Source organism: Balaenoptera musculus, chromosome 7 (assembly GCF_009873245.2).
Source record: "Balaenoptera musculus isolate JJ_BM4_2016_0621 chromosome 7, mBalMus1.pri.v3, whole genome shotgun sequence".
NCBI classification, from domain to species: domain Eukaryota; kingdom Metazoa; phylum Chordata; class Mammalia; order Artiodactyla; family Balaenopteridae; genus Balaenoptera; species Balaenoptera musculus.
This window is the reverse complement of record NC_045791.1, coordinates 18,212,108-18,284,196: the sequence shown is the minus strand read 5'-3', so window position 1 is coordinate 18,284,196 and position 72,089 is coordinate 18,212,108. Positions and strand designations below refer to the sequence as shown.

Below are 72,089 nucleotides of genomic sequence, written 5' to 3'. Positions count from 1 at the left end.
GCTATGGTTTTCTTTGTTTCTATTTCACTTATTTATGGTCTGATCTTTATGATTTCTTTCCTTCTACTAACTTTGGGTTGTGTTTGTTCTTCTTTCTCTAGTTCATTTAAGTGTAAGGTTAGATTGATTATTTGAGATTTTTCTTCTTTCTCGAGGTAGGATTGTATTGCTATAAATTTCCCTCCTAGAACTACTTTTGCTGCATCCCATAGGTTTTGGATCATTGTGTTTTTGTTGTCATTTGTTTCTAGGTATCTTTTGATTTCCTCTTTGATTTCTTCAGTGATCTCTTGGTTATTTAGTAACATATTGCTTAGCCTCCATGTGTTTGTGTTTTTTACGTTCTTTTCCCTGTAATTGATTTCTAATCTCATAGCGTTGTGGTTGGAAAAGATGTTTGATATGATTTCAATTTTCTTAAATTTACCAAGGCTTGATTTGTGACCCAAGATGTGATCTATCCTGGAGAATGTCCCATGTGCACTTGAGAAGAATGTGTAATCTTCTGGTTTCAGATGCAATGTCCTATAAATATCAATTAAATCTATCTGGTCTATTGTGTCATTTAAAACTCGTGTTTCCTTATTAATTTCCTGTCTGGATGATCTGTCCATTGGTGTAAGTGAGGTTTTAAAGTCCCCCACTACTACTGTGTTACTGTCAATTTCATCTTTTACAGCTGTTAGCATTTGCTTTACGTATTGAGGTGCTCCTATGTTGGGTGCATATATATTAATAATTGTTATATCTTCTTCTTGGATTGATCCCTTGATCATTATGTAGTGTCCTTCCTTGTCTCTTATAACATTCCTTATTTTAAAGTCTATTTTATCTGATATGAGTATTGCTACTCCAGCTTTATTTTGATTTCCATTTGTATGGAATATCTTTTTCCATCCCCTCACATTCAGTCTGCATATGTCCCTAGGTCTGAAGTGGGTCTCCTGCAGACAGCATATATATGGGTCTTGTTTTTGTATCCATTCAGTGACCCTGTGACTTTTGGTTGAAGAATTTAATCCATTCACATTTAAGGTAATTATTGATATGTATGTTCCTATTACAATTTTCTTAATTGTTTTGGGTTTGTTTTTGTAGGTCCTTTTTGTCTCTTGTATTTCCCACTTAGAGAAGTTCCTTTAGCATTTGTTGTAGAGCTGGTTTGGTGGTGCTGTATTATCTTAGCTTTTGCTTGTCTCTAAAGCATTTGATTTCTCCGTGGAATCTGAATAAGATCCTTACCAGGTAGAGTAATCTTGGTTGTATGTTCTTCCCTTTCATCACTTTAAATATATCATGCCATTGCCTTCTGGTTTGCAGAATTTATGCCAAGAAATCAACTCTTAACTTTACGGGAGTTCCCTTCTGTGTTAGTTGTCATTTTTCCCATGTTGCTTTTAATAATTTTTCTTTGTCTTTAATCTTTGCCACTTTGATTACTATGGGTCTTGGCGTGTTTCTTCTTGGGTTTATCCTGCCTGGGACTCTCTGTGCTTCCTGGCCTTGGGTGGCTATTTCCTTTCCCATGTTAAGGAAGTTTTCAACTATAATCTCTTCAAATATTTTCTCAGGTCCTTTCTCTCTCTCTTCTCCTTCTGGGAACCCTATAATGCGAATGTTGGTGCATTTAATGTTGTCCCAGATGTCTCTTAGGTTATCTTCACTTCTTTTCTTTCTTTTTTCCTTATTCTGTTCCATGGCAGTGAATTCCACCATTCTGTCTTCCAGGTCACTTATCCGTTCTTCTGCCTCAGTTATTCTGCTATTGATTCCTACTAGCGTATTTTTCATTTTAGTAATTGTATTGTTCATCTCTGTTTGTTTGTTCTTTAATTCTTCTCAGTGTTTGTTCTTTAATTCTTCTAGGTCTTTGTTAAACATTTCTTGCATCTTCTCGAAATTTGCCTCCATTCTTTTTCCAAGGTCCTGGATCATCTTCACTATCATTATTCCTAATTCTTTTTCTGGAATGTTGCCTATCTCAACTTCATTTAATTGTTTTTCTGGGGTTTTATCTTGTTCCTTCTGGTATATAGCTCTCTGCCTTTTCATTTTGTTTATCTTTCTGTGAATGTGGTTTCTGTTCCACAGGCTGCAGGATTGTAGTTCTTCTTGCTTCTACTCTCTGCTCTCTTTTTTGTTAGCTTTAATCCTAATTGTTTGATTTCATTTTTGAGTTCTTCTATTTGTCTGGTTGTTCTCTTGCTTTTTGTTTTATTTGGCTCTGTTTTTGTTTCCTTTACGTGTGTGTGGTTCCTTGTTTCTGTTTTTGTTTGTTTGATTTTGTTTTTACCATTTCTCTAGGGTTTTGTTTGTCTTTTTAAAATTTAATATATTTTCTTTTTTTTTAATATTTCTATTTCTACATTGCTTTTATGTTTTTCTGTCTTCTTTCCCCTTTTTCTTTTTTTTCAATCTTTTTTGTCAGTTTGGTTTGTTTCTTTGCTTCATTCTTCAGTTGACACTCTGCTTTGGTTTTGTTTTTTGGTTTTGTGTTTTTGTCAGTTTTCTTTTTAATTGTTTGAGTTCGGTCTTTTGTTTGTCTGGTTGTTCTCTTGCTTTTTGATTTGTTTAGTTCCTTTTTTGTTTCTTGTGTGTGTGTGCATGCATCCTTGTCTCTGCTTCTGTTTGTTTGATTTTACTTTTTACCATCCATCTGGGGTTTTGTTAGTCTTTTTTCTTTTTAATCCCTTTTGCCGTGTTGGCAACTTGCAGGGTCTTGGTCCCTCGACCAGAAGTTGGGCCTGTGGCTCTTGGGTGGGAGCACTGAGTCCAGGACGCTGGACCACTAGAGAATTCCTGACCCCAGTGAAGATTAGTCACCGAGAGCTCTCACGGAGACCTCTGTCTGAATCCAAGACGCAGATCCACCCAACTGCCAGCAGGTCCCAGTGCTGGACACCTCACACCAAACAACAAACAGGACAGGAACACAAACTCATACATCAGCACACAGACTATCTAAAGTCAAACTAAGCTAAAAGACACCCCAAAACACACCACCTGACATGGCCCTGCTCATCAGATGGAAAAGACTCAGCTCCACCCACCAGAAAGCAGGCACCAGTCCCTCTCATCAGGAAGTCTACTCAAGTCACTGGACCAACCTCACCCCAGGGTCAGAGAACAGAAGCAAGGGAACTACAACCCTGCAGCCTGGGGAAAGGAGACCTCAAATACTGTAAATTAGACAAAATGAGAAGGAAATAGGCAAACTACCTGAAAAAGAATTCACAGTAATGATAGTAAAGATGATCCAAAATCTTGGAAATAGAATAGAGAAAATAAAAGAAACGTTTAACAAGGATGGAGAAGAACTAAAGAGCAGACAAACAGTAATGAACAACACAATAACTGAAATTAAAAATACTCTAGTAGAAATCAATAGCAGAATAACTGAGGCAGAAGAACAGATAAGTGAGCTGGAAGATGGAATGGTGGAAATAACTGCCACAGAGCAGAATAAAAAAAAAAGAATGAAAAGAATGGAGGACAGTCTCAGAGACCTCTGGGACAACATTAAGCACACCAACATTCAAATTACAGGTGTCCAAGAAGAAGAAGAAAAAAAAAAAGGTCTGAGAAAATATTTGAAGAGATTATAGTTGAAAACTTCCACAACATGGGAAAGGAAATAGTCAATCAAGTCCAGGAAGTGCAGAGAGTTCCATACAGGATAAAGCCAAGGAGAAACATACCAAGACACATATTAGTCAAACTAACAAAAATTAAACACAAAGAAAAAATATTAAAAGAGGCAAGGGAAGAGAAACAAATAACATACAAGGGGATCCCCATAAGGTTAACAGCTGATCTTTCAGCAGAAACTCCACAGGCCAGAAGGGAGTGGTAGGATATATTTAAAGTGATTAAAGGGAAAAAACTACAACCAAGATTACTCTACCCAGCAAGGATCGCATTCAGATTCGACGGAGAAATTGAAAGCTTTACAGAAAGCAAAAGTTAAGAGAATTCAGCACCACCAAACCAGCTTTACCACAAATGCTAAAGGAACTTCTTTAGGGAGGAAACACAACAGAAGGAAAAGACTTACAAAAACAAACCCAAAACAATTAAGAAATTGGTAATAGGAACATACATATCAATAATTACCTTAAATGTAAATGGATTAAATGCCTCATCCAAAAGACACAGACTGGCTGAATGGATACATAAACAAGACCCGTATATATGCTGTCATTAAGAGACCCACTTCAGACCTAGGGACACATACAGAATGAAAGTGAGGGCATGGAAAAAGACATTCCATGCAAATGGAAATCAAAAGAAAGTGGGAGTAGCAATACTCAGATCAGAGAAAATAGACTTTAAAATAAAGGCTATTACAAGAGACAAGGAAGGACACTACATAATATCAAGAGATCAATCCAAGAAGAAGATATAGCAGTTGTAAATATCTATGCACTGAACATAGGAGCACCTCAATACATAAGGCATACGCTAACAGCCATAAAAGGGGAAATCAACAGTAACACTATCATAGTAGGGGACTTTAACATCCCACTTTCACCAATGGACAGATCATCCAAACAGAAAATAAACAAGGAAACACAAGCTTTAAATGACACACTAGACCAGATGGACTTAATTGATATTTATAGGACATTGCATCCAAAAACAACAGAATACATTTTCTTATCAAGCGCTCATGGAACATTCTCCAGGATAGATTGCATCTTGGGTCACAAATCAAGCCTCAGTAAATTTAAGAAAAATGAAATTGTATCAAATATCTTTTCTGACCAAAATGCTATGAGACTAGATATCAATTACAGGGAAGAAAACTGTAAAAAATACGAACACATGGAGGCTAAATGCTACTAAATAACCAAGAAATCACTGAATAAATCAAAGAAGAAATCAAAAAATACCTAGAAACAAATGACAATGAAAACACGATGACCCAAAACCTATGGAATGAAGCAAAAGCAGTTCTAAGAGGGAAGTTTACAGCAATACAATCCTACGTCAAGAAACAAGAAACATCTCAAATAAATAACCTAACCTTATACTTAAAGCAATTAGAGAAAGAAGAACAAAAAACCCCCAAAGTTAGCAGAAGGAAAGAAATCATAAAGAGCAGATCAGAAATAAATGAAAAAGAAATGAAGTAAAAAATAGCAAAGATCAATAAAACTAAAAGCTGGTTCTTTGAGAAGAAAAACAAAATTGATAAAGCATTAGCCAGCCTCATCAGGAAAAAAAGGGAGAAGACTTAAATCAACAGAATTAGAAATGAAAAAGGAGAAGTAACAACTGACATTGCAGAAATACAAAGAATCATGAGAGACTACTACAAGCAACTATATGCCAATAAAATGGAAAACCTGGAAGAAATGGACAAATTCTTAGAAAAGTACAACCTTCCAAGACTGAACCAGGAAGAAATAGAAAATATGAAGAGATGAGTCATAAGCACTGAAATTGAAACTGTGATTAAAAATCTTCCAACAAACAAAAGCCCATGGCCAGATGGCTTCACATGCGAATTCTATCAAACACTAAAAGAAGAGCTAACACCTATCCTTCTCAAACGCTTCCCAAATATACCAGAGGGAGGAACACTCCCAAGCTCATTCTACGAGGCCATCATCACCCTGATACCAAAACCAAACAAAGATGTCACAAAAAAAGAAAACTACAGGCCAATATCACTGATGAACATAGATGCAAAAATTCTCAACAAAATACTAGCAAACAGAATCCAACAGCACATTAAAAGGATCATACACCATGATCAAATGGGGTTTATCCCTGGAATGCAAGGATTCTCCAGCATGTGCATATCAATCAGTGTGATACAGCATATTAGCAAATTGAAGGACAAAAACCATATGATCATCTCAATAGGTGCAGAAAAATATTTGACAAAATTCAACACCCATTTATGATGAAAACACTCAGAAAGTGGGCATAGAGGGAACCTACCCATGCCCACTTTTACTGTGTTGAGAATAATAAAAGCCATATATGACAAACCCACAGCAAACATCATTCTCAATGGTGAAAAACTGAAAGCACTTCCTCTAAGATCAGGAACAAGACATGGGTGCCACTCTAACCACTATTATTCAACATAGTTTTGGAAGATTTAGCCATGGCAATCAGAGAAGAAAAAGAAATAAAAGGAATCCAAACTGGAAAAGAAGAAGTAAAACTGTCACTGTTTGCAGATGACATGATACTATACATATAAAATCCTAAAGATGCCACCAGAAAACTACTAGAGCTAACCAATGAATTTGGTAAAGTAGCAGGATACAAAATTAATGCCCAGAAATCTCTTGCCTTCCTATACACTAACAATGAAAAATAAGAAAGAGAAATTAAGGAAACACTCCCATTTACCATTGCAACAAAAAGAATAAAATACCTAGGAATAAACCTACCTGAGGAGACAAAAGACCTGTATGCAGAAAACTAAAAGACACTGATGAAAGAAATCAAAGACAATACAAAGAGATGGAAAGATAAACCATGTTCTTGGATTGGAAGAATCAATATTGTGAAAATGACTATACTACCCAAAGCAATTGACAGATTCAATGCAATGCCTATCAAACTACCAATGGCATTTTTCCCAGAACTAGAACAAAAAATTTCACAATTATGTATGGAAACACCAAAGACCCCGAATAGCCAAAGCAATCTTGAGAAAAGAAAAATGGAGCTGGAGGAATCAGGCTCCCTGACTTCAGACTATACTACAAAGCTATAGTAATCAAGACATTATGGTACTGGCACAAAAACAGAAATATAGATCAATGGAACAGGATAGAAAGCCCAGAGATAAACAAACGCACATATTGGTCACCTTATCCTTGACAAAGGAAGCAAGAATATACAATGGAGAAAAGACAGTCTCTTCAATATGTGGTGCTGGGAAAACTGGACAGCTACATGTAAAAGAGTGAAATTAGAACATTTCCTAACAGCATACACAAAAATAAACTCAAAATGGATTAAAGACCTAAATGTAAGACCAGACACTATAAAACTCTTAGAGGAAAACATAGGCAGAATACTCTGTGACAAAAATCACAGCAAGATCCTTTTTGACCCACCTCCTAGAGTAATGGAAATAAAATAAAAAATAAACAAATGGGACCTAATGAAACTTAAAAGCTTTTGCACAGCAAAGGAAACCATAAACAAGACGAAAAGACAACCCTCAGAATGGGAGAAAATATTTGCAAACAAAGCAACTGACAAAGGATTAATCTCCAAAATATACAAGCAGCTCATGCAGCTCAATATCAAAAAAACAAAAAAACCCAATCCAAAAATGGATGGAAGACCTAAATAGACATTTCTTCAAAGTAGACATATAGATTGCCAACAAACACATGAAAAAATACTCAACATCACTAATCATTACAGAAATGCAAATCAAAACCACAGTGCGGTATCACCTCACACCGGTCAGAATGGGCATCATCAAAAAATCTACAAACAATAAATGCTGTAGAGGGTGTGGAGAAAAGGGAACCATCCTGCACTGTTGGTGGGAATGTAAATTGGTACAACCACTATGGAGAACAGTATGGAGGTTCTTTAACAAACTAAAAATAGAACTACCATATGACCCAGCAATCCCACTGCTGGGCATATACCCTGAGAAAACCATAATTCAAAAAGATACATGTACCATTATGTTTATTGCAGCACTATTTACAGTAGCCAGGACATGGAAGCAACCTAAGTGTCCATTGACACATGAATGGATAAAGAAGATGTGGCACATACATACAATGGAATATTACTCAGCCATAAAAAGGAATGAAATTGAGTTATCTGTAATGAGATGAATGGACATAGAGTCTGTCATACAGAGTGAAGTAAGTCAGAAAGAGAAAAACAAATACCATATGCTAATGCACATATATGGAATCTAAAAAAACAGAACTGATGAACATAGTGGCAGGGCAGGAATAAAGACACAAAGTTAGAGAATGGACTTGAGGACACAGAGGGGGAAGGGTAAGCTGGGACGAAGTGAGAGAGTGGCATGGACATATATACACTACCAAATGTCAAATAGATAGCTAGTGGGAAGCAGCTGCATAGCACAGGGAGATCAGCTCAGTGCTTTGTGACCACCTAGAGGGGAGGGATATAGAGGGTGGGAGGGAGATGCAAGAGGGAGGAGATATGGGGATACATGTATATGTATAGCTGATTCACTTTGTTATGCAGCAGATACTAACACGACATTGTATAGCAATTATACTCCAATAAAGATATTTAGAAAAATAGAGTTGGGAGACCAGAAGGGAGAGCCCTCATGCCCTGCAATGATAACAGAGCCCAACTGGAAGAAGAAAGACTCATCTTCTTTCCTGGCAACAACTTGGCCAGTGAAAAGTCATGGATTCTATGTTTACTATAGTCCCCCCAACTTCCTTTCTCCCTTCTATAAAAGAGTTCTGCTTCTCTTGTTGCATGAAGACTTGCATGTGGCTTGCCTTTGTTGCAGACCCTGAATTGCAATTCTCTGCTAATCCTGAATAAACCCATCTTAGCTGGAGAAACACCTGGCAATCTGTTTGTTTTAGGCCAACAGGACAGAGAGGGCTCCATTTTCAAAAACTCTTCAAATGGATAAAGGATATTATTTGCAGAGACAGAGAGAAAAAATAGATATCTATCTTCTGACAAACAGATGATGGAAAGATACATAGATATAAATAGATAGATAGATAGATAGATAGATAGATAGATAGATAGATAGATAGATAGATAGATAGGGAAAGGTACAAGAACCATCCAAGTGTTCACAGTCTCAACACATCTATCTTGTTTTATATTCTCATGACCACTCTGTAAAGTGTATGTTATTAGCCCCATTTTCGTGTGAAGGAAACTAAAGATCCAAAAGTTTAGATAATGTTCTTAATGCCACACAGCTGATAATAAAGGAGATTGGATTAGTACTCCCCAACTTCACAGGCCCTGCCCTAGATCACCTTCCAGCTAGCAACCGTTGACTCTCAAGCCTGGGGCACTGGGTGAAGAGGGCAGGAGATATCTGCCTTGGGACAATGCTTCTCCAACTACCTGCGATGGGGGCCAGTTCATTTCCAATCTTGTTTCCCATCAATAAGTGTGTTTACTGCACAGGACCCGTTCGTATCTCTTGCCACAAGTGACCCGCCAGCAAGTGTGTAACATCCCGACTGGTCCACATCCGTGCAACTGATCCCAGCCTGGGATGTCACGGCAAGGTCGAAATTGCCTCACCAGTTTCTAATGCTTCCTCTCACCCTCTGTGCCTATCTCCTTGTGGCCTGGTAGCAAACCATTCACAGATAGGAAGCACTTCGTGAAACCCACCCAGTAACAGTGGCGCAGGACGTGGCTCTGGCACGAAATCCAGGCCTCCAGCAGGGCCCTGAGGTCAGGGATGCAGTGCTACCCCATGAGCTATCATTCTCCCTACTAACCGCATAGCAACCTCTAGGCAGTTTACAGCTCAGAGGACGCGCAGCTGGCTCTAGATAAATAATTTGACAATGTCCTCATTCATGGGGAAGAATATCTGGGACTCCTTTGAGATGCTCAATGAAATATTTTCAAAATTTCCTTTGCTCTGCGCGTGATGTTAATTATAGTGTATCTACGGCTGTTGCTCTGCATTTTTGGCTAACAGGCAGTTGATTCATTTAAGAGCTGCTGTTTCAACAAGGACTTGTTAAGGTGTTTAGACATCCTCACTCCTGGTGACTGCGCCTATAATTTTTCTTTTCTTGGAGCACCCACGGGGATTTCTGTGTGTTCCTGGTAAACACGTGTATTCAGATTGTCTGCTTTTCTTAGGATGATGATTTTTCACTGAAATACAAACATGAGGATTTGCTGCTACCTTTTCCCATCAGCATTTGACACCTGAGGAAACGTGTTTTCCAATCTGTTTCTTTGGCTCTTGGCTTATTTCCTTCTGGGAAGGAAGCTTTGCTTCCCTGTTTGTTCACAGCTCACCTGCAGAAACACCTCAGAGCAGGAAACAGTCCTTGCTTGCTGGCTTTTGTGTCTCAGACATACTTTTTTGGTGCCACCTAGTGGCCAATTAGGTTGATTTCAGGCCTTGGAATTGTGACCGGTAAACGTGGACGCACATTGTTTAAGGAACAGGCCAAATGTTTAAGAAACTGAGGTACCTTAAGACAGTGGCAAAGGAAATGGCCGTCTAGAACAGTTTGGATTTTTTTTCCCAAAAGACCCTACTGAAAGCATAGTTTTGAGGGTCTGTCAGGTTTGGGCTTGAACTCCAGCTCTGAGGCTTGCTAGCTGGGTGACATTAAGCAAATTACTTAACCTCTCTTGGCCTGGCTTACTCACGGGTAAAAAGGGGATAATAATAATATGGTGGTGAGGATTAAATAAATAATATATTTCCAGTGCATATCACAGTAACTGGCACATGATAACAGCTCCCTTATTATAATGGCCATTATTCCTATTATTCAGCGCCTAGAACATAATAGGCACTACATAAATGGTTGCTACAGTAATAATAACCAAGTCCAAATTATCAGTCAATTAGCAAATATTTATCAATGACCTTTTATGCATTCAAATCCGTGTGTTGAGTCTGGCACTAAACGAAATGCTTGGAGGTGGCTATAGGTTCTTTGCCTCTTAAGAGCTGAGAACCATCTAAGTGAGTGGAGAAACACAGCCGGCGACATAGTAGTTCTACACAAATAACAAATGTTGGCGAGGATGTGGAGGAAAGGGAATCTTTGTTCACTGTTGGTCAGAATGTAAATTGGTGCAGCTGCTGTGGAAAACGGTATGGAGGTTTCTCAAAAAACTAAAAATAGAACTACCATACGACCCAGCAATCCCACTCTTGGGTACATCTCCGAAAAAACCAAAAACACTAGTTTGAAAAGATGCATGCACCCCAATGTTCATTGCAGCACTACTGACAATAGCCAAGACATGGAAACAACCTAAATGTCCATCGACAGATGAATGGATAAAGAAGGTGTAGTATATATATATCCAACACATACAATGGAATACTACTCAGCCATAAAAAAGAATGAAATTTTGTCATTTGCAGCAACATGGATGGACTTGGAGGGCATTATGCTAAGTGAAACAAGTCAGAGAAAGAGCAATATTATATGCTATTGCTTATATGTGGAACCTAAAATACACAACAAACTAGTGAATATAACATAAAAGAAGCAGACTCACAGATACAGAGAATAAACTAGTGGTTACCAGTGGGGGGCAATCAATACAGAGGTGGGAGAGTCGGAGTTACAAATTATTGTGAATAAGGTAGGCTCAAGGATGTATTGTGCAATACGGGGAATCTAGCCAATATTTTGTAATAACTGTAAATGCAAAGTAACCTTTAAAATTGTATACAAATTAAAAAAAATGGTAGTTCTATCTGGCACAGCGGCTGGGGGAGGAGGGGCAAGGGGGAAAGGGGGAAGGGAAAGTGAGCGCTGGGGTGAAGCCCGGCTGGATGGAAGGAAGGGAGAAGAGTGGGGTATGTTAGTGAATCCCTGAGACAGGAAAGTACAGGCATGCTTGATGGCTGTGCCGGAGGCTGAGGCAGCTGTTTAATCAAGACAAGTAGGGGAGGACCTGCCAAACAGAATGAGGAGATGTCCTGTCATCTTGTACACTAGTTTCCTGTGGCTGTGAGGACCAATTGCCACAAGCCGGGTGGCTTAGAGCAACAGAAATGGCTTCCTTTGCTGATCTAGGGGCTAGAAGTCCGAAATCAAGGAGTCCGCAGGGCTGTGTCCCTCCAGAGTCTCTAGGGCAGAAGCCGCTCCTTGCCTCTTCCAGCTTCTGGGGGCACCAGGTGTTTCTTAGCTGGTGGCCGTGTCCCTCCAACCTCTGCCTCTGTGGTCATATGTCTTTCTCTTCTGAGGTCTTCTTCTTGCCTGGCTCTTATAAGGACACGTTTGATGGCGTTTAGGGCCCGTCAGATAATCCAGGGCCATCTCCTCATCTCAAAATCAGTAGCTGAAGCACATCTGCAAAGACCCTTTCCCCCAACAGTGTCACATTTACAAGTTCAGGGTTGAGAACTTGACATCTTTGGGGCCATTTATCCCACTCACTGCATCTTCTTTCTTATTTTCTCCTCTAGTCTGAATTTCCTGGCTTCCTGTTCTTTTCTAGTCCTCTTTTCCTTAAATCTGCTTTTCTGTTTGTCTCGTTCTCCTCTGTTATATTGGGTTGGCCAAAAAGTTCGTTCTGTTCTAAGTAAAAACAAACGAACCATTTTTTCATTTTCCCCAAGAACTTTATTGAACAACGTATTCATTAACCGAACGAACTTTTTGGCCAGCCCAGCCCTTTCCCCCGCTGCCCCCCCCCCTCTGTTTTCCTTTTCTCTGGTTGGAGTTAGGCTGGTACCAAAGTCTACCAGGAGAGAAGGAGCTCTTAGGTAAGCCAGGCCTTTGCTGATGGCTCTATTCCCTTCCCCTCTCTCCTTCCCTCCTTCCCTCCTCACTCCTCTGGCTGTTGATCTGGGTCTTCACACATGCTGTTTCCTCTTCCTGCAATGCCTCGTTTCCCCTCCACACCACCAGCCCCTTTGCCCTGTTACCACCTGCTCGTTCTCTACTCTTACCCAGTATCAACACAACCTCGTCTAGGAAGGCTTCCCCAGCCAGCCTCCCATTCCTTGAGATGTTCTCCCAAGGACTCCCACAGCATCCTGGGCTTCTTTTGCTTCACGTCCACTGGCGTTTGGCCGGGGCTCTGTTCAGTACCATCTCTTAGGGACCCAGGCTGACAGCAGGTTCCTCTCAATGCTTGTGTCCACCATCACACTGGCCCCTAAAGCTTCCACCTAGAGATGACCCACGTCCCTGCTGCTCACATTTTATTGACCAAAGCAAGTCACATGGCCATGCCTAACTCTAAGTGCTGGGAAGGGCAAGCATAACGGGGCCCCGGAGAAGCCTGGAAACATTTGCTGGATGACACAGATGCCCAGCACGAAAGACGGGCCTGCTGTCAGAGCTTCAGTCCAAGCTAAGAGCACAGCATCTCTGCCCAGGTGACCTCAGGCTCAGCGCGTTCGGGCATAAAGGGATTTGTACGCACTTCTTCATAAATTCAGGACAGATACAGAAAGAGGGAGGGCATGGAAGTAACTGTCCACACATACCCCAAAATTCACCGATTCAATTCCTGGGCAGTCGGGTGGGGAAAGGGAAGGAAGAATTGGCCTACAGGCTTAAGAAGCTAAGAATGGGCTGAGGAGTTGTAGTTTGACTGAAGCGTCAGGAGATGTATCTCAGTTCCCCCCCCCCCCACCTCTCTCTGCTTGAGAGGTTCACGTGACAGGCAGGAGCGGGCAACTCTGCCCTAACCCAGTCTCTGTGTGCATCCTCCAAAGATTCCAAGAATGTGTAGGAACAAAAGTCTGTTACACCGGACACTGTAGGCTCAGAAGGAGGGACTGAGGTCTCACTGGCACCTCTGTAAGGAGAAGGGTGTTTGCAGGCACCAGCGGGGAACACTCGGGTCTCAGACCAGGAGCTGCCCTGACAATTCCCCAGCACTGCCTCCTTGCTCTCACTGAAAACAAAGTGTGACTTCAGACGTGATGCTTTTTTGGGGTGCACAGTTTCTTGAGTGGCAGCGGCAAGCTGCACTTGAAGGAAACTTGACACACGAAACTGAAGATAAATTAGGGACTGACTCTTTGCTCTATGAAAGGGTTCTTTGATGTAGAAAGAGGATTTGTCATGCAATTTAAGATACTGGAAATATGATCTGAGCTACAAAATCTCAGTTTGTATACAACGTTATAGGAACACATGTATTTCTTATCTAAAGCTCACCTGCATATTGGAACCTGAAGAATAAGGAGCCATTAAAAAAAGGAAAAAAAAAAAAGAATAGAAACTGACTCTTCAGATAGGGAAAAACCATGGACTTTGGGTCATGCAGACATGGTACCAAACCCTGTCTCTGCCCTTTACTAAGAGCTAAGTGGTCTTAGGAAGGATGCACATCTGAATGGGCAGGAAACCACACACCTCAGGGGCCACATAAGGAGCTCACAGGCACGTAGCTTTAACCTGGCACTGAAGTGGCTCTTCGTAAAAGTCTATTTTTCTTCCTGTTCCCCAAGGAGTTGATCAAGATGGTATCCTCACTGTGTTTACAGGCTGTGTACGTGTGTGTGTGTGTCTCAAAACAGACTTGTCCGCTTCACACTACAGAGGAAGCGGGGTAAGAGGCTGGCTGGGCTTTGGGCTACAGGAATCTTCCATCTTTAGTTCACAGGGCACCCACATCTGAGTGAAATCAATATGAAGGCAATGGCTGGGACTTCCCGGGAGGTCCAGTGGTTAGGGCTTCACGCTTCCACTGCAGGGTGCACAGGTTCTATCCCTGGTTGGGGAACTAAGATCCCCCATGCCACACGGCAAAAAAAAAAAAAAAAAAAAGTGAAGGCAATGACTTGGGCTTCTCTTCAGTTGCCTCCATGATAGCCCCAGGTTTCTCCCTCTCATGATGTCAGATGGAGGAAAGGGACCATACATGAGGCAGAAACATTAGTAGGTTGACAAGTCCCTAATATTTAGTTGCAGAAATCTCCGTATGGGATTGTACTTCCTCCACCAAGTTGACCAGGAAAACTGCCCTGTTCTAGCCAGGTGGGTGGGGTGGAAGGGTCCCTAGAAGTAGCACAGCCTTCTGCTGCTTCCTCATCCAGGACCCTGGAGACCTGGGCCTCATCTGACCACCTCCATGCTTCCCTGGAGAAAAGACAGAGAAACCACTGGCAGAGTTCTGGACACTGAACTTCATTCTCTGCCAATGATGCATGAACGTGTTTCCTCCTCTTCCTTCTGTTCTTCTTCCTCTTTAATGTTTTTGTTTTTTTTTTTTACAGAGATCATTATTCCCTTCAAATAATTTTTTCAACCTTTAGATTTGGATGCACTGATTTTTCTTGTCTCCCCTCCTACCTCTCCGATTGTTCCTATTCAGTCTCTTTTGGGGACTGACTCACTCCTTTCTGAATTGTGGAGGCCCCTCTATTTTCCCTTCACACTTCCTCTTCTCTCCCCAGGCAACATGACCTTCCCCTGTAGTTTTAGGAGATGCTACACCAAGTCTCCTAAATTCATATTTTTGGATGAGACCTATGTCCAGCTGCCTGATGTGCATTGTCACTGGGTTGTCCCACTGACATCTTGAGGTCAACCTGCCTTGGGCTGAACTTACTTCCTGCATGGACCTATCTAGTTGCTCAAGCCAGAGATTTGCATGTCCTATTTTACTGTTTTCTCTCCATCAACCCTCATAGACAGTCAATGACTGTTTCCTTGCTTCTGTCTCTTCTTATTGTCACTTCCCTAGCTCAGGCTCCAAGACCTATTACCTGCATCCTCCTCCTAATGTATCTTTGGCCTCCCGTCTTGACCTGCTCCAATGTGTTCTCCAGAGAACCACCAAGGGTCTCTTTTCTAAGAATGCATCTGCATTTCTTTACTTAAAAACTTGCAGTGGCTCCCACGCTCCATAGGATAAACCTCACTCTTCCTAGTAAGGCAAGGAAGGCACTCCAAGGTCTAGTCCGTCTCCCCGCTCTGCCTTTATCTCCCTCCACCACCACGATGCATCAACATCACGTGTCTTGCAGCTCCCCAAGCATGCCATGCTGCTTCCAAGCTCTGTTCTCAGTTTCTGGAAAGCCTTTTCTTCTGCCATACACTTGGTGAACTCAAATGCATCCTTTGATTTTAATTTTTCTCTATAGAGTTGTCTCTGCCTTTCGAAACTGAATTAATCATTGCCCCCTCTGGGCAACTGCTGTAACTCATACAATTGCACCTCTGTTGTTGCACTCGAGATTGCTTTTGATGAGTTCATTTTTCCCATTAGACTGTGAGTGCTTGAGGGCAGGAACTGAGTCATATTCATCTTTGTATCATCAACTTCTGGTCCGAGGCCATACTGTCCATATTAAATAGATATTGTGGTTGAGACCTCAAGTGTTTCATAGGAGACTTTCTGTGCATTTAGAAGGAAGAGGCACAGGAAAATCATCTGTCCGGCCCTTGCGGGCCCTTCCGGCACAGCTCCGAGAATCGTCCTGATGTCTGAGAACTGCTCCCTCGCCGCTCCACAAACGCAACATCTTTTCCTGGTCTATAAACTTTCTGAACTAATTTTTTCTTTTCCAACTGTGCTCCATTTTGCTTTCCAATGTGACAGATAAGCTAATCTGGTCTAATTCTGACAAAGGTACTGATGGCTGATAACAACATGAATACTAATTATAGGCAGTATACATTTACATAATATAACTGCTCCTTGGATTATTTATGTTTTAGTAAAGATGGCTACCTTTGTTATTTTTTTTCTTAGAAACTTGGTTCGGTATGCATATTATGGTATGGTATTATGGTATGCGCATTAGTAAAATATAAAGTATGGTTATCAATATGAATATAGAAAAAGAATCTCAAATAATTGCTGAACTTTAGCTAAAAGTGTCTTCCAGCAGAAGTGATATCAGTTTCTCAAAAAATTTAAACATTAAAATATTCATAAAGAAAATTATAAAAAAACTGTTAGGAATTAGAGTCAGTACATTTGTTTAACTACCTGTTTCAAATTCAGGCAGTATCTACTGAGTCCCTTCTTTCTTGCTATAATTTTGTTCAGGTCTCACCCTCTTCTTTGTGTTCTAATTAACCTGTACCCATCATGATAGCCCCATTCAACTTGTTAGAGACTGGATTCGGACTCAGTTCTGGCAATGAAATGTGGAAGAGGGTCTGCAGGAGAGTCTTGAAAAATATTTTGGTTTTTTTACTCTTCTATTGGACACGATCACATCTACATGGATGCCTGTAGATGTGGCAGCCGTGGGGAGAGGGCAAACAAGGGCCAGCCCAACATGTGAATCACCGGGCGGACACGTGGAAGTGACCTGGATCCTCTGTGACATCACAGCTGCTGAATTAACCTACTTGGAACCTCTCTACATGGGAAGTTTTGCAATGTGGGTAAATAAATCTTCCTTTTTGCTTACTCCAGTGGTTCTTTGAAAAGATCAACAAAATTGACAAGGTTTTAGCTTGACAGATGAAGAAAAAGAGAGAGAAGACTCAATTAATACAATCAGGATTGAAAGAGGAGACTTCATTACTGATCTTACAGAAAGAAAAAGGATTATAAGGCCATCAGCAATTCCATGCCAACAAATTAGAAAACTATGATGAAATGGCAAATTCCTAGAAAGAAAAAAACTACCAAAAATGACTCAAGAAGAAATAGAACGGCTTAGTAGACCTATAACAAATAACGAGGTTAAACTTGGAATCAAAAAATTCCCCAAAGAAAAATCCCAGGACCAGGCTTCACTGGTGAATTCTACCAAACACTTAAAAGACAATTAATCCCAATTTTTTCACAAAGTCTTCCGAAAAATATAAGAGGAAGAAACACTTCTCAACTCATTCTAAAACAAGTCAAAGACAGCATAAGAAAACTATAGCTTAATATCCCTTATGATAATAGACTAAAAATCCTCTACAGAATACTACCAAACTGATCCAGCAATATAAAAAAGATTATACACCATGACCAAATGGTATGTTTCCCAGAAATGTAAGGTTTGTTCAAAATACAAAAATTAATCAATATAATACAACATTAATAGAATAAAGGATAAAAAAAAAATAGAATAAAGGATAAAACTACATGATCCTCTCAATAGATGCAGAAAAAGTGTCTGACAAAATCAACACTCCTTTATGTTAAAAACACTCAATAAACTAGGGATACAAGGGAAATTTTCAACCTGAAAAAGGGCATCTATGAAAACCCTACAGCCAGTAGCATACCTAATGTTTAAAAACTAAAATCATTCCCCCTGAGATAAAGAACAAGACAAGGAAGTCTATGCTCATCACTTCTATTCAACATTGCACTGAAGGTTCTAATCAGGCCAATTAGACAAGAAAAAGAAATATAAGACATGCAGATTAGAAAGGGAACAAAACCTCTCTTTTTGCAGATGATATGATTCATATATATATATGAAATCTTAAGAAGTCCACACCAAAAAATAATTAGAGCTGATTTCTTCAGCAAAGTTGCAGGATATATGATCATTATTCAATTGTAATTCTATATACTGGTAATGAACAATCTTAAAATGAAATTAAGAAAACAATTCTACTTACTACAGCATCAAAAAGAGTAAAGTACTTAGGAATAAATTTAACAAAAGAAATGTAAACATTGTACACTGAAAACTATAAAACTTCAGTGAAATAAATTTAAAGACATAAGTAAATGGGAAGACATCTTGTGCTCATAAATTGGAAAACTTAGTATTGTTAAGTTTAAATCTCCCCAAACTGATCTACAGATTCAGTGCAATCCCTATCAAGACCCCAACCAACTTTTTCTTCAGAAACTGACAAGAGAATCATGAAAATCCTATGGAAATGCAAGGGACTCAGAATAGACAAAACAATTTAGGAAAAAAAGTTGGAGGACTCACATCTTCCAATTTAAAAACTTAGGACAAGACAACAGTAATCCAGACGATGTGGTACAGATGTAAGGTAGACATGTAGATCAATGTAAAATAATTGAAAGACTCCAGAAATAAAGACTTACATTTACAGTAAGTTGATTTTTGACAAGGGTGCCAAGACAATTTAATGAGGAAAGAATAGTCTTTTTAACAAATGGTGCTGGGACAACTGGATAGCCTCATGCAAAAGAATGAATTTGGATCCCTGTGTCATATTAGATACAAAAATTAACTCAAAATAGATCATAGAGCTAAATGTAGGAGCTAAAACTATAAAACTCTTAGAGGAAAACACAGGAATAAATCTTTGTGAGCTTGAATCATGTAATGGTTTCTTAGATATGACACAAAGCACAAGCAACAAAATAAAAAATAGATCAATGGAATTTCATCAAAATTAAAAGCTTTTGTGTTTCAAAGGATTCCATTAAGAAAGTGAAAATATCCCACAGAATGGGAGAACATATTTACCAATCATACATCTGATACTGGACTTAGGTACAGAATATATAAAGATATTTTATAGCTCAAAAATAAAGAGACAAATAATCTAATTATTGTAAAAATGAGCAAAGGATTTGAATAGACATTTCTCTAAAGAAGATATTCAAACAATCAATAAACACATGAAAAGATGTTGAACATTATCAGTCATTAGGGAAATGCCAATAAAACCAAAATGAGATACCATTTCACACAAACTAGGATGGCTAGAATAAAAAAGACAGAAAATAACACATGTTAGCTAGGAAGTGGAGAAACTGGAACCCTCATACATTTCTGCTGGGAATGTAAAATGGTGCAGATTTTTGGAAAGCAGTTTGGCAGCTCTTCAAAATGCTAAATGTAGGGTTGTCATATGATCTAGCGGTTCAACTCCTAAGTGGATACCCAAGAGAATTCAGAACATGTATCCACATATAAACTGTTCATAGCAGCATTATACATAATAGGCAAAAAGTGGAAGCAAATCAGATGTCTATCAACTAGTGAATAGATTAAAAAATGTAGTATAGCCATACAATGGAATATTTTTCAGCCATAAGAAGGATCAAGTACCGACTGATCCTATAACATTAATGAACCTTGGAAACAGTATACTAAGTGAAAGAAGCCAGACACAAAATGTCACATTATAAATACATTTATATGAAATGTCCAGACTAGGCAGATCTAAAGAGACAGAAGACAGATTAGTGGTTGTCAAGGGCTGGGGGTAGGGTGTGACCGATAATGGGCATGGGCTTTCTTTTTGGGGTGAAGAAAATGTTCTGGAATTAGATAGCTTGATAGTCACACAGTTTTATGAACATACAAAAACTCACTGAATTGCATACTTTAAAAGGGTGAATTTTAAGGGTATGTCAATTATATCTTAAGAATTTATATTAAATATAGAAAGAACAGGAATAGTTTATTGGCAGGGTTTCTCTTTCAGATTCCTCTCTCCTAGCCCTTCTAAAGAATTATCTTTTCTATGACTGTCTCTGACCCTGGATCTTTAATTGAAGGATTAATGACTTTAATGTCATGGACATTGGCTATGACTTTTATGGTAGTGAACTGTATTTTTTTTATTGAAGTATAACACACTCAGAAAACATCACCAACCCTAAGTATACAAAATGAACACACCTGTTTAACTGTGAACCAGGTCAAGAGAAAGAGTATTTCCAGGATCCTAAAGGTACAATTTGTATATCAGCCCATTCCATAACCTTACTACCTTCCCTAAATGTAACTAGCTGACTTCTAACACCATAGATTAGTTTCACTCATTTTTGAAATCTTATAAATGGAATTATACATCATATATTCTTTCCTTTCTGACCTCTTTTGCACAATACCATGTATGTGAGATTCATCCATGTTGGTACATGCAGCTATAGTTAAGCATTTTTTGCTGTATTGAATTCATTGTATACATACACCATAAAAATATTTTTAAAATTTTTCCACTGTGATGAACATTTGGCTTGCTACCTCTTCGGGGGCTACTATGAATAATGATGCTGTGACCTTTGCTGCACATAACTTTTGGTGCACGTGGGCATGAATTTCTCTATTTTTTATTTTTATTTTAACTTTAAAAGATTTTTTAAAAATTAAATCATTTTTTGGACATGTATATAGGAATTGCTGGGTCATTGACTATGCATATGTTTAAATTTAGTGGATACTGCCATACAATTTCCTAAAGTGCTTGTACAAATTTATGCTCCTATTAGCAGCATGTGAGAGTTTCAGTTGCTTTACATTCTTGTTAAACTTGGTTTTGTCAGGCTTTTAAATTCAAATTCAGGCATGTTAAATGTTCTACAGTGGTATCTTACTGTAGCTTTAATATGCATTTGTCTTAATGAGTTTGGGCATATTTTCCTTTCTTTTCCTTTTTTAAAAAAATTGTGGTAAGCAACTTCTCTGGTGGCGCAGTGGTTAAGAATCCGCCTGCCAATGCAGGGGACACGGGTTCGAGCCCTGGTCCGGGAAGATCCCACATGCCTCGGAGCAACTAAGCCCGTGCACCACAACTGCTGAGCCTGTGCTCTAGAGCCCGTGGGCCACAACTACTGAGCCCTTGTGCCACAACTCCTGAAGCCGCGTGCCTAGAGCCCACGCTCCGCAACAGAGGAACCACCACAATGAGAAGCCACTGCACTGCAACGAAGAGTAGCCCCCGCTCGCCGCAACTAGAGAAAGCCCGCACACAGCAACGAAGACCCAACGCAGCCAAAAATAAATAAATAAATAAATAAGTTAATTAATTAAAAAGAGAACAGATACAGTGTTCTAGAAAAAAAATTGTGGTAAGAACACTTAATTTGAGATCTACCCTCAATGTTTTAAATGTACAGTGCAGTGTTGTTAACTATAGGCACAATGTTGTATAGAAGAGCCCTAGAACTTCTTTATCTTGCGTAACTGAAACTTTATACTTTTTGAACAGCAACTTCCCATCCCCCTACCCCCCCCCCCACCAGACACTGGCAATCACCATCGTACTCTCTGCTTCTAAGAGTCAGACTATTTTAAATATAAAAGTGGAATCATGCAATATCGGGTCTTCTGTGACTGGCTTACTTCACTTAGCATGAGGTCCTGAATGTTTAATCCATGTTGCTACATATGGCAGGATTTCCTTCTTTTTAAAGACCGAATAATACTCTATTGTATGTATATGCTACACTTTCTTTATCTACTCATCTGTCAATGGACGTTTAGATTGTTTCTACATCTTGGCTATTATGAATAATGCTGCAATGAATATGGGAGTGCACATATCTCTTTGAGATACTGATTTTAATTTTGGGGGGTAAATATACAGAAGTGGAATTGCTGCATCATATGGTAAGTCTATTTTTAATTTTTTGAGGAACTTCCATATTATTTCTGTAGTGGTCACACCGCTGTATGCACATTCCCACCAGCAGCATACAGGAGTTGCAATTTCTCTATATCCTCACCAAAACTTATTTTATATATAAACGAATATATATATGTATAATATGTATACACGCAAATATATGTATACAGATATATATACACAAAAATCCACTTTAATATATAAATATATAAAATAAATTTTACATATATAAAAAGTATATATATATAATAGCCATCCTAACAGGTGTGAAGTGATAGCTCATTGTGGTTTTGATTTGCATTTCCCTGATGCTTAGTGATTTTGAGCATCTTTTCATACACCCAAGAAGGTATGCAAATGGGAACATTTTCATATGTTTATTGGCCATGTAAATATTCTTTTTGTGAAGTGCCCATTCAAGTATCTTGGCAGTTTCTATATTGAGTTGGTGGCTTTTTCTTATTTATTGGTAGGCTTTCTTTATATAGTCTGGATATGTGTCTCTTTTAGTTACAAGTAGTGTAAGATCTCCCATTTTGTGGCTTGTCTTTTCGCACTCATAATGAAGTCTTTTCGTGAACAGCTATTTTTAATTTAGTCTAATTTATTATCTTTTCCTTTATGGTTAGTACATTTTGTGCTCTTTTCAGAAATCTTTGCCTGCTCCAAGGTCATAAAGATATTCTACTATTTTTATCTTGTAGAAGATTGTTTTATATTTCACATTTAGATAAACAACTCATCTAAAAGTGATTATTTTGCATGGTACTAGGTAGGAATTGGGTTTTGTTTCTTTATATATGGATATCTAACTGATCAGCAATACTTAATGAGAAGACTGTCTTTTCCCTGCTGCTTTCCATACCACACTTGCCATAAATCAAGTGTTCATACTGCAAGGGTCTCTTTCTGGGTTTTCTATCCAGTTCCATTTTCCAATTTCTATCCAGTTTTCTTGCATCAGTACCACACTGACTTAATTACTACAGCTTTATTATGAGTCCTGACATCTTTTAGAAATCTTTGAATTTGTCTTGAATATTCTTGGTACTCTACACTGCCATATCAATTTGTATTTTGTCAAATTACACACACACACATCCACACACATATCCTGCTGAGATGTTGTTTGGAACTGTGTTGAATTTATAGATCAATTTGGGGAGAATTGAAACAATTATAATACTGAAACTTCCAATTCAGGAACATGGTATATACTGTTGTCTTATTTAATTTCTCTCAATAATGATTTAGAGTTTTCTGTGTAGATAGCTTGCATATCCTCTGTCAGATTTATTTCCTAGGCTTTTGATTTTTTAATGTTATTAGAAATAGTATAAACTTTTTTATTTTCTAATTCTTTTTTCCTAGTATGTAGAAATACAATTTGTTTTTGTGTACTTACCTTTTGTCCAGCATAATTGCTAAGCCCACTTCTTAATTTAATACTTTGTCTATAGTTTGTGTTTCTGTGCACACAATTATCTCTTACGCAAATTATGGCAGTTTTCCCTACTTTTAATCTTTTTTCCCCTTACCTTATTAGACTGGATAGGACCTCCAGTACAATGCTGAATAGAAATTAATAAGTTCCATTATTGTTTCATTCTCAATTTAGAGAGAAGGTATCCACTATTTCACTATTAAGCATGACATGTGTTTTTAGATTATTGTAGACCTCATTTATCAGATTAGGAAGTTCACTTCTATTCTTAGTGTTCTAAGATTTTATTATAAATAAGTATTAAATTTTATCAATCTTTTTTCTACACCTATTGAATAAAATCATGTAATTTTTCTTTTTCTGTAAATGGAACAAATAACTGAGCTTCAAAACTCAAACCTCCCTTGCATTTCTGGAATTAACTCAACTTTTTCACAATGTATTATCTTTCTTTATTTATTGCTGGATTCTTTTCGATAATATTTTGTTTAGTATCTTTAAATCCTGGTATTGTGTTTGGGATTCATGTGTATGAATCATGAATTCATGTTTGTTATGTAACTTTCCTTTCTTGTAATGTCACTTATCAGGTTTTGGTACCAAAGTTATACTGGCATCGAAAAATGATTTAGGAAGCACTCCCCATTTAAAAAAATCTGTGGAAGGGTTTATGGACGATTGATGTTCTTTCTTTCTTAGTGACACTTGACTTTGGGAAAATCTGCATCTTCCATGAAGTCTGAGGTAGATGAGTTGACTCTCACCATATTCCCTTGACTAGACTCAGATCTTGCAGTGTTTGCTTTGTTTATGCTTTGGGCACACATTTGTTTCCTTACTTTATTTAAAATGGTGTTATTTCTCTATCTTTTGTTTCTTTTTTTAGTTTTACTCAATTCATAAGGAGAGAGTACAGGAAAAACACTTCTATTCTTCCACCTCTCAGTGAAAATTTTTCTCCTCTATTTTAATGTGGGAATCCTTGCTTTAAACCAAAGTAATGAATCTTTCTCGTTGGAAATTTCAGACACCTAAGACGGGAGGATGGAGGGACTGTTTTTGGAGAAGCATGGCTCTTAAGAAAGAGAGACACAATGGCATACTGGAAGACCACTGGATTGGGAGTTAGCAGGCCTGGGTATTTGACTACGTTTCCTCTCTTATTATCTGTGCGAGGCACTAAACTTCTTTGAGTTTTAGTTTCTTTTCATGTAAAACAAAGAGAATAACACCAGCCTTGCCAAGCTCATAAGACTAATGGGGAGATCAAATGGGATAAACGATATTATCCTATTTGTAAAATGCTATAGAAATACAGTGTATTATTTTCATGCCTTCACACTGAGTGCCCTGGAAAGCTGTCAGGGAACATGAAACAAAGGATGTCATAGCTCCTGTTGCCTTTTTATTCCATCTTAATGAATATCCCCCAGCTAATCTGCAGTCACAGAGGAGTCACATTAATATGGAACTTTTATAATTCACAAACTGCTACAGCAGCCTGGAAAGGCTTTAATCAGTTGCCTTCACTCTTAATTATTTTAAAACCTCGATGATGATAAAATGAGCTACCTGACAGTTTAATTAATTTGCATGAAGCCCAAAGGTCCTGAATGAGTGGTGAGCTTATGAACACAAAGTCTAAGGGTTCAGCAGGAACATGTCAAGCCTGAATGGGTATCTGGTCTCTGGTTCCCTTCCTTTTCTCTCACGTCAAGCTCTGTGTGTATGTGTGTGTTGCATTCACACAATCTGTCTCTCTGTTTATTACATTAGAATTGTCCTTGAAGCCTCTGAAAATGAGATCACTTGCTGTCACTTGCTAGAGAAAAGCTTTGGAATTATCTGTGAATTGCAATTGCCTCTGCTCTTATTGCTCCAGTTTCTGTGGTTAATAGAGAGCTGGCCGCATGTCATTTTTATTTTTGTGGAGGAGAATTGGTGCTTTTTACTCCCTGCCCAGCATACTGGCTTGGTCATTAGCATATTACAATGCAAAAATCCCATTGGGTGATGGTGGCATTCCTGAATTGTACCAACCTGAGCCAGAGGCTGCACTGAGTTGGCCCTGCTCATTCTCAGCCTGGGAGGCTGTCTTCTCAGGCGTGGTCCTGGGCAGGATTTATTACCCACATTACCATCTCTCTGAGTTCGGAGTTATAACCCATCCCATTGTGAGACTTTTATACTAAAATGGTCAGGAGGGCAAAGAGGAAAAAAAAGGAAGTAGGTAAGTAGAGTCATTCATCTGGCTCAGTTTTCTGGTCTTCTATTTTCTATCAAATGCAGCCACCAAGTGTGCAATATTTTGGAATGGCAGCACCAGCAAACTAGTTCAGGGGATAATAATATACTACATATATCCCTAATTGTGACCATCTAATGATGGGCTGTGTGTGAAGTGTGTACAACAGAATCTGGTGTGTAGTAAAAAGAGTGGATGTTTATTGAACATTTCCTATCTAAGTGCAAGTCGTCTTGCTGAGATGATGTTTCACCTTGGTGTGTGTTCAAGGAATCTAGGGCGATGCTGTTCCATAGATCTTTCTGTATTGATAGGAATGTAACGTAGCGCTGTTCAATATGGTAGCCATGGGCCACATGTGGCTATTGAGCACTTGAAGTGTGACTAGTGAGACTGAGAAATTTAAATTTTTATTGAATTTAAATATAAATAGCCACAGGTGCCCATACTAGTAGCTACTGTATGGGAAAGTACAGATCTAGACTCCACTAGAAGAGACCAATTTAAACCTGAAACAGTTACAAGTCAATCACAAACTCCCAATCCATCCCTCCCTCCCACCTTCCCCTCCCCATCCCCCAGCAATCACAAGTTTGGGATTGACATGTACACACAGCTATGCTTAAAATAGATGACCAACAAGGACCTACTGTAAAATAAATAAATAAATTAATTAATTAATTTTAAAAAATAAAAATAAACTTGAAATAGTTAAAATATGATCTCATCCATCAGCACTGGGGAGCATGTTCCTTGCAGTCTCCTAGGCTAGTCTACAATGCCATCGATGTCACTGTCACTTAGAATTACACAATGTCAGATCTTGAACGCCCAGCACATTAAGTTAATTGAATTCTTTGCTATTTCCAACCAGACATGTTAAAATCCCCATTGCTGCACATTCTACTGGTAGAAAATAGTATCTAAAGAATGGCCTGAAAGACCCTAAAAGGCTTTTATTTGGCGATTTGAGGGAATTTTCATCTCTGCTCAGGTTTGGATGAATCTCTACTGTGAAGAAGGAAAAGTTGAAAGTGGTAAGGAGTTTTCTGAACAGGACTGGAGGCATGAAAGTGAGGCAGAGGTGGTGAAAGATGGCTTAGAGATGGGTGAGGATTCTGGATTCTCACTCTTTGCTTCTCAAGGGAGGTTCTCATGGTGAGGGGCCTCTGCTTTAACCTTAGAGGAGAATCGTTACCCCACAGCTTCAACATATCCTGGTGTGTCAGAAACACAAGCCCAGCTGGAGGAGCTGATGGTTGGAGGAGGAGGTATTTATTATGTAAGTCAATATTTATTTGACTGGCTGCTGGGTATCAGGACTCTAGGTAGGGAATATAGTGAGCAAAAATGGATGCTGTTCAATGACATGATACTATACATAGAAAATCCTAAAGATGCTACCAGAAAACTACTAGAGCTCATCAATGAATTTGGTAAAGTTGCAGGATACAAAATTAATACACAGAAATCTCTTGCATTTCTACACACTAACAATGAAAGATCAGAAAGGGAAATTAAGGAAACAATCTCATTTACCATCACATCCAAAAAAAAAGAGAAAAACATAGGAATAAATCTACCTAAGGAGGCAAAAGACCTGTACTCTGAAAACTATAAGACAGTGATGAAAGAAATTGAAGATGACAGAAACAGATGGAAAGATATAACATGCTTTTGGATTGGAAGAATCAATATTGTCAAAATGACTATACTACCCAAGGCAATCTACAGAGTCAATGTAATTCCTATCAAAATACCAATGGCATTTTTCACAGAACTAGAAAAAATAATTTCAAAATTGGTATGGAAACAGAAAAGACCCCAAATAGCCAAAACAATCCTGAGAAAGAAGAATGGAGCTGGAGGAATCAAGCTCCCTGACTTCGAAGCTACAGTAATCAAAACAGTATGGCACTGGCACCAAAAACAGAAATATAGAAGCCGGAGAAGATGGCGGAAGAGTAAGACGCGGAGATCACCTTCCTTCCCACAGATACAGTAGAAATACATCTACACGTGGAACTGCTCCTACAGAACACCCACTGAACGCTGGCAGAAAACGTCAGACCTCCCAAAAGGCAAGAAACTCCCCCCGTACTTGGGTAGGGCAAAAGAAAAAAGAAATAACAGAGACAAAAGAATAGGGACGGCACCTGCGCCAGTGGGAGGGAGCTGTGAAGGAGGAAAGATTTCCACGCACTAGGAAGGACCTTCGCGGGCAGAGACTGCGGGTGGCAGAGGGGGGAAGCTTCAGAGCCACGGAGGAGAGCGCAGCAACAGGGGTGCGGAGGGCAAAGCGGAGAGATTCCCGCACAGAGGCTCGGCGCCGACCAGCACTCACCAGCCCGAGAGGTTCGTCTGCTCACCCGCCGGGGCGGGCGGGGCTGGGAGCTGAGGCTCGGGCTTCGGTCGGATCCCAGGGAGAGGGCTGGGGTTGGCGGCGTGAACACAGCCTGAAGGGGTTAGCGCACCACAGCTGGCTGGGAGGGAGACCGGGAAAAAGTCTGCAGCTGCCGAAGAGGCAAGAGTCTTTTTCTTGCTTCTTTGTTTCACGGCGCGCAAGGAGAGGGGATTCAGAGCGCCGCCTAAACGAACTCCAGAGACTGGCGCGAGCCGCGGTTATCAGCGCGGACCCCAGAGACGGGCGTGAGACGCTGGGGCTGCTGCTGCCGCCTCCAAAAATCCTGTGTACGAGCACAGGTCACTCTCCACACCGCCCCTCCCGGGAGCCTGTGCAGCCCGCCACTGCCAGGGTTCCGTGATCCAGGGACAACTTCCCCGGGAGAACACACTGCGAGCCTCAGGCTGGTGCAACGTCACGCCGGCCTCTGATGCCGCAGGCTCGCCCCGCCTCCTCCCTCCGTACCCCTCCCTCCCCGCGGCCTGGGTGAGCCAGAGCCCCCGAAGCAGCTGCTCCTTTAACCCTGTCCTGTCTGGGTGGGGAACAGACACCCTCAGGCGACCTACATGCAGAGGCGGGTCCAAATCCAAAGCTGAGCCCCGGGAGCTGTGCGAACAGAGAAGAGAAGGGGAAATCTCTCCCAGTAGCATCAGAAGCAGTGGATTAAAACTCCACAAACAACTTGATGTGCCTGCATCTGCTGAATACCTGAATAGACAACGAATCATCCCAAATTCAGGAGGTGGACTTTGGGAGCAGGATATATTAATTTTTCCCCTTTTCCTTTTTTTGTGAGTGTATATGTATATGCTTCTGGGTGAGATTTTGTCTGTATAGCTTTGCTTTATAATAGCTTTATTTTACTTCACTATATTATAGCCTCTTTCTTTCTTTCTTTCTATTTTTTCTCCCTTTTACTCTGAGCCGTGTGGACGAAAGGCTCTTGGTGCTCCAGCCAGGCATCAGGGCCATACCTCTGAGGTGGGAGAGCCAACTTCAGGACACTGGTCCACAAGAGACCTCCCAGCTCCATGTAATACCAAACGGCAAAAATCTCTCAGAGATCTCCATCTCAACATCAAGACCCAGCATCACTCAATGACCAGCAAGCTACAGTGCTGGACACCCTATGCCAAACAACTAGCAAGACAGGAACACAGCCCCATCCATTAGCAAAGAGGCTGCCTAAAATCATAATAAGGCCACAGACACCCCAAAATACACCACCAGACGTGGACGCGCCCACCAGAAAGACAAGATCCAGCCTCATCCACCAGAACTCAGGCACTAGTTCCCTCCACCAGGAAGCCTACACAACCCACTGAACCAACCTTAGCCACTGGGGACAGATACCAAAAACAACGGGAACTACGAACCTGCAGCCTGTGAAAAGGAGACCCCAAACACAGTAAGATAAGCAAAATGAGACGACAGAAAAACACACAGCAGGTGAAGGAACAGGGTCAAAACACACCAGACTTAACAAATGAAGAGGAAATAGGTAGTCTACCTGAAAAAGAATTCAGAATAATGATAGTAAGGATGATCCAAAATCTGGGAAATAGAATAGACAAAATGCAAGAAACATTTAACAAGGACGTAGAAGAACTAAAGAGGAACCAAGCAATGATGAAAAACACAATAAATGAAATTAAAGATACTCTAGATGGGATCAATAGCAGAATAATTGAGGCAGAAGAAAGGATAAGTGACCTGGAAGATAAAATGGTGGAAATAACTACTGCAGAGCAGGATAAAGAAAAAAGAATGAAAAGAACTGAGGACAGTCTCAGAGACCTCTGGGACAACATTAAACGCACCAACATTCGAATTATAGGGGTCCCAGAAGAAGAAGAGAAAAAGAAAGGGACTGAGAAAATATTTGAAGAGATTATAGTTGAAAACTTCCCTAATATGGGAAAGGAAATAGTTAATCAAGTCCTGGAAGCACAGAGAGTCCCATACAGGATAAACCCAAGGAGAAACACGCCAAGACACATATTAATCAAACTGTCAAAAATTAAATATAAGGAAAACATATTAAAAGCAGCAAGGGAAAAAAAACAAATAACACACAAGGGAATCCCCATAAGGTTAACATCTGATCTTTCAGCAGAAACTCTGCAAGCCAGAAGGGAGTGGCAGGATATACTTAAAGTGATGAAGGAGAAAAACCTACAACCAAGATTACTCTACCCAGCAAGGATCTCATTCAGATTTGATGGAGAAATTAAAACCTTTACAGACAAGCAAAAGCTGAGAGAGTTCAGCACCACCAAACCAGCTTTACAACAAATGCTAAAGAAACTTCTCTAGGCAAGAAACACAAGAGAAGGAAAACACCTACAATAACAAACCCAAAACATTTAAGAAAATGGGAATAGGAACATACATATCGATAATTACCTTGAATGTAAATGGATTAAATGCTCCCACCAAAAGACACAGGCTGGCTGAATGGATACAAAAACAAGACCCATATATATGCTGTCTACAAGAGACCCACTTCAGACCTAGAGACACACACAGACTGAAAGTGAGGGGATGGAAAAAGATATTCCATGCAAATGGAAATCAAAAGAAAGCTGGAGTAGCAATTCTCATATCAGACAAAATAGACTTTAAAATAAAGACTATTACAAGAGACAAAGAAGGACACTATATAATGATCAAGGGATCGATCCAAGAGGAAGGTATAACAATTGTAAATATTTATGCACCCAACATAGGAGCACCTCAATACATAAGGCAAATACTAACAGCCATAAAAGGGGAAATCGACAGCAACACAATCATAGTAGGGGACTTTAACACCCCGCTTTCACCAATGGACAGATCATCCAAAATGAAAATAAATAAGGAAACACAAGCTTTAAATGATACATTAAACAAGATGGACTTAATTGATATTTATAGGACATTCCACCCAAAAACAACAGAATACACATTTTTCTCAAGTGCGCATGGAACGTTCTCCAGGATAGATCATATCTTGGGTCACAAATCAAGCCTTGGTAAATTTAAGAAAATTGAAATCGTATCAAGTATCTTTTCCGACCACAATGCTATGAGACTAGATATCAATTACAGGAAAAGATCTGTAAAAAATACAAACACATGGAGGCTACACAATACACTACTTAATAACGAAGTGATCACTGAAGAAATCAAAGGGGAAATCAAAAAATACCTAGAAACAAATGACAATGGAGATACAACGACCCAAAACCTATGGGATGCAGCAAAAGCAGTGCTAAGAGGGAAGTTTATAGCAATACAAGCCTACCTCAAGAAACAGGAAACATCTCGAATAAACAACCTAACCTTGCACCTAAAGCAATTAGAGAAAGAAGAACAAAAAACCCCCAAAGCCAGCAGAAGGAAAGAAATCATAAAGATTAGGTCAGAAATAAATGAAAAAGAAATGAAGGAAACAATAGCAAAAATCAATGAAACTAAAAGCTGGTTCTTTGAGAAGATAAACAAAATTGATAAACCATTAGCCAGACTCATCAAGAGAAAAAGGGAGAGGACTCAGATCAATAGAATTAGAAATGAAAAAGGAGAAATAACCACTGACACTGCAGAAATACAAACGATCATGAGAGATTACTACAAGCAACTCTATGCCAATAAAATGGACAACCTGGAAGAAATGGACAGATTCTTAGAAATGCACAAACTGCCGAGACTGAACCAGGAAGAAATAGAAAATATGAACAGACCAATCACAAGCACTGAAATTGAAACTGTGATTAAAAACCTTCCAACAAACAAAAGCCCAGGACCAGATGGCTTCACAGGCGAATTCTATCAAACATTTAGAGAAGAGCTAACACCTATCCTTCTCAAACTCTTCCAAAATATTGCAGAGGGAGGAACACTCCCCAACTCATTCTACGAGGCCACCATCACCCTGATACCAAAACCAGACAAAGATGTCACAAAGAAAGAAAACTACAGGCCAATATCACTGATGAACATAGATGCAAAAATCCTCAACAAAATACTAGCAAACAGAATCCAACAGCACATTAAAAGGATCATACACCATGATCAAGTGGGGTTTATTCCAGGAATGCAGGGATTCTTCAACATACGCAAATCAATCAATGTGATACACCATATTAACAAATTGAAGGAGAAAAACCATATGATCATCTCAATAGATGCAGAGAAAGCTTTCGACAAAATTCAACACCCATTTATGATAAAAGCCCTGCAGAAAGTAGGCATAGAGGGAACTTTCCTCAACATAATAAAGGCCATATATGACAAACCCACAGCCAACATTGTCCTCAATGGTGAAAAACTGAAACCATTTCCACTAAGATCAGGAACAAGACAAGGTTGCCCACTCTCACCACTATTATTCAACATAGTTTTGGAAGTGTTAGCCACAGCAATCAGAGAAGACAAAGAAATAAAAGGAATCCAAATCGGAAAAGAAGAAGTAAAGCTGTCAGTATTTGCAGATGACATGATACTATACATAGAGAATCCAAAGATGCTACCAGAAAACTCCTAGAGCTAATCAATGAATTTGGTAAAGTAGCAGAATACAAAATTAATGCACAGAAATCTCTTGCATTTCTATACACTAATGACGAAAAATCTGAAAGTGAAATTAAGAAAACACTCCCGTTTACCATTGCAACAAAAAGAATAAAATATCTAGGAATAAACCTACCTAAGGAGACAAAAGAGCTGTATGCAGAAAATTATAAGACACTGATGAAAGAAATTAAAGATGATACAAATAGATGGAGAGATATACCATGTTCCTGGATTGGAAGAATCAACATTGTGAAAATGACTCTACTACCCAAAGCAATCTACAGATTCAATGCAATCCCTATCAAACTACCACTGGCATTTTTCACAGAACTAGAACAAAAAATTTCACAATTTGTATGGAAACACAAAAGACCCCGAATAGCCAAAGCAATCTTGAGAACGAAAAATGGAGCTGGGGGAATCAGGCTCCCTGACTTCAGACAATATTACAAAGCTTCAGTAATCAAGACAGTTTGGTACTGGCACAAAAACAGAAATATAGATCAATGGAACAGGATAGAAAGCCCAGAGATAAACCCACACACATATGGTCACCTTATCTTTGATAAAGGAGGCAAGCATATACAGTGGAGAAAAGACAGCCTCTTCGATAAGTGGTGCTGGGAAAATTGGACAGCTACATGTAAAAGTATGAAATTAGAACACTCCCTGACACCATGCACAAAAATAAACTCCAAATGGATTAAAGACCTAAGTGTAAGGCCAGACACTATCAAACTCTTAGAGGAAAACATAGGCAGAACACTCTATGACATACATCACAGCAAGATTCTTTTTGACCCAGCTCCCAGAGAAATGGAAATAAGAACACAAATAAACAAATGGGACCTAATGAAACTTAAAAGCTTTTGCACAGCAAAGGAAACCATAAACAAGACCAAAAGATAACCATCAGAACGGGAGAAAATATTTGCAAATGAAGCAACTGACAAAGGATTAATCTCCAAGATTTACAAGCAGCTCATGCAGCTCAATAACAAAAAAACGAACAACCCAATCCAAAAATGGGCAGAAGACCTAAATAGACATTTCTCCAAAGAAGATATACAGATGGCCTACAGACACATGAAAGAATGCTCAACATCATTAATCATTAGAGAAATGCAAATCAAAACTACAATGAGATATCATCTCACACCGGTCAGAATGGCCATCATCAAAAAATCTAGAAACAATAATGCTGGAGAGGGTGTGGAGGAAAGGGAACACTCTTGCACTGTTGGTGGGAATGTAAATTGATACAGCCACTATGGAGAACAGTATGGAGGTTCCTTAAAAAACTACAAATAGAACTACCATACGACCCAGCAATCCCACTACTGGGCATATACCCTGAGAAAACCATAGGTCAAAAAGAGTCATGTACCAAAATGTTCATTGCAGCTCTATTTACAATAGCCAGGACATGGAAGCAACCTAAATGTCCATCGACAGATGAATGGATAAAGAAGATGTGGCACATATATACAATGGAATATTACTCAGCCATAAAAAGAAATGAAATGGAGGTATTTGTAATGAGGTGGATGGAGTTAGAGTCTGTCATACAGAGTGAAGTAAGTCAGAAAGAGAAAAACAAATACAGTATGCTAACACATATATACGGAATCTAAGGAAAAAAAAAAAAAAGGCCATGAAGAACCTAGTGGCAAGACGGGAATAAGACACAGACCTACCAGAGAATGGACTTCAGGATATGGGGAGGGGGTGGGGTGAGATGTGACAGGGTAAGAGAGTGTCATGGACATATATACACTACCAAATGTAAAATAGATAGCTAGTGGGAAGCAGCCGCATAGCACAGGGAGATCAGCTCAGTGCTTTGTGACCACCTTAGAGGGGTGGGATGGGGAGGGTGGGAGGGAGGGAGATGCAAGAGGGAAGAGAAATGGGAACATATTGTATATGTATAACTGATTCACTTTGTTATAAAGCAGAAGCTAACACACCATTGTAAGGCAATTATACTTCAATAAAGATGTTTAAAAAAAAAACAAAACAGAAATATAGATCAGTGGAACAGGATAGAAAGCCCAGAAATAAACCCACACACCTATGGTCAATTAATCTAAGACAAAGGAGGCAAGACTCTACAATGGAGAAAAGGTAGTCTCTTCAATAAATGGTGCTGGGGAAACTGGACAGCTACATGTAAAAGAATGAAATTCTTTAACACCGTACACAAAAATAAACTCAAAATGGATTAAAGACCTAAATGTAAGACTGGATACTATAAAACTCTTAGAGGAAAACATAGGCAGAACACTCTTTGACATAAATTGCAGCAATAATTTTCTAGATTCAACTCCTAGTGTAATGGAAATAAAAACAAAAATAAATAAATGGGACCTAATTAAACTCAAAATCTTCTGCACAGCAAAGGAAACCATAAACAAAATGAAAAGACAACCCATACAATGGGAAAAAATATTTGCAAACAGTGCAACTGACAAGAGATTAATCTCCAGAATTTACAAACAGCTCATGCAGCTCAATATCAAAAAAACGAACAACCAAACCAAAAAACGAGCAGAAGACCTAAACAGACATTTCTCCAAAGAAACCATACAGATGGCCAAAAGGCACATGAAAAGATGTTCAACATCTCTAATTATTAGAGAAATGCAAATCAAAACTACAATGAGGTATCACCTCACACCAGTCAGAATGGTCATCATCAAAAATTCTACAAATAAAAAATACTGAAGAGAGTGTGGAGAAAAAGGAATCCTCCTACACTGTTCGTGGGAATGTAAATTGGTACAGTCACTATGGACAACAGTATGGAAGTTCCTTAAAAATCTAAAAATAGAGTTACCATATGACCCAGCAATCCCACTCCTAGGCATATATCTGGAGAAAACCATAATTTGAAAGGATGCATGCACCACGATGTTCATCGCAGCACTATTTACAATAGCTAAGACATGGAAGAAACCTAAGTGTCCATCAACAGATGAATGGATAAAGAAGATGTGGCATGTATACACACACCACACACGCACACACACACACACACACACACACACACACACACACAATGGAATATTACTCAGTCATAAAAAAGAGTGAAATAATGCCATTTGCAGCAATATGGGTGGACCTAGAGATTATTATACTAAGTGAAGCTTAAGTCAGAAAGAGAAAGACAAATATCATATGATATCGCTTATATGTGGAATCTAAAAGAAAAAAAAAGACACAAATGAACTTATTTCAAAAACAGAGAGACTCACAGACACAGAAAAGAAGCTTATGGTTACCAAAGGAGAAAGGGGGTAGTGGGAGGGATAAATTAGGAGGCTAGGATTAACATATACACACTACTATGTATAAATAGATAACCAACAAGGACCTACTGTATAGCATAGGGAAGTATACTTAATATTATATATTAACTTATAAGGGGAAATAATCTGAAAAAGAATATATATATATATATAGATAGATACATAGATACATAGATAGATAAAGATATAGATATACATATATATAAAACTGAATTGCTGTGCTGTACACCTGAAACTTACATGATATTGTAAATCAAGTATACTTCAATTTAAAAAAATTTTAAAAATAGATGTTGTTCTTGCCCTCATGGAATATACAATCTAGTGGTACAAACAGGATTACATAATGACACAAATAGCTGTGGTGACAGGTAAAGAAATTTACTGAGGAAGGGATGTCTGGGTTGAGTTCTACAGGACGGGTCCTATGTCTCAGGAAGTGTCTCCTGGGGCTGAAGATGAAAGAGCAGAAGATTAACCGTTCACTCAATACCTTAGTATTTGAGGCACTACATTAGCTACTAGTACAAGAGGCGAATGTGACTACGATGATTTCTTCCTCTGAAGACTAGGGGAAGACTAGGGATGGGGCAAACTGGAGGGATTAAGTGTGTACAAAATAGATGCCAAGGCATATGCTAGAATGCAGTCAACATCAAATGGGGGGTCAAGAGATGGGGTTCAGAAGAGACAAAGATCTGTCCTGATAGAAAGGTTGGGAAGACCTTGCTGAGAATGGGCCTTAGACTGGACTTTGGAAATAGGCAAGAGGTGGTGGAGCCACCTGCTTCAACTTGACCATGTGGGTTTTGGCAGTGAGCACCAAAGCTGACAGCACCCTACTCAAAGGAGGGCACCCTGCTCATGTAATATGCTCCCTTGTATACTCAATATTGTATAGTCTCATGGTGATGGTAAGAGGGCAGATGGGAGAAGGAAGCTCAGCAAAGGCTGAAATTTAATGTTTCTCCAGCTAGTTAATAGAGCTTAGAACTAATTTAATTTGGTTTAGAGAAAGAATGAAGTGATATTTGATGTATCTTAGGGTTCTGGAATAAAAATCATACTGTGGCCTTTGCGTTCTCTCTCCCTCTCCCAACATGGCGGCCTCAGCAAAAATGAAGACTAAGAAGGGGAAGACTATCTCCCTAACAGACCTCCTGAGGATGGAGGGACTGCTGGAGGAAACACCTATGTCCCCAAACCAGTCAGCTGGGCTGATGAAACAGATGACCTAGAAGGAGATGTTTCAACCACTTGGCATAGTAATGATGATGACCTCCAATTGACCGTTCCATCCTTCCCACTGCTCCACGGGCTGCTCGGGAATCCAATATCCACTGGAGCCATCTTCCCAAATTGCCACCCTACACTGCTTTCCTAGGGAACCTGCCCTGTGATGTGATAGAAGACTCCATTAAGGAATTCTTTAGAATTCCTTTAGAGGTTTAAATATCAGTGCAGTGCGTTTATAACATGAACCCAGCAATCCTGAGAGGTTGAAAGGTTTTGGTTACGCTGAGTTTGAGGACCTGGATTCCTTGCTCAATGCCCCGAGCCCCAATGAAGAGTCTCTAGGTAACAGGAGAATTCGAGTGGACGTTGCTGATCAAGCACAGGATAAAGACAGGATGATCGTTCTTTTGGCAGAGATAGAAATCGGGATTCTGACAGAACAGATACAGACTGGAGGGCCCGTCCTGCTACAGACAGCTTTGATGACTACCCACCTAGAAGAGGTGATGAGAGCTTTGGAGACAAGTATCGAGATCGTTATGATTCAGTCCGATATCGTGATGAGTGTCGGGACAGTTACCGTGATGGCCCACGCCGGGACATGGATCGATACGGGGGCCGAGATCGCTCTGATGACCAAGGCAGCAGAGAGTATGATAGAGGCTACCATTCCAGGATAGGCAGTGGCAGAAGAGCATCTGGTAGTGGGTACCGTAGGGATGACGACTACAGAGGAGACGGGGACCCTATGAAGACAGATATGATGACAAGATGACCGGTCATGGAGCTCCAGAGATGATTACTCTTGGGATGGTTATAGGCGTGATGATAGAGGTCCCCCGCAAGGACCCAAACTGAACCCAAAGCCTCGGAGTGCTCCTAAGGAAGATGATTCCTCTGCTAGCACCTCCCAGTGCAGTCAGGCAGCCTCTATCTTTGGAGGAGCAAAGCCTGTTGACACAGCTGCTAGAGAACGAGAAGTAGAAGAGTGGCTACAGAAAGAACAGGAGAAACTGCAGCGTCAGCTGGATGAGCCAAAGCTAGAACGACGGCCTCGGAAGAGACACCCAAGCTGGCGAAGTGAAGAAACTCAGGAACGGGAAGGGTCGAGGGCAGGAAATGAGTCATCACAGACGGGGACCTCAGCCACATCTGGAAGAACTAAGTCAGACCAGGATGCACGAAGGAGAGAGAGTGAGAAGTCGCTAGAATATGAAACACCCAGTAAAGAAGAAGACTGTCAGTCTCCAGCCTCTAAGCCTCCCAAACCTGAACTGCCTCTAAAGGTAATGCCAGCCCCTCCACCAAAGGAGAATGCTTGTGTGAAACGAAGTTCTAACCCTCCTGCTCGATCTCAGAGTTCAGACACAGAGCAGCAGTCCCCTACAAGTGGTGGAGGGAAAGTAGTTCCAGCTCAACCATCTGAGGAAGGACCAGTAAGGAAAGCAGACGAAAATAAAGTAGATGGGTTGAGTGCCCCCAAAGACCAAAGTGGTAATTCCAGCCATGGTCCAGGAGATGGAGGGAGCAAAGACCACTGCAAGGAGTCAGACAAGAAAGATGGCAAAAAGCATCAGGACTCCAGGTCTGCACCTGAGCCAAAGAAAGCTGAAGAAAATCCAGCCTCTAAATTCAGTTCTGCAAGCAAGTATGCTGCTCTTGCCATTGATGGTGAAGATGAAAATGAGGGAGAAGATTACACCGAATAGACCTCTGCATTCTGTGCTTTCTCCTAGTCTCTCACCACCCTGGAACATTCGAGAGCAAATCAAATCTCTATCCAGACAAGACAAAATAAAACTCACCATCTCCTGGAAAAAAAAAAAAATCATACTGTGCATGATTCCTACCCTCAGGGAGCTTACTGTCAGGAGGATGGGTGGATAAAAATGTGTTAATATTGTATTTGCCACAGTGCAATTAGTGCCATAGATAAGGCCTCTTACAGGGCATTCAGAAGAAGGAAAGACCACTTGGTAGAACCAAGAAAGGCTTAGAGTATGAAGTGATATTTGTAATAGCTCATCAAGTATAGAAGGGATTTCATAGAGAGGAGGGAAGGGCACTCCAGGTAGGGAAAAGAGTTTGAACAAAGGCTTATGAAACACGTCCCTTGTTCTAGGGATAGAGATGAATCTGGTACTTCTAGGGAAGATTGACAGAAAAACCTTGCCTTCTCCTGGCTCAGGGTCTGATCATTCCCTACAGGGACAAGTCCCCATTGAGAATCACTATATTTTCATTGTATTCCCCCAGATCAGGGATATTTTATTGAGATATACTTCATGTAGTTTATATTAAAAATTGATACAAATATTTATTATTTGAAATACAGTGTAATATTGGACATGCTTTTTATAAAATACAAAGGACATTTAAGGACCCTCCCTTTAGACTCTGATTCGCTGCCAATCATCTTCCTCCTCATTTGAAAATCATCAGACTTTACTTGGGTTTAAGAAATATGTATGGGGAGCTATGAGAGTTAGTATTGGGAAGTTTGGGTCAGACTTAGCAGTTAATACTGAGTGGACACAGAAGAAAGAGGTAAGATCAGAGGACTTTGGTCAGAGGAGGATGGACTTAATCAAGGAAGACATCTTTGGAAGGGTACCATGAGCCAGGCATTGATGAACATAAAGAAAAGAATGTGAAGGGATAGTAGGGTAAGGGGAATAAATGTCCACTGAGTTCTGTGTTGCAGAATAAGCAGATAACGAATGAATAAATGAATGAATAAGTGCAGGTGCTGTGAAATTATTCAAGTGAAAGATCCTATGGATAGAATGAGCCACCAAGAGACGGTTTCTCCAAAGATGAGTCGCAAAAATTTGGAACTCTGTAGGCTGATAGCAGATAAAGAAAAAAAGTTATTATTGCTACTGTCACATGAGAAGAAAAGGTGTCCGTGGGGCTAACTGAAATTGAGTGCCACCACCAGACTGGTTACCTGGAGTCAGCAGGAGCGGTTGTTTGACTGAGGGGTACCCTGGGAATTTTATCTAATCTCAGTTAAAAATCAGAGAGCTCTTCCTATCATGTGAAATAACCCCTGAAAATCTCCTGGGTTTTCAGCAGATTAACTGTGAGCAAAATTCAGGCAGAAGATAGAGGCGATGGGCAGGCTGTGGTATCAGCTGTAGAACCCAGGGTATGGAATTGGATTTAATTCAGCAGAAAATGATTTCAGGGTGAGAAGCCCACCTATTTGGATGCCCAGGACTGAAGCAGAGTCAGTAATTTTGGTGGCCTGGCTGCCCAGTGACAAGGGGCTGTTTTATCTGAGATGCAGGGCCTCCTGCCTAAAAGCCAACCACACGAAGGGCAGCTTGGGGGCTGGCCTTTATAATGTGGATGCAGCCACGGAACGCTTTGCAGGTGGCTCTTGCACAAGAGTTCTACCGCCATGTTTTAAAGAGAAGGCAAAGCACAGTTATTTTCTAGAAGGTTCGAAACCTGGTCGGCTCCCCTTTCCCTGCCCAGGTTCTGAATGATTTGAGAAGGAAGACAAAGGAGAGGCAGATAGAAGCCAGGATGGAGGGCATAGCTTTGGTCTGTTAATGCCTCCAGAACTAGGTATGCTCGTACCCTGCCACACACACATGCTGGAAAGACCGTGCTCTGGAGCAGTTCCAGAAACTGTCTGCTCCCCAAGGGCAGCTCATTCCCTGGAGGAGAGAAGTGGGGCTGAGACAAGCAGGCCCAGTGGTTCTCAAACTTATCAGTCTGGTCCTTGATGGGATGAGGTACCAGCTGCGTGAGGAAATAATACCCTCCTCTGAACAAAGTGGTTTTCCTGATTCATTTAGGAACTAACTCAGGACTCAGAGGGTAGCAGCTTCCTCTACCTCTCCTTTCCCCATCCCCTTTAGACCTACTGTGGGCTTTGAAATCAACTGGCTTCTCTAGGACTTTATAGTAAGAAAGGCGGCTTCAGTCCCAGTTTCCTGGAAAAGGCATCCAAAAGTGCTTCCGAGGTTGAGTCTATTCAATTCAGTGAATTTCTCTCAGATCTACTAGAGGAATTATGGATTCTGCATACTGGGAGCTCACAATAAACCTGTACTCAACATTGGCTACGTAATCTGCAGAGCCTAGGCTGAAGGGAAAATGCAGGTCCTTGTTTCCATTTCCAAAGTTATTAAGAATTGTAAGACAGTGACAGCATAGCATTGATCCAAGTTTGGGACCCTGTTTATACAAGGCCTGGTGCAACTGCAAAGCTCCCACACCGTGAAGCTAGCCCTCAGTGCTTACAGGTATTATATATGGTCTCTGGGCTATTTCCTTCCCTTCCTGCTCTGCAGTCAGGAGCACCTCTGTCTGTCTCCCTTTTACACACACACACACACACACACACACATATACACAGAGAGACACACACACACATATACAGAGACACACACACACACAGAGACACACACACACATACACACACACACACACACATACACACACACTTTAAATGTAATTTATGTATAACATGTATAAGAGAAATTGCACTTATCAGAAGTGTACAGCTTGATTGATTTCCACAAAATAAACACATCCATGTAACCACATCATTTAACAGAACGTTACCGGAATCTCAGAAAACTCTTTGTGTTCCTTTCTAACCATTACCTTGTTTCTTTTGTGATTGGCGTCTTTCCTTCAACTGTCTTTGTGAGATTTATCTGTGTTGTTGTACATGGCTGAGTTCATTCATTCACTTTGCTATATTTTAAGTCACTGTATTTATTCATTGACGTTATTTATTCCTTCTACGGTTGATGAACAATTGGGTTGTTTCTAGTATTTGGCTATTACAATTAGTGCAGCTGTGCACATTTCAGTGCATCTCTCCTGGTGCATATGTGCACTTATTTTGTTGGAATTGCTGGCTCATGGATTAAGCTTATGCTAAACTGTAGTGGTTACTAGTATTTCCCCAAAGTGATTGACCAATTTACCCTCCTATTAGTAGTAAATGATGTTCCATTTGCTTAATACTGTTGCCAACGTTAGTTTGTCTTTTTTTAAAACGGTTTTTATTTTGGCCATTCTGGTTGGAAGGGTATAAAAAATTATTTATCCCTTGCCTAAGTTCAGAAAGGATGGAAAGATTCTTAGCCTTGTGCATAAAACACCCCTCCTGTCTCAGCTTCTCTCTGTCCAGTGGCTTCACTTTTTGCATCATTTTTTTTTTCTCCACCTGGTGGCACAGAGAGCCACAGCAAATTCTATTGCTGTTAGAATTTGGAAAAGGAGAACCCTACAGACTAGAGGAGTCGAGGAAGACTTTGTGGAAGTGATGGGATTTGAGTTAGATTTCCAAGCACTTGGAAAAGGTGCGGAGGAGGGGAAGGGATTCTTAGGTGGATGAAAGTGGAGAGAGTGGTCACATCGAAGCTGTTCCGGCTGCAGTGGCAGATTCGGCTCGGGACCAATGGCTGGTGAGGGGCCAGAGTGTGCAGTGACTCGTTGTGGCTGAGAAGCTAGGCTGCCACCACTGGTTTGCTTGTGCCTGGTTTAGAAAAATTAATCTGGCCAAGGTCCATTCAAGGGAACCCAAGAGGAAAGGCTGGCAGCTGGCCAGGATAGGAGGAAAGGCTGATGGAGGGTCTGCATTAGGGTTCTCATTAGTGTCAGAAGACGAAAAAGGAGTTGGATGTATTTGGAAGGAAGAATGGATTGTCCTTCATATTCCTTGTTCCTGTGTCGTCGTCATAGGAACAAGGATCGTCATAGGATGCCTGATTAGATGGCTCCTGGAGAGGCACCGTGCTGTCTCCTTGTTTGGGTCCTTCCCTCCTTGCCTCCAGTACAGAAGAACCAATATATAGATATGCATATGAGGCACCTCTCATGAAATCGTTGTCTAATTGACACTAACAAAATTGTGGCAGTGCCTCTTGGGCCCAAATTTAGAAGAATGTTGTAGGATTAAACTACTTGGGTGCATTTCAGCTGATGTCACGGTTTCTCATGATGGAAAGGAAGGTTTCTTTTATTTGTTTATTTATTATACTTCTGTAAGGATATGAAGATTATTTTGGTAGTTGGAAACCTCAAATATATATTGAATATATTTGCATGTTTGTACCTATGACATGGTATAGGCTATTTTGTATAGTTCTTTTTCTCCATGGTTGCAAGCGATGACTTCCTGCCAGGTCTGCTGGAAAAGGAGCAAGTTACCACTTCAATTTCTCTCACATTTTAATACTTGCATATCATGCTTTTTGTGTATGAAGTTGACTGTCTCTCTATAGGGATATATGTAGTTCTTTTAAATATTTAAAACAATATTTCCCCTAAAGTATCCACACAAAAACTACTAGAACCGATAAACAAATTCAGCAAGGTAGCAGAATACAAGATTAACATGTAGAAATCAGTTGCACTTCTTTACACTAACAATGAAATATCAGAAAGGGAATGTAAACAATCCCTTTTAAAATCGCATCAAAACAATAAAATACTTAGGAATAAAACAATATTTCATTCTGCCCCATCCTTAAATGCCTATTTTAGGATGCAGGAGATATGTACCTAATTCTCTCTTTTGTGTCCAAAAAGCATGAGCACATGTATAGAACCAGCTTTCAATGGTTTGTGCTGAAGGGAGGTTGTGGTGGAAGGTGAATGGCCAGGGGTCTCCAATCTTTGCCAGGATGAGCCACTTCCTTTCTCACCTAAAGCCAAATGGTTGTTATTGATGTATGTGTGTGTCTGTGCATGTGGGCATCTTCAAAATAAGCTGAGGTGGGTGAGAGTTTGGGGAGTAGTGTTCCGAAAGAGGGCTCCAATTAGCCAATGAATAGGAAAGGCTGTAGATTTCTAGAGTGATGGTTTCCTGCCCTTTGCCCCACCATAAATGCCCATAAGCCTCCAGACAAGCCACCTACACTCACTGGGCCTCAGTCTCCAACCATCTAGGCTGAAGTTAAGGCCGTTTGTCCTGCTTTTCTCTCAGCTGGATTGTGAACATCACATATACTTGAAAGGTCTGTATAACATAAAGAATTTTTGTTATTTGCCAAATAAACACTTCAGAAATCCTTCAGAGATGCCCCGTGAGACGTTTAGACTTGGAGCATTTGACTTGGAAGAATTAGAAAAGCAGGAAAAGAGAATATTTATTACCAGTTCTTATTTAGGCAGAGTTTGCTTATCCTGCCTATCAAAAATAAGAGCCAACAGGCTGGAGTGGTTTTGATCGGATCTCAATATTTCTCCACATTTGAATGGACTCCAAGGGTCTATTCCAACATTTGGGCCAGAAGATCTGCATGTTCCGGAGGGGAGCAAGTTCGTCTATGTGTGCAATGGCCCTGCTCTGGCTGCAGACAGGCGATGGTGTCATGTCCCCGCCACACTAGCCATGTCCGTCGAGCAAGTTGCCTCTTCCTGCTCTGAGCTGGGTGGGTGTCGAGCCCTGGACTTAAATCCTATAAGAAACAAGCTTCTGCTTTTAGCAACTCAGGCCACTCGGGACATTTTAACTCTGAGAAGCTGGCCTTTGCTCAGGCACTGTTCATGCTTTGGGAGAGAAGAATTATCACAGCTAATATTTCTTGAGAATTTATGCACCAGTCATCATTCTAAGCACAGTCCTTCTGTTGACCCATTTAATCCTCCTAACACTTGAGGTAAGTAATGTTACTATTCCTGTTGTACAGATGAGGAAATCGAGGTGTGGAGATGCTTAATAACTTAAATTCAACTCTGCAGAAAGTGACAACATGGGTGATATTCAAAAGACGTAACAACTAGGATGATCCAGACACTGGCCAATCAGAGGCAAGGCTGTGACCACTCAGAACAGATGCTACCTGTAAACAAAGCTGGTGTGGCTATACAGGTCCCCCTGGCTGAGTATCACCCCAAGTGGGGATTCAAACCCGGGCAGTCTGGCTGCAGGGTCCACATTCTCCCCACTCCTCTGCACTGTCTCTTTGCTTTCAGAGTGTCTGGCACAGGGTAGATGCTCCAACAATAGTATGCAAAATTAAGGTGCTATGGTCTAATTGCTCCCTGGTGAGGGCTTCCTGTTTGCTCTGTCTCCTGTCCCTCCTCTTGGCACCTATGACAATGCCCAGGGCATGGTCATGCTCTTGTGGCACTATTCATAAGTGTTCTTCTAGTTTCTGCTCCATGGTACCCCTTCTTCCACCCTTTGAAGATCCAGGGCTCACTCACCTCCTTCCAGCCTCTCCCCGAAACAAACCACCCTTTACTCTACATGTCAATACTTCCAACAGTCCTGCTTTTGCTCTCTCTCACATTGTTCTATGCCATGTGATGGCTTCCCTGAAGGCATTGAGAATCTGTGGTTCTCAAGAGGTGCCTTAGACTGGTCCTGGAAAAAGTGGGGCAGGGAGAATAGGCACATACAAGGGTTTAATGACCAACCCCAGTAGTCCTCTCAAGTTCCCAAGTGTCTTTTAGGGAAAGAAATAGAATTTATAGACTGGAATTTCTCCACAGATTAAAAACTGACATAGAGTTTCTGATTCAGTAGGTCTGGAGGGGATCCTGAGAATTTGCATTTCTAACAGCTTTCCAGGTGACGCTGCTGCTGTTTGTCTGGGTACCACACCTTGAGACCATAGCACATCATTCCTCCATCTTTAGAGCCAGCCCTCCTCTACTTGAGGGGAGACTATTACGGATTGATTTCACCTGGGAGCTCCTGGCTCAAGGCCCAGGGCCTGTTCTAGTCACTTCTCAATGGTGTTGGCCACATCCTCTTTATGGGCACTTGTGTGAAGATTTTATCCTGAACAAACTCTAAACAGCTGGTCTTGCTGGCCTGAAACCAAGGGCTGCTCAGAGTGTGATGTGGTATGGTGGTGGCCAAGGACAGCCAGGAGCGCATGTGATCAACGTCCGCTAGGAACCCATCAATCTCCACTTCCACAGGCCTTGTGTTTTCCCATTGGGATCCTGATGTCAAAATGCACAAGAGAGGGCTTCCCTGGTGGCGCAGTGGTTGAGAGTCTGCCTGCCAATGCAGGGGACGCGGGTTCGAGCCCTGGTCTGGGAAGATCCCACATGCCGCGGAGCAACTGGGCCCGTGAGCCACAACTACTGAGCCTGCGCGTCTGGAGCCTGTGCTCCGCAACAAGAGAGGCCGCGACAGTGAGAGGCCCGCGCACTGCGATGAAGAGTGGCCCCTGCTCGCCGCAACTAGAGAAAGCCCTTGCACAGAAACGAAGACCCAACACAGCCAAAAATAAATAAATAAATAAATAAAAAGCTGGCTTTAAAAAAAAAAAGCACAAGAGAGTGCCTAGTGGAAAATATCCCTCTTACTGCTCCCCAACCCCCCTCCCAAGTTTTCCTCCTTAGAACAGTCAATCTTACCTCTTCTCTGGAATCTTCTCTATCCTCTCTACATAGATTACAGCTTTCGCTTCTGGGCTTCCTGAGCACGTCTTTACCACCACACTTGTGGCATCGATTTAGACTGTCAGCAGCTGGAGGGCATGTCTCTCTGCCTTGTTGATCCTTGTCAAAGTGCAGGACACACCGTAGGTACTCTCTGAATGTTTGATAAATGAAAACAAAGGCAACGGTTATGAAGACAACATAGCACAACAGGTGCAATGTAGTCTGGCCTTGGAGTCATCAGACTTGAGCGTAGTTCTCAGTTTTGCCATTTGTTAATTGTGTAACCTTGTATAGGAATTACTTAACTCAGCTCATTCTCAGTTTCTGATCTGCAAAATGGGTACAACAGCATCTTCCTCATAGGACTGTTGTGCTATTAAGATAATACATATAAAGCTCCTGTCACTGGGCACAAAATAGTTTCTCAGACAATGATATTTATTAGCGGGAGAACCATGTGCTGAACAGATGAGGGGTGGGTGGGCACAGGAAGAGGAGTCCTGGGCCCTTAGCTTTCAGGGTTTTACCCAATATCATCTTTCAGCCTGATTTATTGAAGTGGGATAAAGCAAGAGGCTCTAGAGGGTAGGTGTGTCCTATCTGAAAGGACAGAGCAAAGAACATGGAAAGAGATAAGACAGACCCAGCAGGCACTTCACAACCTGTCTGGCCTTTGTTTCCATTTCTGTGTTTGTTTCTAATGGTGTTCATTCTCTGTCTGCTCTCTTTCAGGGCACCCTTTCTGTCTGTATACATCAGTGAACCTAAGCCCGACAATAAAACCTGAATCAGCCTGTGCTGGAAATTGTGACACCAGGGATCTGTGTTTAATAGGTGTTTGGGAATGCCATCGCTTATTAGTGTACATGATATGTCAGGGCTATTAAAATACACTCCTCGTTCAGTCCTCTAAGCTGCACATGACTCTTGTATTAGCTAACCTCCCTTTGGTGCTATAGAGAGATACACCATGTAATGCGGCAGACATCCTGAGTCCCGGTATCACACTAGTATCAGTCGGGTTTTCTTCTGCTTCCAGGCATATGGACGACAGGCCCCCTGTAGTTGGGCAGCACCCTGAGCTTAGTCCTGGGTGACCTGTGAGTAGAGGCAGTGGAAAACCCTCACAGCTCTCTCTGTCTTCCCGAAGGCACGTGATCCTGCAGGAGGCTCTGTTTTAGGGGCAGAGCTGCAAGATCAAAATGACCTGGACCCTGAGCTGCACCGTGAGGCAAGCTGCCTTAAAGAGGCACTTGTATCACCCCAAATCCTTTGTTGCATGAAGCCAATGAAATCTGGAGGCTGTCTGTGACTGTCAGATATCCTGGCTCATTCTAATAAAAAAATCAATGAGAAAACATTACAAGTCTTTTCACACTTTTCCCACCATCAGTAGGTTATCTGCCTGTGCTTTTCATATAGTAGCCCAGGCACATCAGTTTATAATTTTCTTGATAATTGTGTTTCTGGCCTGGAGCCTTTCCTGTATTCTCCACTCCCCCACCTAATTTTGGAGGAATCATATTCACCAAAACTGTTCAAGATGAGAACTAGATGCCACCCTGGTTGGACCGAACCTATCCCTATCCTGCTGAAAAATATTTCTCTTTTGCTCATAGTGAAGAAAGTGTACGAGCTGCTTGGTAAACAGAATCCGATCTCTGGATGGATCTTTTATTGATAAAGTCTAGAGACATACATGAACCAATAATTAACTACTTTGTCTATTTGTATTGTTTCTTGTTTGTGTGGCCCCAAATAAGAGGAAGTAGCATAGCGTAGCTATGTACACGACGGACCGTGAAACTGGGTTTCTAGAGGAGGCTTGACGGGGATGAGCAGTGTTGTTAAATGTAATCCTATGTCTAGGTCCCTGTTCACAGATCCCAAAGGCACTGTTCCTATTGTGTGTGATGGAAATGGGGTCTCTGTGCTCAAGAAACACAATGTTGACTGCACAGCATGGCAGGGCCTGAATGTGTCCCATCTGCACCTCAGTCCCTCACTGTGAAATGGGGCTACTACATACTTCCCAGACCTCTAGAAAAGGCCCAATGCTTTGTACTTTACTGTATAGTTTTACTTTTTCTTTTTTACCGTGGGTAAATTTCGAAAAAATCCACAAACAATAAGGACTTCAAAAGAACCCAGGATCAGAAACATGGATGAAATCAAAATTCTGACTGATAAAGCATCCTATAAAACTCTCAGGGGTGTATCAGGATCTAGTAGGTTGGAGGACTAACCTTGTCTCCCTACCTCCCTGGGACCAGATCTGGCCTCCTGATTATTCTCTGTAAATAAAGTTTCATAAAAACACAGTCAAGCAGACTTCCCTGGTGGCGCAGTGAATTAAGAATCCACCTGCCAATGGAGGGGACACAGGTTCAAGCCCAGGTCCAGGAAGATCCCACATGCCGCGGAGCAACTAAGCCCATGCGCCACAACTACTGAGCCTGCGCTCTACAGCTCGCAAGCCACAACTGCTGAGCCCACGTGCCGCAACTACTGAAGGCCGTGCACCTAGAGTCCGTGCTCCGCAGCAAGAGAAGCCACTGCAATGAGAAGCCTGCGCACCGCAACGAAGAGTTGCCCCCTCTCACCGCAATTAGAGAAAGCCCACACGCAACAATGAATACCCAATGCAGCCAAAAATAAATAAAAATTTATTTTAAAAAAAGCATCTCCTTAAATTACTAAAAAAAAAAAAAAAGTCAAGCTCCTCCATCTTACACAATGTTCATGGCTGTTTTCACAGTACAATGGCAGAGGTGAATAGTTGTGACAGGAATTTATGGCCCACAAAGCTTAACAGATGTAGGATTTGGTCTTTTACAGCCAAGACTGCAACAGTGGTTCTCAAACTTGAGCAAGCATCTTAGAATCACATGGTGGACTTATTAAAATCCAGATTCCTGGGCTTTACCTGTAATTCAGTAGGTCTGGGGTGGGGCCCATGAATCTGTATATCTATCAGGTCCCGTCCAGGTAATGTTGATGTTGCTTGTCTGGGGACCACATTTTTCTGAACCACAAGACTCGGAATTATTGTTGTCAAGCTCTGCTGATGAGACAGATTCTAATGGAACAGAATGGGCATCAGCTGTGCCTAGGGCGCTTCTCCAGTTTCCAGAACAGAGTCGAGGAAAGGGGGGGCGTGCCTGTTTCTCTAGGACTCTTTGGCTTGGTTAAACAAACAAGCAAAAAGTGGATATTCCAGGGCTGTACAGAAGATAGCGTGCATGTATCTGGGGAACTCCGTGAATAAGGCTGGCTATTAAACAACTCCTCTACTTGTGGGTATGTGGGAATCCTCTAAATCTCTAGTGCCTGAGGTAAAATGCTCCTTAAGTACAGTTAGCAGGTATCATCTTGTAGCTATATAATTACTGAATTCCAGATGAACATGTTGAAATTCATCCGGTATCACTTCTTTCTAATGGGTGTCAACTGCTGAGCTCTGGGAACTAGTCTTTGGGAAATGAGACCAAGCAATCATAATCAGGCTTTTTTTTTTAATACTTACTCATCTTTGCCCCCATATCCCCTTTGGGACATTGATTAATTGGTGTAGGGATGGAGAGGAAGCCACTTGGTGTAAAAAAGAAAGATGGTAGGTGGCAAAGTCAGACCCGGGATAGGGAATATGATGGAGGTTGCCCACAAGAGTTCTTGTTTTGAAAAATCAGCTGTAAAGGAAGAAGGCTGGAGTCTTCTTACCTGTGAAGATTCAGGAGTCAGATCCTGCTTTTATTGCTTGCTCCTGAAAATTCTCTCCACACAGCCACACAGCTAGGAAGATGTAGCGGAAAGGAGAGGTTTCTGGTCCCTACCGTCCCGTACAAATTGGACTTGGTTGTCTTTCAGGCTGGGCTTGGGTTCTTTGGGAGGGAGCTCTTCGGAGACAGCGGAGGGAGGAAGGCTGGAATCTACAGAGAGCCGCCTCTGTCCTGCCACCTCCCCACGCTGCTCTCCTCTTTATCTCTTCAATGTTCTGATGGCTCCGCAAGGAATCACTGGGGCAGCACCGCTGCAGCTGGTTTGCATTGGCCCAGTCACGATGGTCATGCGTGAAGCTGACCAATTATCCAAGGACTGACGAATCAGGGATCAGGTTTTCAAAGTAAAACACCTGCGCACACCTTTTGCAGCCCAGCCAAGGGGCACTTCTTTTTTTTTTTTTTTTAACATCTTTATTGGAGTATAATTGCTTTAAAATGGTGTGTTAGTTTCTGCTGTATAACAAAGTGAATCAGCTATACATATACATATATCCCCATATCCCCTCCCTCTTGCGTCTCCCTCCCACCCTCCCTATCCCACCCCTCTAGGTGGTCACAAAGCACCGAGCTGATCTTCCTGTGCTATGCGGCTGCTTCCCACTAGCTATCTATTTTACGTTTGGTAGTGTATATATGTCCATGCCACTCTCACTTCGTCCCAGCTTACCCTTCCCCCTCCCCGTGTCCTCAAGTCCATTCTCTACGTCTGCATCTTTATTCCTGTCCTGCCCCTAGGTTCTTCAGAACCACTTTTTTTTAGATTCCATATATATGTGTTAGCGTACAGTATTTGTTTTTCTCTTTCTGACTTACTTCACTCTGTATGACAGACTCTATACAGAGCCAAGGGGCACTTCTTGCTCTGGGGCTTGTCTTTTCCAGGCAGGCTGGGAAGACACCAGACCAACTAAGAAGGGCAACTTAGATGTCTGGATGTTACAGAGCCTCTCCTTCCTCCTTTGCCTCCCTGGAGGACTCCTTCTCACCCTGTAGATTCAGTGATAGGACCATCTTCAGTCCCGCAGAGGCAGGCCGGCTTTCCGCATGTGCTAACTAAGCTGTTTGCAAAGGCGCACTCTTGCCTCCGTCAGGTATGTGGCCGGGGATGGGGTGAGGGGTTTGTGGGTAACGCATGCAGAGTGTTGGGGAGATTCACAGGTGAGGCATCCCCCGTGGCTCATGAGGGGCCTCCCAGGGGAGCCTCTGATGTGTCAGTAGGATCTGTGCCCCTTTGATGAGTTCTGTTCTGAGCTCTGGCTGCTGATGTCTTAGCTGCTCACCAGTCATGCAGTTCACGATTTAGCCTTCCGAACGGGGTGAGAAACAAATGCACCCCTTTGGCAGTGACCTGCTCAGCTGTAGAAGTCGGGAGCTTGCTTACACGCTCTCATTTTCCCCATGGGAGCAGTCATGGGCTGAGAAGGTCTCTCTTGACACTGAGCTGTGCCATCTTGGGGGAAGGGGTGACACAGGTAAAGGGAAACAGTTCCTCTTATTCTCTTCAATGTGTCCGTCTTAGCTTTTGGTTTTTTGTTTGTTTGTTTTTGTTTTCGCTCCAACAATGTGCTGGAACTTCTCTGCTGGAATCCCAGACTTCTGCAAAGCCCCTCTTGTCCATAGGTGATTGTCAAAATTGGTGTTCGTTGAGGGGAAGATGGTAGAAAGCTTTTATTTCGCCATGTTGATGATCTCACTCTCCTCATTTAATCTTCATAACAACACTGTGGAGTAGGTATTATTATTATGCCCATTTTGTAGATGAGAAGACTGAGTCACAGGGAGGTTATATAATTGCTCATGACCACAGATCTCATAAGTGACAGAGCTGGTATTCATAACTAGGCAGTCTGGCTCCAGAATCTTAACTACTGTGCTATGCCACTCTCCCTTAAATTTACCATTTATGTTTTATTCATCTTTTACTTCTAGTTTCTAAGACCGGGCATAGAATAAGGCAAAATTTTAACAACTGTTTTTGAAAGAAAGAATATACTGCTTATTTGTTAAGAAGACAGAGGACTGAATAATTTTTTGGAGTCAGTACCCATATATTCCATTTAATGGAATCTACTCAGTGCTAGTTTATTATGTTATTTGTCTCTGAACTTATTTTCCTAGCAAAAACATGTGTGTATGTGTGTGTGCGTGAAAAATCCTTTGTAGTTTACTGTTGCATATTTTCCCCAATGTGTCTTTGTATATTTTCACTTAAAAAAAAGTGAGAGTGCAGACATAGAGAACAGACTTGTGGTTGACAAGGGGGAGTACTTTGCTGTACAGCAGAAATTAACACAACATTGTAAATCAACTCTACTTCAACAAAATAAAATTTTAAAAAGTGAGAATGGCAACTGTTCTGCACACTCTTAACTAATGAGCCCTCTACCCTCACTCTCTTTTTTTTTTTTGGCCACTGTGTGGTTTGTGCGATCTCAGTTTCTTGACCAGGGATTGAACCCAGGCCATGGGAGTGAAAGCCTGGAATCCTAACCACTAGGCCACCAGGGAACTCCCATACCCTCAGTCTCTTGAGTTGAGTGTGTTCCACAAAGAGGGCTGTTAATGCCTCTGTAGCCTCTCTTTCTGCTATTTATTTTGTGTTCCAGTAAATTATTTTAATCTACAATTACTGACCAAAGAAATGTATAAGTTAAGGGCCTGAGCCTGCATCAAAGAAATAGGTAGAGGATCAAGTTGGATTTTAAAAGGCAGGCAAAGTTGTTCTCTAGACCTAGCAATGTCATTCAGTAGCACGGCTCTAAAGTGTAATATTCTATAAGCAGTTCTTTACTTGGAGAAATTAGAGAGACTCTTCAATCATCTCTAAGCACCAAGAAAAGAACCATGAACAAAAATATCTGGAACCAGACCTGGTTGATGCGACAGATTCAAACACTGCAGAAACCTACAAGGGTAAAAGGTTTAAGGAGGGAGCCAGTGTTGACCAGCAAGCTGTGTTTGGATTCCCCAGCACCCCAAGGATCCACAGGCCTGGTATCAACCCTCCCAGCTTGCCGTCATTGTGGATAAACCTTGCCTTTATTGGAAGTATGTGTTACTGAGCCATTTGACTCTTGAGAAAGGAACAGTGCATTCGGGTGTAAAGTCACCAAGGACAACTTCACACTCTTACTGGGGACCATGCTTTGACAGAGTCTAACTTGAGCCCCATGATTACCTAGCATTAAACGATAGCCAACACCTTCTCCCCATGCGACTGCATTTGTCACACTGGGGCTGTGTAGTTCCCAGATACATACATAACTTTCTGAATTTCATTTTCTTTTATTAGTATGCATTTTAGAATATATAACATTTTTATTAATCTGCTTATTACTTGTACTATAGTTTAAAGAATCGAGTAAACCCATAATTCTTAGTAATATATAAAGAGTTAGGATTTCAGGAACACATCTCCATTGGGACTGTTATATAAGGTCACTTTACTACAGATTTAGAGGTCAAGTTCTCAGAAATATTCACAGTACTAACCGCTATGTGCCATGTTCAGTCCTAATCTTTTTACGTATTTTATCTCACTCAATTGTTGAGATTCAAACTTAGGAACTGCGAGGTTGAAATTGCAACCAAGTAATAAAATGTAGGTTTTAGCCAAACAACTCATGAACTCTCTGTGTGGGTTTAGAATTGGTAGGCAAAAACTGAGTGCCTCTTTAGTGCCAAACACTCTTAGTGACTACCTGCAATTGTACTGATTAAGAAAATGAGAAAAAAAAATCTTTCCTTCCTCCATGACTGACTAGGCAGCTGCTAATGATGCCGAAATCTCGGCCTTTATGCACTGGTGCCGATTCAAATCTCAGAGACAGAGTTTTGGGTGAAGTAGAAAAGAATAGCTTTATTGCTTTGCCAGGCAAAGGGGGACACAGTGGGCTCATGCCCCTCAAAAACTGTGTGTCCCAACCTGGGAGGATGTGGTGAGGAGTTTTACAGCAATAGTTCAAGGGTGGGGTTATTGATAGGTTAGGGGGTGTGCAGGGCCTGCACTCCTTTAATCTGGCCTCAGGTGATCTCCTCCTAATGAGCTTCTCTGGTTCCTTTAATCTGGAATGAAGAATGCTAACATCTTCCATTTGTTGGGGGTCTTAGTTCTGTAAAAGAGCTCAAAGATATTGTTATGTGTATCCCTTGAGGCAGAACCAGGACCCTGCCCCAAGGCTGCACTATTGTTTCGTAACTGTTCCTCCCTTGGCTCTGCATCCCCTCCCTTCCCTGATTAGCAACTGTTTGAAGGGGTTCCTTGACCAGGAGCCCCACAGGGTCCTGCTCAGTTTCAGTTATTCAATAATAATTGTCCTGTATCACTTAGGACTTACATTCAGCAGCAAATATCAGATGTTAAAAAGATAATGGCTTATTCCAATGAAGGGTTTTATTTTTCTCATATAAGGTGAAGTCTGGATATAGTCAGTCCAGGACCGGAAGGGCAACTCCATAATGTAATCAGAGACCCAGCAGATTCTACAACCTTTCTGCTCCGTCATCCTTAGTACATGCTTGTCTCATGGCCACAAGATGACTGCCATCCTCCAGCCATCTTATTTGCATTCCTGGCAGGAAGAAGACAATGGGCAAGGGGTGGAAGAAACATGCCAGTTGGTTGAGCTCTCCTTTAATGGAGCTTTCCCAGATTGCTCACCCATGAATTTCCTCTTGCTTCTCATTGGCCAGCTTTGTGTTTCATACTCACTCCTAAAGGCAAAGGTGGCTGAGAAAATTTGTTATGTTTTTGAAAGGGATATATAAACTTGCCATGCATCTTTGAGCTTGGGTTTACCGTTTCTGGCTTATATAGTCACTCTAGTAACTCTTGGAGTGGGGGCAGGGTGGGTGCAGGCACAAGTAGACTCATAGCTGCCTACGTGGTATAGGTTAAGGAACACTGGGTAGGCTCAGGGGCCAAGTCATACAGTCAGATAGTGACAGAAGCTGGAACCAGCATCTTTGGGCCTCTCATGACCTTGCCACTCTTATCATACTTCATCTGAGAGCTCAAATTCCTGTAAACTGACAGCTCCCTGAGTATCTGAGTGGATGGCTCCAGGCAATAAAGGTTCTTTCTATACCGTATGACCTCCAAGTGGCCAGTAGGACATTTACATCCCTCAGTACAGACCTAGGGTATCAGTTAAGAATGAAAAATGTCCAGGTGGTGCTTTTTACTTCCCAGCCTCTGGGCAAATGCAAAATAGGATAGATCAATCTAGAGACAGTTGAACCATTATCTGTCTTTACTACAGTCATAGATTGGGGTTAGAATATGGGTGGAGAGAAAATCCTTTATACTGTAGAGATACAATTACAGGACAGAAAAAAGCAAGTGAAACACATGTAGTTAAAGAACTTAGTCGTTTCTGAGGTGGTACAAGCCTCATGGCAACCAGATTTTAGACAGAATTTAATAAAATCATGAATGACAGAGTCATATCATTGATTTTATCCCATCTTTGGGGTCAATTCCATCCATGAGCTCTATACTCATTAACACACTTAACCCAGGTAACAACCCTCCCAGGCAGTTGGTCATTGCCCTTGCACAACAGAGGACACTAGGTTTAGCAGCTGGCCCTGGGACACCAGGGTGGTTGGGCTGAGTTCAGCTGCTTCTCATCTTGTGTGCTTCCCACTCCACTATGCAAACCCTACAAGGCACTGCTAACCCTTTCCATGCAAAGAGGAATAGGTTTCTTTGTTCAAGCATCACAAATGTTTATTGATGGATACACATCTATAAAATAATGGCTATGGCTTGATACACTAAGCAGACTTAACTTCAATATTATAACACGAGGAACGAATTCAATTTCTCACCAATTGTTTCATATCTACAAAAACCACTCTAAGGGCATTAACTATCTCTCAGAACTCATCAGTTTTATACAAGTAAACCATGTTTCTTCTAAAAAGACTTGTGTACTTGACCAGCCTCAAGGATATTAAAAATTAGGAGGCTGGGATTAACACATACATACTACTATGTATAAAATAGATAACAAACAAGGACCTACTGTATAGCACAGGGGACTATACTCAATATTTTTAATAACCTATAGGAGAGAAAAATATATATGTATAACTGAATCACTGTGCTTTATACCTGAAACTAACATGACATTGTAAATCAACTATACTTCAATTAAAAAAAAAATCTAGCACCACACACACACACACAAAATCTAGCACATAAAGCTCATTCCTAGAGGTAGAAATACAGGCACTATAATATTACAGCAACAATCATCAAATGACCTGAAATATTCTCCTCTTCACTGGGATTCGTGTGGGAAATCTGCCCTTTCTCCATGTTTGCAGTTTTCCAGGAGATGGCACCAGATAGCTTAGAATCAGTTGCAGGGAGAGCTAAACTGGATTAAAGTGAACCCGACAAACAGCTTAGGTGCTCGTCAAAGGGGAAGAATCTCAGTACAGACCTAGCACCGCCGGGATTTAAGTATTCTCCGTCTATTCAGGGACCTCTGGCCTGGTTCTGAGGTGTCCGAGATGTGCAGCCCTCTGAGAATCGATCTCGTGACCTGAGAAGTGTTTGGGAAGGGGGCAGACCGTTTAAAGGTGAGGCTGGATTCTGAAAATGGAGAGGTTGGCTTCTGGATAGTCAGAAAGAAATAAAACAACCAACTTCATTCTGTGAGGAGGTGGACCCCTCAGTGAACTCTCCCGGGGGATCTCATCATGTGTGACCTAAATATTTAGTCTATCCAAAGAGGAGTGGGAGGTCCATGAGCTACAAAAGCCACAGGACAGGAAACAAGTATCACCTCCCAGGGGCTTCTTCTTGAGGCAAAACTGGAGGAAAAAAGAGAAGAAAAACAAAACTAAAACTCAACTCCAAATATTTTTGGGGGGCGGGTCAAATTACATTGTTTGCCCACCAAAATGGCTATCTGCAAAACTACAGGTGACCCCTCACCATTTGCTCTCCCTGCCGTTAAGTTGAGAGAAGCCAGCCACAAGCAGCACAAGGCAGGGCCTGTGTCAGCCCCGAAGCTGAGCTGTTAGGTGATGTCAGTCACCTGCCCTTATTTCTGGAGCCCTTTCAGGTTCAATTTCCACATCCACAAATCAATTTTACCTGCAGCCTTGAGTCTCTGGGGATTTGCCTGGGGGGGCCCAAAGTGAACGCCCCCTCCTTCCAATGTTTTTATTTCTCCCTATTAAACGCATTTTGAATCTGGCATGGGTACAAGAATTATTTTTTAGAGGATGTGTTTATATATATTATCAAAATGATAGCACCTTGAAGCCATGTGGAAACTTAGAGATCTTGAAAGCGGTCCAGTTCAGAAATAAACAGAGCACTTTTAAAGTGTCTCCCTTTACGCCGTTTGCCTTAGTGAGCCCGCACCTGGATCCATGCGCTGGAAGCGCAGAGTTGTACGTTCCCTGTGCCCTCGCTACTCAAAGTGTGGTCCACGAACCAGCAGCATCGACATCACCAGGGAGCTTGTTAGACATGCACCATTTTGGAACCCAGGACTATTGCATCAGAATCTGCATTTTAACAAGAACCCCAGGGGATGTGTATGTGCTTTAAAGTCTGAGAAATGTAGCCCTATGAGACTCTTTTTAAAGCTGGCTCTAAGGGTCCAATAGGGTGGGGAGGACCCCAGAGCTGGGCTCTGCCTCCCGGGGTGGATATCCTGTAATATTATTAATCATCCGGGACTGTGTTTTCTCTCTCGTTGTCCCGTTTGAGGACAAGAGAGGCTGATTGATGGGTATCAGCACATTGCATTAGATAATAATAGGCAAGGGCTACATATCTGTGCCATTTAAGGCACGGGGTATGCATAAGTGACATATGGAGAAAGATAACTTTTCTGATAGGCAAGTAATGGGCACAGAGTGTTCTGGAGAGAGAGGTGGCAGGAAGGGGCAAGAAAACAGTGGGAATCTCAGCACAGACATGTTAAGGCAGGCTGCCAAAGACCACCTGGAATCATAAGGCACCTCCTTAGACGACAGTGGGGAGGGCAGTCTGACCTGGAAACTCCCAGCCTTTTTGGGCAAAACCCAGGTAGATCAAGAGATTTTCCACGGCCAAGGGGCTCCTAGTGTTGCCTCAGACTGTGCCCAGGGACTGTCTCCAGCAGCTCTCTGTGCTGAGGGCGACAATCTGGTGGTCTGTTAGGTGGCAGATGGAGACACCGTCCACCTGGGGAGACACAGAGTGCAGCCCTCACAGTTAAGAGATTTTTGTGCTTACTAAATAAGAACATTAGCGGGCCCAAAGGGGCCATTCCCATTCTTTTCCTGACCATCACAACTGCCTATCACGTAGCAGAGGCAGATCAATAGCGGTGACTATTCAAGTATTACAAGTGCTTTTAAAGTAGGATCCAGCTTTTGCCAGGGATGAAGACAAACGCCTTCTATGAAATTCTCGGACTAGTGGATATAATCCAATCTGATTTTTCTTTTAAAGTAAAAGCAATATTCACTGCCACTGTTAAGGAAATAATTGAAGTGAGGGAGCAGGTGTTATCCACCAGAAAGGCGGGTTCACCTAGATTGTGAGGGAGAGGAGCGCCGGCACGTGGTCCTGGGTGGAAGCAAAGACCCACTCCTTTTTCATACGTGCACAGGGCGTTAGAAGTCAGACTGCCCATTCAGAGCAGGCGTCATTACCTGACCTACCCCTGAGTCTCCAAGGCCACCCAAGCACTTGGAATTTCATCTTGGCACAAGAGGAGGAAAGAATCTCTCTCTCTCTCTCTCTCACTGGCTTCCTTTTCCCCCTGGGGCCCTCAGTTACTCATCAGGCTTCAGTTTCTATCTGCAGAACATTACCCAGAGAGAAATACAGACCTGAGGGCAAATGGCAGCATGTCCCATGCGGGGCCTCTGTCTGGCATGCAGGGCCTTGAAATTTGGTCAGATTCCCAAATCTGGAGGTTAAGGTTCCTGACACAGTCTGAGTCTCCTCTGTGGGCCTCTGAGTTTCCCAGGTAAAATCTGATACTTCAGAAGCCAGCCAGCCATCAATTCTGGTTTCTTCTCCCCTTGAGTGTTGGTGCCTGTAGGACGGGGACCTGGCAATGACTCTGACCCTGCAGCCTGGTTGGTTGGTTTACCTAGTTCTCTGGATGTAGGTGGGGGAATCTGAACTATTGATGGCTAGGGCCTGGCCAACTGTGTTAAGAGTGTCTTTTTATTCTGATGTTTTGACATCTGGGAGCTTGAGGACTCTGGAGAGACTGCCTTCCCAGGATTAACGAATCCCTAGAGACACTAAGGCACCTGCCTAGAAGTTCACCTTTCATATGCAAACCAATCAATCCAGAACCCACACCCCACCACCCCCTCCATCAGGCTCTTATGCTCTGGCCACTATCCTCTGGCCCTAATCACATACCAGCCAAGGACTAGGCAACTAGGGACAGCCTCTACGTCCCGCAGCCTGCCCAAAGCATTCAAGCCAGCCAGTCCTTGGATGTTTACCACATTTACCAGTTCCTTCCCATGGAAACCACAATGAAGGCTCTTGCCCACATCTTCTCTCCACTCTCTCTGCCTCGTGACTGGCCCTGGTGCTTCCCTGAGTGGCCCAGCCTGGCATGCTCTGTCTCTCGTTTCTAGGGAACTATGAGTATAAAAGCTTCTTTCTCCATGGCAGCCGTTTGTCTGCATGTCTCACCATACCTGATTAAAACAGATCTGGGGTACATTTTCAAACGCCATCCCTCCTACCCCTAGACTGGGATTGGGTCATGCTCCTTGAGCCCATATTCCACGGGGCTTCCCGTCCTGGGTGGGTCTACCTCCTGCCTTCCTGCCTTCCAGCGTGAAATGATTTCCTTCCACACACATTTTGTAATTTTTTATCATCACTTTATTCGATATCCTAGGGCCAGCAACATCTGGAACTTAGGAATATGACTATACTGCACTGTACCTGACCCCCTGAGATGAATTTTCCTGAACTGGTGCTGTTGTTTCTGTGGGATGGATTCCAGGAGTAAAACTGCTGGGCTGGGGGATATGTTAATGCAGTTAATTTTGATAGATGTTTCCAGATAGCTTTACAAAAAAGCCGTCATAATTCACATTTCCATCAGCTAGAGATGAAATGAACCCTTTCCCTGAAAGCTCTTGAAGATCTTGGCGTACCTGGAATCTAGCCCCCAAGCATCCCAGGTGGCGAATACTCTCTGGGGCTCCCAAGGGGGTGGCGTAGGGCTGTGGGTGGCTCACGGAGGTTGGAGTCACCTAAGAACCCAGGCTGACTGGTGAAGGCAGGGGGTGGCTCCCACTGGCCTGCCCATCGTGGGTGCTGCTTCTCTGACCTGAGATCATGCAGGCGACATTGTTTATGGTCCATCCCCTTCCCTCTCAGCTGGGACCCCCTGGCTCAGATCACTCTGCAGGAGGGGCAGTTATTGCTTTAGAATCAATTTAGGGGAGTGAGAGGGGAGAAGCTTCCTCTCAAATAATTCCTGCCAAATTTGCTTTTATAATTAGTTGACTATCAAGGATTTTTATGGTTCCTGGGTTGATTATTTTATCTTTCTCAAACCATTTGGACTTCCAGGTCATGACTGGTCTTGGTGGTCATTAGTTGCCATGGGTGGTGGCATTTCCTGGTGAGACTCAGGACACAAGGCTTGCTGCTTACCCCTCAAGATCACGCCAGTGACCCCCTCTTTCTATGCTCTAGGACTCCCTTTTAAAAATGTATTTTGCTTTTTTAGAAAATTGCACAATTATTATTTTATAGGAGAAAATACAGCTAATCAAGAGAGAAACATTTATTTAAAATCTCACTAATCAGAAATAACTGTTACTAGCATTTTGGGTGGATTGCTTCTGGACTGTTTTCACGAAAAAAATTATTTGGGGGCCATACCTGCATATTTCAACCTAAGAAAATCATGTGTGTCATTCTTTGTCAGTATATTGGTTTATGGCAGCACTTTCCATGGGTGCATAAGTATTGTGTCATGCCTTACATTGTTTAAGCAATTTCCTATCGTTGGTTGATTTTCCCAGATTTTTGCTATTGTAATAACTTCTATAATAAACATATGTCTGTATAATTGTCCAATTATATTCTTAGGCAAAATGCCTAGAAATGAGATTACAGAATTAAAGCACAGTTACTTTTTAAGAACTTTTGAGTTGAATTGTACTCCAGAAAGTGTATACCAATTTACTTACTACCAAGAGGTATTTGAGTAACTATTTTCCCAAACTCACCCCAATAGCTGAGAATTATTTTCCTTATCTTGGCCAATTTGATAGGTACATTTAACAAATATACCATAGGGGTAATAACCCCCTATTCTCAGTTTCAATAAAGTCCAATCCTTTACCACCTCACCATCTAACATGAAGGGCTAAGAACCTGGGGTCTGCAGTCAGAAAGACTATGTTTATAGGATCCTGGGCAAGTCACTTGATCTCCATAAATCTCAGTTTCCTCAACTCTAAAATGGCACAATAAAAAAAATTTATATCACTGATTTGTTGAGGGTTTAAATAAAGGAATGTAGAAAAAGTATTTATTTAGCATATGCTTGGTACAACGTGTAATTTCAATAAATATCTTTTTAGAGAACCCTCAAAATGTCACCTGGTTGGTCTCCTACCTTAAGCAAACCCTTACTCAAGACATAGAGACCCTTCTTAAAAGAGCAAGACCTCAAGAAGAGATATGGGCACGCACTTGGACGTTGCTTGTCAGCGAGAAGCTCTGTGCACAACCTAAGTTCTGTTTAGAATAATGAAGGAGCAGTTATGTGCACACCATATCTGAGCTCTCTCTCTCATCTTACACATATACACGCACACGCACATGCACATATATGTAAGATTTCAATTTGGTCAATACTTAATGAGGACAAACAACATGTAAGATTTAGTTTCTGGGGAAATTTGGACAGATCACTTTACCTCTTTGTGCCTCAGTTTCCTCATTTGTAAATCGGGGCTAATAATAGTACCTACCTCATAGAGTTATTGTGAGGATTAAATAGGTTAACGTTTGGTACTTAGACCAGAGCCTGGCACGTGGCAAGGGCAGTGTAAGTTGTTTCCTAACTAAATAGGTGAATGCTGACCCAATATGCTGGTGTACCGGCTGTGTTCTCACTGAAGGGTTGGCTTCTGATTCTGAGGGGGGATAGGAGTGTAATAGCCATGCAGGAGGTAAGATTAGGGGAGAGGGCCCACCGTCAGGGGTCTCTGTACAGCGCAAGTGGAGGATACTGGAGAGGAGCCCTGGCTTCCCCAGCTGCACACATAGAGGAGGAGTGGGTGAGGATACATGTCCATGTGCTGTCTTTCAATGAAAGAAGAAGGGCAGGAAAGAGGGAGTTTTAATAAAGCTTTTGGAAGGGAGTTCTGCCAGTCTGACGAGGGTCAGATGACTTGATCAAACCTCAACCTCGTCTTATCTCCCTGTCACTCGACTCCAGAGATGATTCTCCCAGAGAAACTTGAAACCAGAAGTCCAGGTGAGATCGGAGCATCACAGGTTGGCCTCCTGACTTACCACGTGAGACTGATCGGAGAGCCGTGGGGACTTGCAGCTGTCGTCACCCTCCTCATCTAAGGGCACCTGGGTGTCCTTGGGCCCAGGTCAGGCCTCAAGCGAAGGAGTTGTTGGGTCCCTGGAGAACTTTAAGCAGGAATGTCCCTGTCACTAATGTCAGCCTCAGGCTGGCCATTTGGATCAGACCCAAAGATGGTGAGCACAGAAGGACCCCAGTGAGGGCCGTGGCTCTCTCCTGCAAGGCCTCCTGTCACCCTGGGGTGGGGGACAGGCTGGGGGGTGTGTGGTGTGCTTGGGGGTTGCAGGATACTGCAACCTGCTGGCCCCCAGAGGAGCTCTGTGTGTCTGACGGAATGTATTTTAAAAATTCAAATCGGGATGCCCTGGGGGTAATTGGTGGGAGTTGCCCGCACTATCTCAGCCATTGCCTGTCGTCTGATCCCTTGCCTGAGTCCCAGGCACTTGGCTGGCTCCCACGGGCCTTTGGGATTGCCACTTTCACGTGGAAGAGACCCTGAATCTTGTGTGATTCTCGCTGAGCGGCAGTCGAGCTGGCCCAGACCACAAGATGTGGTTTCTGTCTCTCCTGCTTAGCCTGACACCCTGCAGGGCCCAGCTCTCTGCTCCGACCCCCAGCCTGAGGCACCTTACACTCTCTACCTCGGTCACCAAAGCGATGGGCTGACTCCGGGTCCTTGATCCCTCAGAACCTGCTGCGCCTCCCAGAAAGCCCTCAGGAATTCCCTATTGTCTGGATTATCCTACCCCTGAGCCCCACCCCCAGGGAGGAGCTCCTCATAGAAAAACATCTGCCGGAACTAACACCAACTTCATGATACCCCTTTGGGTGACCACTGCGAATGGACAATTCCTCAGGGTTCAGCCTGAAAGCAAGATCAGCTCTCCTGGCTTCCACTCCACCATCCCAAACTCTCCCTTCCCACTGACCACGCCGAGAGGCCCAAGAAGGTCTAGAACCCTCATCATGACCTCGGAACTTTACTCAGAATCTTTTGAGTCGCAGTTTATACTCTCTTCTAGCAGCTTTGGTTATCAGACTCAGCCCGATGGCGGATGAAAAACAATGAATTGTGAAGCAGAACAAAAGGTATCCAGAAGGAAAAGGGGCAGTTGACAAGGTGGCAAAAGTCAAAACCACTGACAACTTTGGTATAGAGTCATAAGCTGCGTGGACCCAGCTGAGAGGTTGCCTGGAGCCCCTCGGATGGGTTTTCGGTGTGAGCCCGCCTTTCACTGAAGGCCCTGTTCTAGCAGGAGCCTCTGGGCTAGGGTTGCCGGTTATCCAAGCAGGTGGTGGCATGCCTGACTAAGACTTTCATCCCATGTCTGGCACTGATCGATCGGACAAAACTCCAAATTCGTTATGGTGAGCAGAGATCAGCCCCTCTGTGTCTGGTAGAAGCTACTAGGAAAACCCAACACAATGCCAGGCACATAGTAGGCCTTCAGTGGGCACATAGTAGTCCTTTTAGTTCCCTTTCTGTTCCCGTTGAGCTTGTGTAAGAGGGACTTGGACTTGGGGCAAGAGGAGCTGGACCGTATACTGAAAACTTTTAGTTTCATAGTTACTCATCTCTATTTCTTAAGATCCATTGTAAGATGCACGTGGATTTCAGAGACATTAAAATAGAAAAATATATCCAACTTGGAATTGATGACATACATTATTGGTTTGAGAAATCCTTGCCTTTGGGAGATCTATTCTGCTCATCAGCATGGTAACAGCTCCAGGAAGTCCTGGAGTAGAGGCACCTGCTTAACTTTGAGTTCTTTTCTCCCGGACTGACTTTGTCCGTCAGAGAGCCCTCTCTGTGTGGCTCCTTAGGCATCCTTTGGAACTTGTATTCTGTGGGACCTATTTTAGGTCACCTTAAGCCATTCAGAAAAGTTTAAATTATATTCAGTATACTTTCTTCATTGACCTTAGTTCTGTGATGTGATATATTTTAGAAAGATTTTTATTAAACATGCTTAAGGAAATGTCAGTTTTAGCTACAAATTTGCATAAGTGCTTCAGGGAGCTTGGGACACTCCTGGCTTGCTCCAGGGGCTGATTTGCATAAAGGGCCCTAGGCTTTGGGGAAATTGCTACCAGGCCTTCCCACATTTAGATTAAGACTATGCCCTCCTGAAGGGGTGATGTAGAGCATGTCGCCATCCCAGGACCACCAAGAGCTGGAAGTACCTTCCATCCCACCCTCTTCCCACAGCCAGTGACTGGTGCCTGGCTATGAAAGCCCAGCTCCCTTGCCTGACAGTGGGACAAACTCTATAGTGTAATATCCATCCCAGAGCTCCCTACAGAATCAGGCTGAGACTAGGACTTAGCCTTAAATTGCACCCTTGCCCGACTTCTCTTCCCCTATCTTCCGCCCTGGCTCTCTTACCAGGTTTTCCTGGGGACACCTCCTTAGTAAAGCACTGGCCTGTGAATTCTTGTCTCAGAGTTTGCCTCCAGGGATCCTAAACCCAGACAGGCACTAAAAAATTAATAACAATGCTTAAGTATTTTACACATTCAGTTTGCATGAAAATTTCACCAGTGTTTTTTAACATCAGGATTCATATATGATCCACATATATCAATGAGGTGACTTTTAAAATCCCTTTTAATCTTTAGATTCCCTTTCTTTTCTTTCTCATTGCAGTTTTTGTTTTGTTTTTGAGAAATGAGGCTGCTTTCTTGAGAGTTTTCCACAGTCTGGATTTGAATGCTGGCATTCCGTTGATCTTATTTAACATGTTCCCCTGTCCTTGTTTTTCCTATAAATTGGTAGTTGCGGGATCTGATTCAGATTTGATTTTTGGCAAGACTCCTTCATAAGAGGTGTTGCGTTCTTCCATCAGAAATTGCTAAATTTCTGGTTGTTTTTCTCTTTGTGATGTTGGCATCCACTGACACTCAGTACTTGGGTATATTAATTCATTGGGGGTTGCCAAATGGTGATATTCAAATTTCATTTTCCCTTTTTATTAGCTCAAATATCCTGGGAAACCTTCCTTATCAACTATTTAGTTACTTTGAAGTACAATTTGTATAGAGAATTCGAAGAAGTAATGTTTGATTTTATCCTTTAATTGCCTATTTTCAAAATAATGAGTTGGTTCCCTCGTATCCTTGAAAGTTTTCTTATTATATTAGATTTCTTTTTGTATCATGATGAGCTCAGGGATTTAATCCATATATCATGTTTTTCAATCCACTGCAGTTACATGAATTTTCAAAAGTAAATATTATCCTACTATATATTTTACTTTGTAATTTCCTGTTTAAAAAACTCTGAAGTATGTCTTGCAGATCTTTTCATTCTTGCATGTAAAGATCTACCTCATTCTTTTTCATTGCTACTGAGTGTGACACTCTATACATGTCTTAGGGGTTACATTAGAATCTTCTGTATTAGGCTGAGCCTTTTGTGTACATTATTTCATATAGCCTTTAAGACACTCTCTGATGGAAGTATGAAATTCTTATTTTTTCGATGCAGAAATGGAGCTCAAGGTTACCCAGCTTCGAAGGGATAACCTGGGAGTTGAGCGCAAGTCTGCTTGGCTTTGGAAGTCTCATACCTGACCCCTGAGTCTCTGAGTGGGCCAAGCCAAGCTGCTTTTCTGTTCCAAGAGAGTTATTCACACATCCCCTCCTTTGTCTGAGGTCAGTCCTCCTCTGGGATCTGGGTGGAACCTCCAACCTCCTTAGGAATCCTGCTTTAATTAATTATCCCTCTGTGTACACACATCTGCCTCTCATGTGGACTCTTTCCCTCAGTAGAAAAGCATGCTCCATCCTAAGAAGACCACCTGCTCACCCCTTGACCCATGTGCCCTTGACACGGCCCCGCCCTCTCCCACAGCTGCAGTTTATTTGATCACATCAGATGAGAGTGGGACGGTCTGTGAACTGGCTCTGTGTTTGCTCCCTGAGTGACCTTTGGGTCTTTGTACCTGCCCTGGAGGGACCATCTCAGCCCACCCACTGCAGTTAGCTCAGTTTCTGCAGAATCCCCCTAAGACCACTCCCACCTGCCTTCCCTTGGGTCAATCTTGAGGAGCAGGTAAATTTTGGAAAGTCAAACATGGCCTTTGAACTCCTGGCTTGAGATGTTGGGAAAGTTGCAAGAGAGAAATCTTGATTTAAAGAGCATTATTCTTTTCATAGCCAGGGAATATCTCTTTCCACATCCTGGATATTCATTCTTTCTTGATGAATTCTTCCTTGATGTGCTCAGCCTTCATTAATTTTTCTTGTTCTGTACAACTAGTACCGGTTCTTTGCATATTCTGCTTTGCATTACTAGCCAGGTTTGAATAAACACATTTGTAAAATCTTTGAAGGCTTGTATATCTTCTGGTCTTTGATTCCTTCACAATTAGCTAGCCCACTAATTACCCTCCATATGATGGGCACTTAGAGTTGTTGGAGGATGGTTTAATTTATTGTTTTTACCAAACTTTGGGGACAAATGAACTATAATAACAGATAACCCTGACAACCCAGGCTTTAGACGCTATCTACTGATTTAAGAGATCAGACTATGGTGATGAACCTGGGCAGTGTCTTGCATGAGCTCCCCCTAAAACCTTATTTCTGACACCGCTATTGTCTGAGGTATCTGTCTTAGAATTTTCTGGTGTTTGTGTATTCAGGGACCGTCACTGTTCCCACCATAGCTGAATTATAGGGTTTCCTGGTGTCCAACTTTTAATACTAAGTAATAGGGCTGGGATGGCTTTGCTTTTGCCTGCCAAGAATCGCTTATGCCTTTTAGGAATGAATTTTCCATGAAAGACCACCCCGATACCCATAATCAGTCCATGTCATTTGGGTAGGCCTGATTTTCCCTCTTGCCCCAGTTCTGGGTATGTGGAGGTCACAGGACCCAAGTCAAGCAAATGAAGCTCAACTTTTTGTGGCAGGACCAGGAAGGATGCATTTCCTGTCTGCTGGATTTGTAAGAATGGAATTAACAGGCTGCCATGAAGAGAGAGCCTTTCTGAGAGAGATGCCAACACACAGTAGAGTGAAGCAGAGAAATTGAGGCAAAGCCAGGTCTGATGACGTTGTGTGAGCCCCTGGATCCACACGTGCCTGAAGCCTGAATACCCCCAGATTAATAGTTACTTGAGAGAATTGGTTCCTCATTTTGCTCAAACCAGTCTGTGTACATTTCCATCACTTTAAACCTAAAGAGCTTTAACTCATAACATATCTTTCCCGTTTAAGTTAGATTGTTAGAGGGGTACAGAGTTTGCAGGGGAGGAGCTCTGTTAACTTTGATTTTTTTCTATGGGTTCCCTGCTTGCCTCCATACTTTGGCAATGGTCCAGTGTGGAAAGGGAGACAAATCAAAGCAACAGACCCATGTTGAATGAGAACCTCCTTCCCCATCCAAGGAAGGCTTTATTACTGGGTATATCAGTTATAAATATGTTTGGCTTTAGGTACTAGAAAAAATCCAACAAGAGAGGCTTAAACCAATGGACATGTAATCTTGTCATGTAACAAGGATTCTGTAGGTAGGTGGTTGTTGGTGCAGATGAGGAGAGTAATCATGTCAGTCCAACTTCTCTGCCAACCCGTGGTGTTGCTTATTCTTCTTCCTTCATACTGTTGCCTCATGGTCATAAGGTGGCTGCTGCCATTCCAGACATCATATCCATATTTAAGACAGAATGAACATGGACGAGAGAAGGGTGGTATGACCTCCATGGCTCCCTTTTCATTTGAAAAGTGGAAGCTCCCTGAACCTTTGTGTAGATTTCTCTTTGTGTCTTATTTGCCAGAACTCAGGAATGTGACCCCTCCTACCTTCAAGGAAAGCTGGGGAAACAAACGTTCAGCTAGATGTATTGATTCTCCTACCAATATCTGTGTTCCTTTCATTCAAAAGAGGTGAGGAATGGATCTTACCTACTCAGTGAACATGTGTCTTTTCTTCCTCGACTCCCTTAGTGTGACTTCTCTTCCAAAAGGCTCCTCAGACTTTTGCAAAAAGACTCCAGCAGGCCTCCCTTGCCAGGTCGTCAGACCTGTCCGAATCCCAGCTAAAAGTCATTCTGAGTCCCCTCTATATTTGACAAAAGTGGACTCTTGACAAGTGCAAAGGCTAAATTATAAATACCAGTGTTTTAACTTGCTGTGTAAAAAGGGCATAATAAAAATTACTGCAGAAGGTATCATAAAATAAAAGACAAGAAGTGCCTAATGCCATGCCTAGCATCTGGTTGGCATCAAATGAACATTAATTCCCTTCTCCCTCTCCCCTATCAGTGTCCTCCGGCTCCCTTTTACCCCCTTACGTCAGTAGGAAAGGTCATTGCAATGTTCACTGGGCACTTCAGCTCTTTGGTTCATGACCCTGAATGCTCAGAAAAGGTTGTTAAAGAACGCATCCATGTCCAAGACCGAAAGATGCCACAAATGTCACATATCTTTATTTTAGTTCAATTCACAAGTTGCTCAGCCAGAAAACTTGAATCTATAGCAAACCAGGCCCAATTTGTTCTGATGCTTGCTTCATGGATCTGCTCATTATCCTGTAATAATGTGCTCGATACTGTTCGCTTGGCATGGAGCAGAGGTTCCACACGATGCAGAGACACTAAGAGGGCGTCCAGTCTGCAGCGTGACAAAGGGACCTTATCCTAATGTTTTCCAGCAGCATCCGTTCTGCACAGCGGCAGGGAAGATAGCTGCCGATGTGGCGTAGTTTGATAAGATCAAGGCAAGGACCTCTCCTTCACCTTTACTTTTTCCTTCTTGAGAGATCACGTGCTGAAGTAGAAGGAGCATCCAACTGACGGTCAAGATAGGGGTTTGAATTTTGGTTCCATCACCGATTAACTATACGGATCCTAGGCAAATCATCCAACCTCTCTAATCCTGCACCCTTCCTAGCAAAATGGGTTGTGGAAATTAAAGGAGAAAACTTCTGTGAGAGGATATGGTACATGGTAGGTTTCGATTACTGCATGTTTCTTCTCCTACCAAAACAATAAGAGCACCGACTGTGGACCAGGTGTTTTCAATATGTCAGGTCATTAATTCTCACCATAAAATGAAGTGTGGGTAGAATCTCCAGCTACAGATGAGAGAGAGGCCTGAAGCCCTGAAAGTCTAAATAACCTGCCCCAAATCACACATTGGTTAAGTGGTGGAGCCAAAATGTGTACCCAGGTTGGCTTTATTCCATATCTTTCTCTCCACGGACATAGTGCTTATCAGAGAGAATTTTTACTATTCCTGGCCTAAAATCTTTCGACTCTATCACATTTTCATTTTCATAGGAAGTAAAGTCTTAAAACTAAATGGAAAGCCTTCGTAGTGGCATTCCAGGCATCAACAAGTTAGATGAGGAGATGAACCCATCCACCAAAGGAAATTTGATCTATAAGACATCGACGGGCACTTCGGTAAACCCACTCTGCCCAGAGATGGATCACGGGGAAGTAAGAGTCCACACAGCTTCCCTTGCCCCTCAGGCCTTTCTGAGGGGTCCACTCCTCTTTTCTCTTGTAGACCCTGGCATGGGGCCCACCCTCCCTCTATGAAATCCCAGCAGAGAAGGGCAACATTTTTCTTTCTCTCCCGTCTGTTGCCTTCCAAACAATACAAAATCCCTTTGGATTTCTTTATGCCACAGAGAAAGAGAAAAGGGTTAATCCAAAGGTGAACTACTTGATAAATGATGTAATGATAGGAAAACCCCCGAAGCTATGGGCATCATCGCTGCTGACACGGAAAGGTGGCTGGTCTCAGTTCTCCAGTCCCCTTGCCAGGCGTACTCTCAGCACCTTCCTGGGAACATCCAGCGTGGTTTACATTCCGTTTATTCTTTCCCCTTCCTCTTCTCTGGGAGGATATCTCCCAGCTTCACTGACGGCAGGCCAGGCGTGGCATGCAATAGACCTGGTCTGAGTCTCAGCTCTGCCCTTTGTATGACTTTTGGGGTTTCATCCCACTAAGCCTCAGGCTCCTCCTTCTTCAAATGGCATCTCCTCCTGGCTTTGTTATGAAGATCAAATAAGAACACACGGGGATGTGCTCAGGCCAGTGCCAGCGCATGGTAAACAATTAATCACGGGTTCGAGCCCTGGTCTGGGAAGATCCCACATGCCGCGGAGCGACTAAGCCTGTGAGCCACAACTACTGAGCCTGCGCGTCTGGAGCCTGTGCTCCGCAACAAGAGAGGCCGCGATAGCGAGAGGCCCGCGCACCGCGATGAAGAGTGGCCCCCACATGCCACAACTGGAGAAAGCCCTCCCACAGAAACGAGGACCCAACACAGCCATAAATAAATAAATAAATAAATAATAATTAAAAAAAAATGTGTGAGCTACTGATAATAACTACCATCCTGTAGGAAAATCCAAATGAATGTCTCCATTATTTTTTTATTTTTATTTTTTTACTGTTTTTTTCCTCTGGGGAACTACAACAACAAAAAAGAACCGGCCAACCCAGACCCCACCCCAGAGTTGAGAATCCATCACTATTCTATACCTTCATGACAAAGGGAAAGAATCATATTCAAAAAGATAAATCATTTCATTCATGGAAGAAACACATACTACTCAGAGACGGAATGATTGAAGGACTAGAGGAGAGTCCGGAAAGAGACTGAGGACATAATATATTGCCACAGTGACATTGGGGAAATTATTGTGGTTTTTTTTTTTTTTTTAAAGGAAGTCAGCAGACAATCGAGTGAAAGATTTGTCTGGATTTTTTCCTCTGCTTTTTCTTCTTTGATCTGAGATCAACGGGGCTGTTCTATGAAGAGCTGATTTCTGAGACTGCTGGTGAGCTGCAGGTGGCTTTCAGAGCCGTCATGTGATCATTCATCATTCTCCATGACATATTTTGCCAACTCTCAGGTGGAAGTTTTGAAACCTTTTTGGCTGATTTATGAATGCAAAATGTGACAGGTGCATTCTAGGTCTTTATTTGAGGCTAAAGGATGGCCCTGCCTGCTTTAAGCGTGAACCCGCTCAGTTACCTATCAAAACGTTTAGGGTTGCTAATGGGGACGGTGTCTGCAGACCACCACCGAGGTCACCCAAACACTGAAAATCATTTACAAATGAACAGCTGTGTTCTTTACACAACATGACTGTGTGGGCAGAGACAAAAAAAAGCATATATTTTCAAAATGTCCCTGGTGAGTGGGATGCTATTTTTGTGATTCCGGTAAACCATTCGGAGCATGATTATTTTCCCATATGTGCCATATATATT

The 72,089-nt window shown here is 42.0% G+C and overlaps 1 pseudogene; it reads left to right on the top strand.

Annotated features, from left to right (window-relative positions):
* Nucleotides 1-36,982: 36,982 nt before the first annotated feature.
* On the top strand, nt 36,983-38,948 carry LOC118898205 (annotated as a pseudogene).
* Nucleotides 38,949-72,089: the final 33,141 nt, after the last annotated feature.